The sequence below is a fragment of the Pisolithus orientalis genome (genome assembly GCF_024613125.1).
Source record: "Pisolithus orientalis strain OTSU chromosome Unknown F5J12scaffold_52, whole genome shotgun sequence".
In the NCBI taxonomy this organism is placed as follows: Eukaryota; Fungi; Basidiomycota; class Agaricomycetes; order Boletales; family Pisolithaceae; genus Pisolithus; species Pisolithus orientalis.
The window spans coordinates 1-52,860 of NW_026260833.1; the positions used below are offsets into that span (position 1 = coordinate 1).

Here is a 52,860-nt window from a genome sequence, read left to right on the forward strand (position 1 = left end):
TGTGCAGACATCATTGAAGGGGATTCCATCCATGATTTCATTATTGAAGTCCATACTGTCATTGCATGAGTCTTACCTAGGCCTAGAGGAGAATATGGTGGACTCATGTGCATGCCTGTATAGTTCCCTCCTCATTTTTCCACCCAGCCATACACACTATGCACATTCCACAATACCTCCACATCTCCATCACAAAGTTTCAGACATACTTGTACCCATACTTGGCTGCATTCCTGGGAACCAGGATAAATTGAAGACTGGGAAGTTGACCTCATACAATTGCACCTTGCTTTTGTCTCTGGCATGGGGCCTTCCTGCCCATTCCACCTTTCCACTATATCTTCAGCTGCAGCCAATTGTTCCTCCATCAGGTCATCCTGAATAAAAGCCATCAATGCATTCTGATACTGTTGGATCTGCTTGCTTCCATGGGTATCACCTTCTTCTACTTTCATTTTTGCAAGCTTCTCCTGTATTTGCTCTTGGTACAATTGAAACCCAATACATACAGTTACTCAGAGCCAAACTATTTCCCTCAACATTTGAGAAGCCAAGCACCACATTCACATTCACAGTTCTGGATGACTTCCTGAGGGACAACCTGGAATGTGGAATGTCCAGTATGACAGCAAGTTGCATCAGATCACATCCAGTGTGTTTCCACACCTTGTTCCAGTAAGATTTGGTATTTTGGTTCCAAGTGTTGGAATGTCTGAAGGGTCAATCAGGATAGATACCATGAGCTTCTATGGGTTGCACAGAAATGGCAATAGCTCAAGCTACTTAAATGGAATGGATTCCATGGGACAACCAGGTCAGCAGAGAAAGGTGGACTGGCATTATTTTGCACAGCATGCCCCCAGCCTGGAATAAATGTTGATACTAATGGGGATTTGGACCAGTAAGTGGCTCCAATAATGCAATCCTCATATGCTGACCTTCTCCAGCTGGTGGTTCACCCACACAGTAGTAATGGATGGAAACTTTAAAGTGGAACACATGCATGAGTGGAAATCCAAAGATCAGGTGTGGTTGATGGACAGACTAGGTTATATGGTGACCAATCCACACTATGCAGACTATTTGAAGGCCACTCCAGATATCAGGGAGGTATGAACTCATTCAACCCATGCAAAACATGATCTGAGCTCAGGCACAGAAATCCACCTGCAACAACCACAGAGCTATCAGTCAGGCAAATGCAGCCCAGGGAAAGCTTCATGTGACCAGAATTGGGGCAACTGCATGCACACAGCACAGATGCTTTTATCCACATTGTGTTGTTGACTTCCAAAAAGGAGAAAGGTATGAGGTTGAATTGTTGATTTTGACACCCACTGATGGCACTGCAGGCAGTTGAACATGGACTACTCTTTGGCAAATGTGTTGGGATACAATATGGGAGGGATCAAACAAGTGGTTTGCTTCTATGACATTAACTGCTCCTACATGATGAATCTGCGGAAGTGTGTGGGTCAAAGTGAGATGATTGATATCCCATCATCACTTCAGATTATCCCTGGAATTGGCATATGACATGTGCATGGGCACAAGAAGGAATGTTATGCATGGTATGCCCCACTGTTCATCAAGGGGGCCAGATGGGTAGATGGAGAAATCATTGAAATGTTGTGGTCTGTCCTTAATGTGGCATCTGCATCTGCATGCAGGATGACCTCACCACACTGCCAAGAACTGCTGGATTTCCAGATGAATGATTCCAACTTCATGAAGATGATTTGGATTGGTTAGTCTGAGGATCCACTTGCAGCACACTCTCTGACATCCAAGATCAAGTGGATAGCCTATCATGGAAGCTCAAAGTGGCTTGAGCAGCAGTGCCATTTGCAAGGCAGGCAAATATAAAGCTAGATGAAGCCTTGACTGCAGAGCAGCGAAACAGCTGGTGAACACAAGAGATTCATGCACTGCATGATCGTGTTGACAACCCATCTGTCATGGACATCTTTGAAGTTCAATTAAGGGCAGGTATGGTGTGCACCTTTTTGGATACATGCAAAATACTGACATATCATGAGAAGCACCAACAGTGCATGCCATCAAACTAGCGTTATTGCAGGAACCAAGACCCAGCAGAAGCCTACATGGAGCAGCTAGTTGGCTAGTGCATGGTTTATGCTTAGAAGAGGCCATAACCTCACTTCACATGGACAGAAAGGATGTCAGGGAATGGGCATTGGAATTGAAAAAAATTGGCTATGGCATGCTGTGCTGATCACATTGCATCTGAACAATCAGGTTTTATTGTGGTGTGAGTCAAAGTGTGGTTCAGTGGTGAAAACCAACCAAAACCAACACAAAAGACAAAAAGAGTGAGCAGTGGTGTGCCTATGTGGTACCCAGATGGTAGAACCTTTGATTTGGGTGGTTTTTTGTGAGCTACAACACTCAAGGATGAGTGCTGAGGGTTGGGGGTGCTCCTGACAAAGAAGAAGCAGGAATGTGAGAGAATGCGATAGGGTAGACTGCTGTCAGCCTACAGAAGGATGGATGATGACTTAATTCAATGTCCTAAGCTGCACTGAGCTCAGGGAGGGCTTGGAGCAAAGTATATTGATGGTAGACAAGGATAAGCAAAGTAGATGATAGTTAGACCCTTAATAAAGTCTCAACTATTGAAGCTGCTGAATGAATTACTGAGTGATGATAAAATGTGAGCAAGAGGGGCTCTCTGATGTCTTTTTTTTTTTTTTTTTTGCTATCTAAGTACAGTGATTTATATACAGTACAGGGGTGTTGCCCTTGGAAAACAAGGTGCAAACACTTGGTAAGTGATTGGTAACTGATGAGTAAGGAATGTAAGCAATGGGTAATCATCTTGGAAAGCATTGGTAAGCATTGGTAAGAATTAGCAAGCCAAAAAGTGAAGAATCAGTAAGCAAAGTCAAAAGATTGGCAAGTATTGGCAATAGGTGAGTCAAAGACAGTCAGAACGTCAAAGTATGAGTCAAGTGATGTCAGGAACTGGGAAAGCACACTGGAATCACATTAGGGGGAGGCTGTGCATGTCACATCTCAAAGAGATCGCTTCTAGGCCAAGGTGGGATGACAGAGAGGCAGTGCTGATCTGATACTGATATAGTACATCCAAAAGTGGACAGGGTGAGTCAGATGTCAACAGGGGTCAAGCTTTGGGGGTCTGTGGGGTGACAGGAGCATAGGGGATTGCAACTTTCCCCCCCAAACCATCCTCTCAGTGAAGCAAATAAAAACTTCATGAATGAGGCCCTGTTGGAAGAGAGGATGAATGGGGAGTGTCTTCTGCTGTATCTTGCAACAAGGAGGCAAGATGTGCATCATACTCATCATGGATGCAATCAGGGAGAGTGGGGAACAGTAGATTATACTGTAGCTGTCACAATCTTGGAAGAATGATGGATGAGACTGGTATGAAGACATTGCAGGGAGCAGGGAGGAAGGATCCATATGCTTCTTGGACTGGAGAGACTGAAATGACTACATAAGACCTTTCCAAGTGAATGACAGACCTGAGGCAACCAAAGAATGTCCTCCTAGAGGTCATACTGACAAAAAGAACACACTGTCCAAGCTGGATGGGCTGAGAGGGCACAGACAAGGGTGGGATGTACCAGGATGCTTCAGGATGGAAGCTGGTAGGAACTCCTGGTAGATATATGTAGCCATGGTCCCTAGCAAAGGGGACAAGCAAAATGATTGATGTAGAGGTGGCCATATCAGAAGAATTTAGTGAAATGAGCATCTTTTGGAGGGAGTGCTGTAGAAACATGTGGAGTGTGCAAATCCTTTCCAATTTTGGAAGGTAAGATCATGTGGCTGAGCACTACAAGCAAGTGTGGGAATGGTCTCTGTATCTGCAGAAATGGCAGAGATATGTTGAAAACCTGAATGCTGTACATGGGCACTTAAGAATTTTAACCAGTGCTTAACTTGCTCCCTTTCTTTTTCTCTGGCACTGATGACTTGTTCTTGTGTGAGGGATGACTGCCAACATTCCTGGCTGTCCTTCTTCACATGAGGGCTATGGTCTTCATCTCCATTCATCAGCTGTATCCATGTCCACCTCACCAAACACCTTTGGTGTGTGACAGCGGATGCCATGATTTACTTGAAGCTGCACCTTGAAGTGGGCTCCAACACTGCCACCAGTGAATCTGTACAGCAGACCATGTGTCTTGATGCAAATTCAGAGCAGGATTATGCTTTGGATGATGGTTGGTTGGACAATGTGGGGGATGAGTTGCCTGCTTCAGATGGAACCCTGGCAGGACTGCAGGACAAATTGCCACTTCCATCCATTCTTGGCATTGATGCATGTTGAGCTTGAGGGCTTCAAAATCTTGCAGAAATGGAGCTGAAGCTTCACACAGGTCATCCCCCACATTGTCCAACCAACCATCATCCAAAGCATAATCCTGCTCTGAATTTGCATCAAGACACATGGTCTGCTGTACAGATTCACTGGTGGCAGTGTTGGAGCCCACTTCAAGGTGCAGCTTCAAGTAAATCATGGCATCCGCTGTCACACACCAAAGGTGTTTGGTGAGGTGGACATGGATACAGCTGATGAATGGAGATGAAGACCATAGCCCTCATGTGAAGAAGGACAGCCAGGAATGTTGGCAGTCATCCCTCACACAAGAACAAGTCATCAGTGCCAGAGAAAAAGAAAGGGAGCAAGTTAAGCACTGGCTAAAATTCTTAAGTGCCCATGTACAGCATTCAGGTTTTCAACATATCTCTGCCATTTCTGCAGATACAGAGACCATTCCCACACTTGCTTGTAGTGCTCAGCCACATGATCTTACCTTCCAAAATTGGAAAGGATTTGCACACTCCACATGTTTCTACAGCACTCCCTCCAAAAGATGCTCATTTCACTAAATTCTTCTGATATGGCCACCTCTACATCAATCATTTTGCTTGTCCCCTTTGCTAGGGACCATGGCTACATATATCTACCAGGAGTTCCTACCAGCTTCCATCCTGAAGCATCCTGGTACATCCCACCCTTGTCTGTGCCCTCTCAGCCCATCCAGCTTGGACAGTGTGTTCTTTTTGTCAGTATGACCTCTAGGAGGACATTCTTTGGTTGCCTCAGGTCTGTCATTCACTTGGAAAGGTCTTATGTGGTCATTTCAGTCTCTCCAGTCCAAGAAGCATTTGGATCCTTCCTCCCTGCTCCCTGCAATGTCTTCATACCAGTCTCATCCATCATTCTTCCAAGATTGTGACAGCTACAGTATAATCTACTGTTCCCCACTCTCCCTGATTGCATCCATGATGAGTATGATGCACATCTTGCCTCCTTGTTGCAAGATACAGCAGAAGACACTCCCCATTCATCCTCTCTTCCAACAGGGCCTCATTCATGAAGTTTTTATTTGCTTCACTGAGAGGATGGTTTGGGGGGGAAAGTTGCAATCCCCTATGCTCCTGTCACCCCACAGACCCCCAAAGCTTGACCCCTGTTGACATCTGACTCACCCTGTCCACTTTTGGATGTACTATATCAGTATCAGATCAGCACTGCCTCTCTGTCATCCCACCTTGGCCTAGAAGCGATCTCTTTGAGATGTGACATGCACAGCCTCCCCCTAATGTGATTCCAGTGTGCTTTCCCAGTTCCTGACATCACTTGACTCATACTTTGACGTTCTGACTGTCTTTGACTCACCTATTGCCAATACTTACCAATCTTTTGACTTTGCTTACTGATTCTTCACTTTTTGGCTTGCTAATTCTTACCAATGCTTACCAATGCTTTCCAAGATGATTACCCATTGCTTACATTCCTTACTCATCAGTTACCAATCACTTACCAAGTGTTTGCACCTTGTTTTCCAAGGGCAACACCCCTGTACTGTATATAAATCACTGTACTTAGATAGCAAAAAAAAAAAAAAAAAAGACATCAGAGAGCCCCTCTTGCTCACATTTTATCATCACTCAGTAATTCATTCAGCAGCTTCAATAGTTGAGACTTTATTAAGGGTCTAACTATCATCTACTTTGCTTATCCTTGTCTACCATCAATATACTTTCGCTCCAAGCCCTCCCTGAGCTCAGTGCAGCTTAGGACATTGAATTAAGTCATCATCCATCCTTCTGTAGGCTGACAGCAGTCTACCCTATCGCATTCTCTCACATTCCTGCTTCTTCTTTGTCAGGAGCACCCCCAACCCTCAGCACTCATCCTTGAGTGTTGTAGCTCGCAAAAACCCTCCCAAAGAACAGGTTCTACCATCTAGGTACTGCATAGGCACACCACTGCTCACTCTTTTTGTCTTTTGTGTTGGTTTTGGTTGGTTTTCACCACTGAACCACACTTTGACTCACAGCGGGACACAGAATCAAAGAGTTGGATGTCTGAATGTATGTTGACCTTACTGTTCAACAGTGCTTTAAGGTTGATGAACTTTCTTCTATTAGTTCATCACATTCATTGGCTGTGAGCAAAATCCATCAAAGATCATTGGGAAGAAGTGGAAGAGCTTGTAATATCAGAATTTCAATGGGCTATAAGTTTCTTCAGATTTTGAGCAAAAGAATGGCATAAGATACAGATGGGAAGCAGCACTATTGGAGCTCCTGGGGTGCAGTGTTATGCAGCGAGGCAGAGGATGATGTACTTGAGGTTGGCTAAGCATGCTGAACACCAATGGCAGGCCATGAATGTGACTGATATTCAGTTTGTTCTGGAGACAGATTTGTAGTTAAATGTTAGCTTAATGTGAACCTGCAGTTTCTGTTCCCTGCCCTTGCATTCCACCCTGTAGCTGATGGGCGGGTCAGCAGGTACTTTGCAGGAGATGTCCAGTGGCAAGCTAGCCCATTCATTCACCTTTTGCATGTTTTATTTCCATTGTGGATATGTCTGGTATGACATGAGTATGTATGTTGTTTGTCTTGAAAGGCTCATGTGTCTGTGGGCTGAGATGAATGGCAACAAACCATTGTTGGGAAACAGAATACTAATTTCTCACTACAGAGGGTGAATTGGTCACTAGTGACTGGCTGAATGCCCTTGGTTGTATTTCCATCTGTGGAGAAATATTTATCTGCTCATTTGCCAAGCTTCTGCCTATCGAAATACATTGGCTCCTGCAATAGCAGAATGCAATGTTTTCCCTGAATTGAACCTTGTGAATCTCACAATCCACTCATTTGCACATGTCCCACCTGTGGGCATACCTTGGATCCTATGTTAGTGCAATGAGAATATTGCTTTGCATTTGCATCCGATGACTGATTGCTCTCAGCCTTGCATCTCGCACAGTCCGCTCATTTTGAAGGGTTCTGTCTATCAGGATCCATTGAATGCCATGTTAGCAGGTTGAGACAGTCCATATCAACCTTGCATATTGCACAGGCTGCTCATTTGGAAGGGTTCCATCTATCAGGATCCACAGAATGCTGTTTTCACAGGCTGACATCTTTCTTTGCATCATTATCCTATTATTAGCCATTATCTTGTTTTGTAACTCTCAAGTGAACACTGTAAATAGCATAGCCCACTCATTTGCCAGGTGTCTGTCTATTCAGATTCATCAGCAGCTGTATTAGCAGACTGAGACCATCCCACTATCTCATTTTTTAAGTTTCAAGTTAACTATTCTATGTCAAAAAGCCATGCATTTGCTAAGCTTCCACCTATCAGGATACATTAGCAGTTGTTTTAGTAGAATGAGATTATCCTTCACAATTCTGTTGGCTGTCTAGCCATTATTGTCTTGTTCTCACTCTTAAATAAAGGTTGAATATGCAATGTGGCATGAGTGGTCAATTAAAATGGAAATACAAAATGACATTGTATGTACTGTGGAGGAGTAAAATGATAGATGGCCTCATTCACCCTGCTGTCCTATCCACCCTTGTCTCCTCTGCCAGAGGCCCTGAGAGATCGATGAGATCGTCACCCAATGCTCATCCATATACCTGAATACACAGAGCCTCTAGCTTGCAAGCCATCCTGTCCAGTGTCTGCATGGTTTTGTCCTGTTGTATTTGGAAATCATACATTCAATCCTTGTAGTATTGGTGGTGGGCCTCAGCATCACAGAGTCAACATTCCAAATCTTCAATTCACTCTTCGATTGTGTTGGACATTTGTGACACCTTGGCAACTGGGGCACAGACAGGTGATGGTGCACTGGGAGTTGCAGCAGTTGTGAGTTGGATGGGTGCTGCTGTTGTCAATGGGCAGGTGTCTGCTTTGAATACAAGGGTTACCCACAATAATTAGCATAAATGTAGATTGATTAAACATACCTGCTGCTGTAGATCCCTCTACCTCCTGCACAACAGATGGGCCAGCCTCAATGATTGAATCCACTTGTACAGCAGCTGGGATTGGGTGGGAATCCCTGCATTTGAATGCAGGAATACAAATCTCTAAATAAAATTTGAGTCAGCATAAATACATGAAATTGTGAACATACTGAGTGAAGATCCCTTGGGGATCATCTCTCCCTGGTTGGAGGGCCCAACCCTGGCATTGATGGCTTTGGAAGCCATCAAAATGTGTTGCTTTGGGGGATGTTCCTTTGGACTTTGGGATTCTTGGGCCTCCATTGTCAGGGACAGACTTCAAGCTTGCTTTTTTCCCCTGGCTCATGATGGATTCTGTCAAGTTGGAGTGGCAATCCTGCCTTTGGCATGGCTACATTGAATTTTGCAACTATTGCACAGGAAGCAGGACTTCCTGGGGTTCTTGTAGCATTGGACCTTGCATCTGTGGCATGAGTCACAGGAATGGGGGTCAGGGGAAGGTGTCCTTCTGGCAGCTATGGCAGCACAACCATATAGTCTGTCCAATGGTGGACAAGACTTGTGTTTCGATTGGCCTTGAGCAGGAATGTCTTCATCATCATCAGTTTCTGCTGTTGCCTTCCTAGAGTGGGATCAACATCTGGATTGATGGGATGTCATTTTCACAGCAGCTTTGCACTTCTGCCTGCCTTGCACTGGTTCTTCCTCATTGTCCTCCTTCTCTGGCACCTCATCTTCACCCTCATTGTCCACCTCCATGCTGTGCAAGCTATCCACTATCATTTGCTCCACCTCTGCCTTGGTTGCTTTCCATTTTCCTTTGTTGCTCATAGGCATTTCAGTCTCTTGAGCAGGTGGTGTTGGTGTTGGCACAACATGGGGAATAGGGAGGCCCAACCAGTGGTAGTCATATCAACACTCGATGATGTCGAGCCACTTGTGGTTGGCGATGTTGGTTTTGGAAGGGGATAGGGCAGTCTTCCACTCAGGCCACAGGTGCTCAATTGAGCTGAGGTCTTCATGCCACTTTAAGAATGTGTTGACGCTGATGAGGGTCATCAGAATCTCATCTGTCCTAGTGATGAGGTCACATACAGCATCCTGAATGCATCAGTTAGTGAAAAAAATGTGATGATGCTATGACACACTAGTTCATCATTTATCACCTTGATGGCACCTCTCCACTTCACAATCTTGTCTGCCTTTCCCAGCTTGCTGCTTTCCACAATATCCTTGAAGTAAATTTGAAGGATGCAGTTGGCCACAGCATCGAGCTCAGGTGATTTCTTGAAGAGCTTGTGAGATGATAATGACAACAACATGTTTCTGATGACAAGACAATGGAGTAGTTTGATGGTGATTGGAGAGTGGAAGAGTCAGAGGTTAAAGATGGACAACAAGATATGCAGATGTCGCATTTTTTATCCCACCTATGAATGATTCCCATGGCATAATGGCAATACCAGTACTACAAGTCAATAATGCTGAATGCATATATGAAGCAGAAGCTCAGATAAAAATATGATGCATTGTTCTGGAATAGCATTGCTGTTTGTTTTGCATGTTTCCCATCTTCTCCAATGGTGGAGCCTGGCTCACAGCTACATAGACCAGTGCCTGAGATTCCAACTAAATAGGCAAATTGTCCAATGTGAAACACAATTTATAGTGGGAAATTCAGATACTCTATAGTGTGAGAGGTTCCACTTTCTTCATTTCTTGTCTTCCTGGGCCCATCTTATATTGTGACAGGGGGATAACCCAATTATGGATAGGCCCATCCATTTGTGGTGAGCTATCTATGATATGATGGATTGGCCTGTCTTATGCAGTGCCAAGGGTTTGTAATCCTGTGATGGATGGATTGGCCCATCTTATGTTGTAACACTGGTTTTTGTTTTCCCTTATCTGCTGCCTGAGAATACCATGGATGGGCCCATCCTTATGTAGATCCCTTTGATCTCCCTTTCTGCTGCCTGAAAATGCCTTACACAGACTGTCCTTATGTAGATAGCTTGGATCTCCCTTTCTGCTGCCTAAGAATACCATACACAAACTCATCCTTATGTTGCAACAGGGGTGCATCTTGCTAGATGGGCCTGTCCATTTGTTGTGATGATATACATGATACTACTGAAGGGCCTGTCCTTATGTTGTGATGCTATTAGATGATATTACTGACAGGCCCATCTATATGTTGTGACAATAGAAACAATACTACTGAAGGGCCCATCCTTATGTTGTGATGCTATTAAACAGCATTACTGATGGGCCTGTCTTTATGTTTCAACAGGGTACATCTTACTGGGGCCGGGCCTGCCTATATGTTGTGACAATATAAATAATACTGCTGAAGGGACCATCTATATGTTGTGATTCTATACATGAGATTACTGATGGGCCTATCTCTATGTTGTGACAATATAAATAATATTACTGAAGGGCCCATCCATATGTTGTGACTCTATTAAATGATATTAGTGACAGGCCTGTCTTTATGTTTTGACAGGGTACATCTTACTGGGGCTGGGCCTGCCCATATGTTGTGATGATATAAATGATACTACTGAAGGGCCCATCCATATGTTGTGACTCTATCAAATGATATTAGTGACAGGCCCAGCTTTATGTTTTGACAGGGTACATCTTGCTGGGGCTGGGCCTGCCCATATGTTGTGATGCTATGCATGAGATTACTGATGGGCCCATCTCTATGTTGTGACAATATAAATAATATTACTGAAGGGCCCATCCATATGTTGCAACTCTATTACAGCTGTTTGCAAAACGATGTGGACAATCTGTTCAACAATCAGACTGTTTGGATATAGCTGGGATAGGACCCCAGAAGTACCTTAGTGGGTAGCTACTGTCTGTTACCGTAGTACACTAAGAATCGAACATACTGCCCACATGCCCTCTCGCATGGTATCCATCGACCTCAAGTCTCATATTCCTGTCCTTCACCAAAATGGCTATAGCATCAAGCAAATCTGTAGTATTCTAGGCATCAAGAAAACACTCATTTACAAAACTCTCAGACTTCACACCAAGTACAGTGTCATGTACAACCCAAACACTTATTCCCATACCATCAGTCATCGTCACATTCTCAGCCTCAAAGACATTGCATTTATCCTTGCCATCATTCAACATCACAGCACAATCTACCTAGACGAGCTTCGAGAGGAGCTCTGGCTCAAGCATCAAGTTCATATCACTCCATCTACACTTTCTTGAACTCTTCAGGGCCTCCACATCACTCAGAAGGTCATCTCCGCATCTGCCTCTGAGAGGAATGAGGAGTCATGCACACTCTACATGAATCGCATCGCAGCAGAAGTGCCAGACCTGAATATGCTCGTCTTCATTGATGAAGCTTCCAAGGACAAGCATACCTCCACTTGCCCACATGGGCAAACAGTCAGAGGTCTACATTGCCAAGTCAGGAGGTACTTCATACATGGAATGCACTACTCTATTCTCCCTGCCATCATGCTTGATGGCATCATCACATATGATATCATCAAGGGCACTGTTGATGGAGAGCAATTTCTGCGATTTCTGAAGGAGCACGTCATAAGTGAATCATCTTCAAGCTGGTACATGCTAATCTATCCAACAGATGCCTTTTACCAACCCATATCCTGGCCCCCACAGCATTATTATTATGGACAACTGCTGCATTCACCATGGTGAGGAAATTCGCAAGTTAGTTGAAGATATGCATCGTACATGACTATCCATCAATTGATATTTCTTTCGCTGACATCTCACAGTCTGCAAGTTGATCTATCTCCTGCCATACTCACCAGACTACAACCCCATCAAGCAAGCATTTTCTACAATCAAGGCATACTTGCATCACCACTCGGACAACTTATTGATGATGGTGATTGTTCATGCATGTCAAAGTATTATGCCTGAAAAGGCTGAGGGTTATTTCCATGTGTCTGGGTACATAGTGTAGTGACTGTATCACTGTGTCTAAGTAGATTCCCCCTTCAATTACCAGTCGATTTTGTGTGCAGGTTCAATGTAGTATGAATGTGAAAAATGGCCTCTAGGCCGACATTGCAATTGATACGATACCTATGTATGCGACATAGGCACTACATGAAGCAAGGTATGTAGGCAATATGTAGAAAAAATGACGTCCTCTGATTCCTCCCCAGTCTCATTGACAATGAAACCCCGGGGCACAGGTAACCACTGATCTTGACTCTCACAGTGATAATAAAGGTTGTAGTCAAGCGGGGCTGGCTTGCTACCATCGTCATCTTTGTTGATTGTCATCAGAGATGCTGTGAAACGACACCCACCACCATCCTTGAATCGCTTCTCATACGCGATCTTCTTCAATGGCCTAGTGGGTGGGGATGAGGCTTGGCCCACTCGCTTGTTGCCTGACGATGCCCCAGTGTCACTATGCTTCCTCTTCACATCAGGACCATTCCACCAAAGTAAACTTCCCTTCTTGAGATGAATGATGTCACCAGTGGTGATACCAGCCCTAGCAAGTGTCTGGTCATCGATATCCATGAGGATGTCAGGCCCGATCAACTGCAGTTCAAGTTCCCATTCATAGAGGGTGGCATTGTGAACACCGAGGTTCGATTCAGCATAGCGAAGAAAGCAGGAGAGATGAGATGGAGATGGGACAGGTGGTGAAATGGGAGGATCCTGTGGCATGCATGTGGGAGTCACAGGAGGCAGAACTGGAGAAGTGCAGGCACTAGATACACTGGGTGACAAGAGGCCAGAATTTGCAAGCATCTGAAGAAGGAGAACACCAGTAATAGAGTTGATATCAATATTTTGCAACGCCTGGGCTTGCACTTTGCAGGCTGGATGCAAAAATGGCACTTTGTTGCTCCAATTGAAAGACTTGAGGTTTGGGGGAACCAACAACATAGCTTGCCCTTCATCCTACAGATAGTTTAGGGATAGAATGTTCATGAGTAGTGAAAGACTTCCCAATGCACAGCACCAGTCCAGTACCATCACAGGTGAAAGGGGGATTGGCCGCACTGGCCCAACGTAAGTCATTCCCTCATCATTCTCATTCTTGTACCAGCTCAGGAGTTTCATGTGCCACCAGGCAAGGCACATATCAAGGTCTGAATGTTTCTGCTTTCCACTATCCTCACCAGACAAGTTGCTCTCGTCTCCAGAGCCATCAATAGTTGGAAGTTTCCCCACATGTTTCATATCGACATAGATCTTTGTTGGGCCAGGGTGAATGCTACGAATCCTCTTGACCATATCCTTGTAGTCAACTTCATTATCGACATCGATCGCATTACTGACAGCTTGGCTAAGGTAAAGCATGGTTAGCACAGATTTGCAGAGTGAGAAACGACTTACCTCTGCACTTTGGGTGGTACAAACTTGAAGGGAAAATGTTTACTGCTTGAGACCCTATATTGTCCTTGACCATGCTTGTCCAGTACATGCTGTAGAAAATCAAGGTAGTTAGTATCGTTGACAGCAAAAGTAAGCTCTTTTGTCTTCATGGTCGCTTTTGGTGCAGTCTTTCCCTTCTCCTTTTTCTTGGGTCCATAGACAGAAAGCAAAGTCATGAAAGAATGTAATTTTTCTGCGATGGGAGTGGGGGATTGCAACAGCAATGACATGTTGAAAAACAAGTCTGCCATAGGGACAAAGTCTAAGTACATGCTTACACTACACAATGTTACCATAGAGGTGGTTTCAGGGTCCTATCCCAGCTATATCTGAACAGACTAATTGTCAAACAGATTTTCTGCATCATTTTGCAAACAGCTGTAAATGATATTAGTGACAGGCCCATCTTTATGTTTCAACAGGGTACATCCTACTGGGGCCAGGCCTGCCCATATGTTGTGATGATATAAATAATACTACTGAAGGGCCCACCCATATGTTGTGATGCTATACATGAGATTACTGATGGGCCCATCTTTATGTCTCATCAGAGGTACATCTTATTGTGGATGGACCCATCCATATGTTGCATAATACTACTGACAGGCCTGACCTTATGTTGTGACTCTATTAAATGATACTAGTGACAGGCCCATCTATATGTTGTGACATTATGAAATGACATTACTGACAGACCCATCTTTATGTTGTGACACCATAAATGATATTACTCCTGGGCCCATCCTTATGTTGTGACCCTCTCCATGTTATGATAGGTGGGCCTGCCTTGATGTTGCAACAGGGGGGTAACCTACCAGGACAGGCCTGTCCATGTCTTACAGCAACTCAGTATACTTAATTGGTCATGGGCCCATCTAAATGTTTCAACATCCTTACCCACTGTGGGCCCTCCCATATGTTGTGGTAATGCACTTACAGGCCTGTACATGTGTTGCTCTCACTTTAGTCCCTTGGGCCTGTCCATGTGTACTGGCTAATCTATTTAGGTGGGCCCATCTCAGGGTCTATATGAGCATTGGTGTTTTGGCACACAGGCTGCCCATGTGTTGTGACTAAATGTGACTACACTATGTGAGCATCCATGGGTGAAGCTGAGTTCCATGGCAAACAAGGCCTGTCTACTCACAATTTGGATACTGGAGCAGAATTTTTTCATGGGAACAACATTGGTCACCCTCAACACTACACTGGTGACAATGAGGACTATAGCTTGGATGGAAGCGATGAAGAGGCCCAGATACATGATGGCCCATGTGTTCTAAACTATGTCTGTCTGGCAAAAACACCAGGTAGGTCTACTCTATGGCAGTGTTTCATGTGGCTGATCCTGTCCTGATCACATGCTACAGCACACAAATATCCCAGCAGCCTTTATGCACTTGCTCACCATATCCAGCAACCAAAACTCCCACTCCTGACTCACCAGTTTCTCCATTTCCAACTTCAGAACAATGTTGACCCCAATGACGACAATATAGTGCTACTGGACCTTTCAAGTCTGCCATTATCTGCTTTTCATAGTGCCACCTCAACTTTCTATGTCCCTAGTGACATATCTGGCCTTGGTTGCATGCACTCAGAGTGTATTTGGAGTACACCATCTTGGCAAAAAGGTCCAGCACACTATGATACCATTTTTCTAGAGAAGGAGCTGGAAATACCTGGAATGGGAAGACTCAATGTCACCAGGGTCTTCCTATTTTTCTCCTTTCACTTTGATGGCATCAGATATCCTTGCATGCTCATTCAATGGTTCATGACAATCCTAGATTGGCCTGATGAAGACACCAGAATGTGGATCATTCAACCAGACTTTGATGCTGATGGTGAGCATGAACTAGAAGTTGTTCATGCACATTGTATACTGCATGGGGCTCATCTTATTCCTGTCTATGGACATGATTGCCTTCCCTCTGACATTCATCACACTGATACTCTTGATATTTTTCATGCATACTATGTTAACAAATACATTGACCATCATGCTTTCAAGATCACCTTTTAGATTGCATAGCTAGCACAATGACAATTTTTTGTCCCATTCTAATACATCTGGACAGTCTGACTCATCTGTGTAATGCCTGTTAACATCTAATGCTCTGACACATACTTTGTCAGGCCAGTAAGTTGATCAGGCAAGATCAGAGAAAATCAGACACAACCAGACTACATCAGTCACATCAGATGAATTAGACCATTTGTAACTTTGCTGATGCAGCTCCCTACAGCATGTCTGCTGGTGAGAAGTGCAGGTCCACCAATGCAAATTCTTTTGCTGCTGGTGCTGGAGGAGGTAAACATGATTGTCACTCAAAGTAGCATCACCATTCCCACTTTTGCTCACTTGGTTCAGCTTTCCCTTGCTCTGTACATCAGAAATCCCATTTATTCTTGTGCCAGAGCTCTCATTTACATCTACATTCACTCACTGATGTCAAAGACTGCTACATTCTTTGTTCATCTCATACCCTGTTGATGTTTTTTGTGCTATCACATAGTCCATTGTACTACCACCATGGTGTTCAGTGTCCCACTGATTATCATATTCATGCATATTTTTAAAAAAACAGCCATGACAAAAGAGTGATGAATGATACTATCTATGGTAAAGAGTAACACGTTAGGGTGGTGGTGATGGGGCTCCCATCAATGGGCGTCAGTGGCTTCAAAGTTTTTGCATTTGCCATCCTCTCGGTCGAAGTTGCCAGTTTGGGAAGTCACTTCGTTCCACTTCGGACTGAATTCGACAGTAACACAAGTGCTTTATACAATTTGCTGTGCAGTTAATAGAGGAGTTCATCTTACATCACCTGCAATTATGGCAGTCATATTGCATTCAGCCCACCTGACGTCGAATGACGACTTCACGAGGTCATCAATGACATTTCTGGATCTATATCCTCCTCGGTGTTCATAAGGGCCAGGCCATCAGACCATGTTTTACTTCCTAGCCCCTTGTTCTTTGATAACTCCACCCTTCTAGGTGCCCTGCACTACATCGGCTTCTGTTGCTCCTCCACCATCTGGGTGTACTATGATAACCGGCCATTTATGCGCAGATTCTGAGCGCTACTGGCACACCTTGTTGTCAGATTTCGACTCGGTCCCTCTCACCGAACCTGTTCGTGCACCTTCAGCCTCCGCTTCTATTTGCATCACCAAATCAAGCTCAGACTTGGAGCATCCTGCTCTGGAACGAATGAAGCACGACGACATTCGATCGACGCTGCTTTATGCTTGGGCTGTCGTTCTGTCACAACATGCCAGCACTGACGATGTCCTCGTTGCTGAAGGCATGTCATCTGATGTCCTTAAGTTTTGCCGCTGAAGAATAGTGTATATCTAGTGCTACCTGGGATCGCTTTCGTCCCTCGACGGGTTCAGTTTGCCTCGACGTCCCCTGCTCGAGAACAGCTGTCCATGCAACTAGCTCAAGATACCATTCATGCTTCGGTAGCTTGGGAAGTCTCCCGGAGCATGATAGAGATAGACGAGGTAATCCACTCTGTTGTAGAGATCCTCGAGGAACCTGGGTTTTCCCTATTTTCCTTGCCTCAGCGATCGCATTTCCGCTCATACGACACGCCGCTGGATCTAACACTCTCGTATACCCCATCGCGGTCGTTCACCTTTACTTTGAGATTCGATCCCAGTGCCTTCGACGCGCAAGATGTGCAGTATATGCTCGACCACCTCATTCTTGCGTTTGAGCAACTCCTCGTTAACCCCTCATTGTCTGGTGCGGAGGTAAATATGATGACTGCGGATGAGCGTGCGTTCGTGGAGGAACTTCCCTCTGTCCTCAAAATCAACAGTTTAGCTGAACCGGAGAACCCCACACGTTACTCTTACGTTTACGATCTGCTGGCACGTCGCACCCTTACTCATCCAGACAACGTCGCCGTTGAATGCGATGGAAGAGTGGTATATACCTATGCTGGACTCGACGCCGCTTCCAATCAATGCGCGCGATACTTGAAAGACGTTTTATCTATTCGTCCCGGTGACATTGTACTTCTTTTCCTGACGCAGTCTCCAACGGCAATTGTTCTCCTCTATGCGATTCTAAAGGTTGGCGCAGCATATCTCGCTGTCGACATTGACATGCCTGCCATACCCTTCCACCAAACGGTCGATATGACTAACTGCTCGTTATTCCTGACGATTACATCACTAGAGGAGAAGCTGCGTACGATGAGCCGGGGACAGACTATTGTTTCGATAGACACCATGACAGAGAAATGGTGCCACTTAGACAGCACTTGGCAGCCTGACCTCTTCCCCATTGGAAATCCGAAAAACACTCTGGCGTACCTAAGTTTTACAAGTGGATCGACTGGTACCCCGAAAAAATGCATGACGTCGCATTCGAATTTGGTGCACTGGATCGTCGAAGCTGCACCCGCTTTCGGCCGTACGATGGAGACACGTCAGCTCATGGTAGGAAGGTCTTCGTCTCTGTCGTTGTCCGCAATCTGTGATACACTATACAGGCGCATGAATTGTACTGGGACGGCTCTATCGAAGAAATCTTCCTCACGCATTACGTAGGCGGAGCGGTTTGTATAGCTATGGTCCCTGAAATCATTTTCCACATACATGAAGCCCTCGTTGCAACGAAGGCCAACTCGATTACCCTTTCGCCGACGCAGGGTATGCAGTTGCACCCTGCAGATTACCCATTCTTGAAATTGGTTGTTTTCACCGGTGAAGCCTTGACGCAATTCGTACGAGAGAGTGCGTCTCATCTTCTGTGGCTTCTCCCTCTTACAAACGGGTTACGGCAGAATGGCTTGGTGATGGACGAACGCTACTCAACGCTTTCGGTCCCAGCGAGTCCATCTGCGCTTTCACGGTAGAAGTTCCTGTGCGCTCGTCAGCATCAAATAACACCCCCGTGGGGTTCAGTATTGGAGGGCAGACACGACTTTACGTTTTAGGTTCTGACATGAGGTTTGTGCCGGTTGGCTGCGTAGGGGAGATATTCGTGTCCGGTCCAACTGTGGGCTTGGGCTACCTTGGAGACCCAGAGGCTACCGCGCGATCGTTCCTGATGGACCCATTCAGGAGAGAGTTTAGGATGTACCGAACTGGTGACTTCGGCCGGTGAGTTTTAACGCGTCCTGCCCATTCTGATCTTTGAATGCTGGTTTCCCCAGCGTTAATCACGAAGGAAGACTTTACCTCACCGGCCGTCGAGACAGCCAAGTCCAACTAAACGCTTACAGAATTGAGCTGGGTGCGTTCATTCATCATTTCGGTTTGCAACTTGTGAGGTCTTACCCATCGCAGGAGAAATCGAGGCTGCTCTCCACACGACCGAAAGCAAGTGGGCGATAGCAGTAGATGTTGTCACGTACAATGAAGAGCCACGCATCGCTTCATTCCTTGCGCCACGCTTCGTCAGTGGTCCACACAGTTTGAAGCTTCAGATTGCGGACGATGTCAAAGCTGAGATCCTCCGCTTGATGTCTTTCATTCAGCCGAGATTACTGAAGGTCTGTTACCCTGAACTCTGGATCCCGCTGGATGCGCTGCCATGTACTCTCAGTGGAAAGTTGAACCGTAAATGTTTGCGGGAATTTTTTCATGGGTTGTCACCATCTACGCAGAACGAGCTCGCCATGCTTTCCACTGCACCAAAACATGATGCGTGTTCCGCAGCTCAAGTAGCTAGTAGACTTGGGACGGGGATATCGGAGGGTCTTATGCAAACCCGCTATGCTACTTACCGTGGTTCCTTCTGACCATCTTTTGGACTTGGAGCCACCTTCTCCTGTAGAACGGTTTGCAAATATCACTTCTGTTGTGTGACCAATGTACACAACTGACTATCGAAGTTGCAATGGAAGAATGGAAGTTGTGACACAGCCCTCCATTTCGTGTGAAGTGGACATGAGCAACCTTAAATCAAGGTAACATCATAGTAGACTAGCACGTTCTGCGCGCTGAAGCCGTCCACGGGTGGTGCGGACACTGCAAGTGCGAACAAGTGCGACTACAGCCTGCGGCATTGAGTTCGTTTTTGACGAACTCTGGCTCCTACCTTGCGATGACCCGTTATACGTGCGTCGTGAGATACGGTAGGAGAAACCATCTGGTACGTTATGCCTCAATTGGCTGCTTATAAGCACAATCCTCACCCCACGATGGTGGGTACACAGTCGCCACGCCTCGGTCTGCGGCGCCTTCGGCCGTCCTCCGAGAGGACTTTTCAATCTTCGTTCATGAAATGGATATGGTATTCTGTATCCGTGTCGGAGCTTTAGACTACTAGTTGGTTGTGTTACAGCGTTCAACCTCCAGATCTTGGTGGTGGAAGCAAGATCCACAGCTTCAGAGTATGCTCTTGTCACTGGCAGCCTCGTGAGAGGGCAGCGAGTCCCATACGTGTCCTGGGAGCAGAAAAAATCGGAGTCGAGTCCAAGCGGAGATCGCAAGCAATGATGAGGGATCCTACGTTACGAGATACCCGTCTCGAGAACATTTCCTTGTGCAGGGAACAACCGACACGTACCTCTCCGTTCGCAAAGGTGAGATATATGTAATTTATCACCCTGCATGTCGGCGCTAGCGGAAATAGACAAAACGGGAGTATAGTGGTTATCAGCCATACACATTCATGAAAAGCGCGCTTGCAAGAAATGTGGACCACGAATATCAACCAGGGAAATGGGGTTGCTAGGTCTCCTCAGCTCCGGAACAAAGTTCCCGTCGCCCAAGCCTCTGAAAATGCCGTAGCTGGTAGCGACATGCAACGAGAAGCCTTCGCAAACCTAACTCCTGGAAAACTCGAAGTCGGCCTACGCCACAAAATGCACCTACCAAATACCAATAAATATCGAGACCACACCCTGCCGATGAGCTCTATTCACAAACCGCGCACGCGAATTAAATTACTGGGAACCATAGTGTCCCACTCGTCATTTTACCTGCGTACCACAAGTCCCATGCACGATCGAGGTCAGAAAGGTAACGTGGATTAAAAGACTTCCGTCGTATACCGTTTATTCACTTCCGAGAGCTCCAGGAAGCCCTGTGATAGAATGTTAGGCGGCAACAAGGTTCGCGAGGCCGACATGGGGTAGGGTCGTACCTGCAATCTCCGCGGGGGGGTGATGCACAGTGAACAAAGGACGATGCCATTGCAACGTATTTGACAGGAACCCAGGATAACCTTGGCATCAACACCCGTGAAAGGCGGTCATTTCTTATCTGCATCTGGCCTGTGGCTGGAGAACGTTCCAAGGCAGAACAGCACGTTTGCCGCCTTTCAACGTTCAAAGTGATGTCCGTAATACTTTGTGACTTGCTTTATGTGCACATTTCCTTTGTAGCGGGCACCGACTGTCATGGAAGAAGTCAGAATTGGCCCGCGGGATCAGTGCGATCGCTCACTCGTTGGGCAAGCTTATCACCCAGGGTTTATTATTGCGGACGACATATTCGCGTGCTCGGCCTGTAAAGTCCGTTCAAACAATAGGGAGCCGCTAATTGTCTTTCGTCGCTGTCATTCGACGTACTTTTCGCACCATTGCGTTCTGAGACGTTCTTATTGTTGTCGCTGTGGGACGGAATCAGTAACACCTGTCATTGGATTTCTATATGTGGATTAGTTAGGGGTCGAATAGCCAGATCAGGAAATTGCTATTCATTGAGTTGACGTGAACGCCTGGACTTGCTTTTTGTCTTTGAACGACTGGATTCGTGAGCGGATGGATCGGTGCGTATTTATTGGCAGTTTCCATTTCACAAGTCTTTCAACGTCTCACCGCCATTCCCTGATCATGCCAGCCCCGAGAGCATCTACATCGCAGTCCGTCCAGCACGGTGTTCAGCTCTGTGTACAAATATCTAGGGAATCCGAGACGACTACATCCCACTCCGTAAACTCCGGAGCATCTTCAACCTTACCCATCCTCCCCGCGTGCCCTGCTCCAACTGCTTCCCACCCGAGAAGACAATCCCGGGACGATGCGCTGACGGATTTCTTTGGCGGTCGCGGACAACGCGTGCGTGCCCAACAACAACAACAAAGGCAACCGCGGCAACACCGTTCACCTCCACCATATTCTCCTGATTGGGATGGCGAGAAGCTGCCCGCCTACACACCATCTTCAGTCTGAACCAGACACCGTCGCTCGGCAACTGTTCAAATATGGATTCTGTGAGTATCCTACATAGCTTGACCTCCTTCGTATGCTTACGATCTCTCTTTTTCCACAGTCTTCCCGCTATTTTGGGCGATAGGAGTGTATTTTATGTTTGCGCCCATGCGCGTCTCCCACGATTGGGAGCAAGGCAAAACAGAAGAAGAAAAAGAGAAAATACTGTCGAACTTGCGGCAGACGGAAATGAAATGGGCGAAAACGTTGTCTATGGGCACTTACTTTCTTTCTTTGTCTGTATGGTCCTTATCATCGTCGCTGTGGTAGTAGCGTCGAGGCGTCATTAACTCCTGATTCCATCTTACCACTAGACATTGTCATCCCCCCCATACGTGTATCGTATATCATGGATATCTTTTAGTAGTACCTTGTACATTATCCGCAATTTTTATCCTTGGACCTTTCAACGCATTCAGACTGCGTACTGTGCACGGTGTCAGGCTGTGCAATTTCATATGAGTCGCTTGCCCAAGCTACGAGTATAGCTGACCCGCCAGCCTGTTTCTTGTCGATAAGTCTACAGCGGTCAGTTTGATGCACTCTAACAGTCATGTAGCACACTAATAGTGTGCCGGGACAGTTCCAACTCTTCTGATAAGATGGTCAATTGTGAGTAACTTAGCGTCTGTTGTCGTCCAGTTATCCTCACAGCACTTGCCGTTTGGGCGATCTCACACAGTCGCAGAGCTCAAAGCAAAGGCAGAGAAGGCCAAGGATGCCGGGGTAGCTAAAGTCGTAAACACTAAAGACAGATACTCGAGTATATCTTCCTCCAAGACCACCTGGGACCCGAACTGGAAGCGTGGAACACCACGTTCCTCCACTTCCTCTCCGCCACCGCCGCCTCCACCACGGCCCACAGGTGCTCAGGGTCGTGGAGTAGTTAACACGGACGAATTGCCCCCCTCACCATCACGGAGCTCACGTCCTGGTACCACCATCTCGCCGGGAGACGTAACCCCTAACCCCTCTCCTGTCGTATCTCGCATTCTGCGGCCCAGATATATCTTCCCCCACGACATCCGAAGCATCTAAACTCCCCGCCACCAAAACGATCCTCTAGCGGTTATCCACCAAACCACAAACGGACGAACAGCTATGCCGACAACACAATGGATAGAATAGATTGGACGAATCTCAGTGCGGATGATAAAGAGGAGTTCTTCCGATGGTTGGATGAATTCTTCTCCCGATACTTGAATGTCGAGCTAGGTCCGAGGACGTCTCGGGTGCCGTCTTCGCCCTCACTTACCGAGACTTCTGTGCGCCCGTCTGCGGCAAGATCAGGGCCACCAGTATGTATTCACACTTCTTGGTGGGGTCCACAAATCTGATGAAACGACGACTCGTGTGTCATGCAGCCCGTGAATACTGCTACCCGCCCGCACGCCTTCTGAAGAGCGTGTTACGATCGCCTTCATGATTCTCGATGGGTTGTGCAGTGCATGTAGCGATCGATTTACATCTGATATACATACTACAGTGGTGGTGTCGTGATCTTACATAGGCAAGTGTATCCTGAGCGACCAGAAGCTACATGTGTAGTGATCATAAATTACGTATAAATTGAGAGCCCCGCTCTGGAGATCCCGATAGAGGTGGGAAGAAGCGTACGGCTAACTCGCCATTCATCTCCCTCGACGAGTACCTGCCTGCGTAGAGCTCCAAGTCACCGCGGCTGCTGCTGGCAATCAGGATGCTTTGTTTGGTATAAATTTTGTACTCTTCTGTTTTCCGTGACTACCTGCCGATCCCAGGAAGGAACGTGAACAAGCTGAATGATTGTGGAGTCATGTACGCGACCTACAGGGGGGCAGCCACAGTTGATGGCTGTCTTATGCATGTGAGACTTGCTTGTCTTGCATCTTGGAGAGTTACAGTCCATCACGTCACCCGTAAAGTAGCGCCCGTGAAAATGCTATGGTTTCGGCAATTAGTTTGGACTCTTTGCACACGTATCGAAACGTACTCCACAGCCCCTATGGTAGTCCCCGACACTGTCCGCGGTAGAAACCGCGTCAACACTATACCCTGAGCAGAGGAATATCAAGAAAACACCGTACATTTCGTGGTGACACATAATAGCGATGCTCTTGAAGAAACTGTCACCCGGGAGATATTGAATGAACGACAGTACGCAAGCTTTTTATGGTCGACCACTGGAAGGAATCGTAGGGAAAGGGCAGAAGGAATGGAGTACCGGCTGGTACCGGGCGCACAAGAGGTGCTTAAACATTTTTTCCTTATTTTATATTTTTATTTCAATTTTATTTTATTTTTACGCCGTGCCCCACATGCGTCACCTTGGGGTTAGCCGGGGCGGATGTGCGCTCGGAGCAGCCTTATCCAGTTCGGAAGGTACCATAACGGGAATGTCCGGTGACAGGGAAACAAGATTCAAGTGATGTCATCACACCACGAACTGACGATATCTTTTGTCAAGTACTTCCGCGTGCCCGGGCGTCAGCCAGTACAATCCAGTTAACGGTACGTCTTGTTGAGACATAGTCACCATTAATGCGATGGGGCCTGCGAAATGATATGCCAATACCTCGAGGGCGTCGACATCATAACAGGCTCGAAAAGCAGCAAAAAGTACGCCGTTGGTGTGATCATCGTTACAGCAACAAATTTTACACCCTGTTGTGCGGGCACGCGTTATTTCGCCTAGGCAAGTACTTTCGCCGATGACAACCTTTGGGCTTCCGACGGGATACTGGGTGTCGCCATTTGGACTCGTGCGGCAACGACCATCTGTAAAACGGTCGAATTAAACCTTACACTTTGGCCAGGTTTTTGACTGGGTAAACGCTAAGTGTCAAGTTGGCTGGCTAACTTGATGTTTAGCTTTCGCAGATGACGAATGCCTTAACCGTCCACAGTATTCGTAACGCACGGAAATAGTGTGCTGCGGAAGACTTCACGTTCCTGCATTATATGAAAGCGACCTGCAGGTCATTCCATACGACTAAATATAATCCGCAACGAAACACGCTGCATTGAGATGGGAAGCACTCTCACCTGACTGCCCAAGTCAGCTTGGCCAGTTGCAACACACATTGGGATCGTCGTCTGAGCTGTGTAGGCATATGCGCCAGTCAGTCCTGCATGAGACCGAAGGCGGATGGAAGACGAGCCACACTGAGTTCGTCGTGTACATGATGCAATATGACATTATCCGCACATAGCGGTCCGTGCCTATTGGATGGCTTGTCATCTGATCTGCCGCCACCATTATCGTATCTTGTGTCTCGGTAACGAGAAAACTGACCCGCCGCAGAGCGAATCACTACGCCAGGCTTACATAGGCATACACGTTACCGTGTACTAGAGTCACACGTGGAGCTGGTACGGATGCTGATGCGCTTAAACGGGTCCTTGGCATCTTGGGCAGTTGAAGGCGCGCTGGACTAGGAGCTTGGGGCTCAGATTGATGCGGGGGCATCACCGCCTTTCGACAGAGCAGCCGACCATGGCTTTCAGCATCCCTTCAGTCACAGCCTCATTCGCAGCATTATGCGACTCCGAGCGTCGCTCTTGAACGTCGGGGGTTATGATAACCCCAATATATTCGGTGGCTTCGTTCTGTTCTCAAGTCGTAGCCCAAAAGAACTCCTTCACGCCATCGGGAAAAATCGTTCTGAGCACGTGGCTCCCAAGTTCGGATAGCTGATGCTGATTGGCTGGGCATTGCAACAACCTATTGAGCTATTGAGGTCGAACTTCGGGTGCTATTAGAGCAACAATAGTCAGTAAGGGGTGTGTGACTCTGACGTAGAAACAGAGTTTAGTCTTCGGACGAACGTAAGTAAGCGGCACTTTCCTTTTTCTTCCATGCTGCCACCTCGTGCGCCGTTCCTCCTCATCGCACCCACCCGTCCCTCCCCTTTCCTCAAACTCCGTTTTCGGCGTCTCGCAGTCTCACACTCTGCGGTCCCTAGCGCGTCAGCTCATCCTGCTGGCATGTCTCCTCTGCTGGGCGTCCCCACCTGCTCTCGCAGCTCACGCTCAATGAGCAGGATCTCGCTGCCGTTCGGGGCCGGCAAGCGCTTCGCGCTTCCCCCAATCTCTCTCCCCCTGAGCTATGCTCTCTCGTACATCACCTGCATGGTTTTTTATATACATCTCACATCAATGCCATTGCTTTCCCCGTTTCAGTTCCGCGCACTCAGTGATGTCCAAAGAGTCGGAATTGATGCCAGGAACGACAGAGTTGGAGCGTTTATGACATGACTGATCACGACACAGGGGACTGCGGGAGGACATGCGAGAGGATTAGTGGTAAATTATGTTTCGGGTAACCATGAATGCTATGGTTCGCTGACTGATATTTGTGGAGGAATTCGGACCACAGCCTCAACTAGCAGAGAAAGAGGGAAGTTCTGCGTTGCATTATCATCGGTAAGAAGTCGCCGCCGCTGCTGCGATCACGGAGTATTGTCAAGTGCACATGCATGCTGTGTCGCCGGATTTACCGTGTCAAAAATTGGGGTGATAGCGATGGTGTGACGGGGTGGAGAGTTCTTGATGCTGGGTCATCAGGAGTGTTCCTGTTAACCCAAATCCCCACCCTCGAAATCGTCGGCATGGTAGAATAGCCGTGGGGAAAGGCGCGGTAGCTGCTAGCCAAGTAAGTTGGGGCTTTTGTCATGTACGTATGCATTAATGATGTAACGTGCGCGCCGTCTTGAGCGACGAGCGTGTTGTCATCCCCACAGAATGAAGCCATCGATGCGATGCACTCGGGGGGACTCTTCAATCCGTCGGTTGCAAGTACACTGCGATGGGGTGGGTACGGGTACCGTTCTGGCCGATGAAATTCTCCATCGATCAGAAACATGTCGGCTAAAAGAATGATGCCCGCTCCAAACTGTGGTGCTAATGGCTATTTTAGACTTTCCTCTCGTATAAAGACACATTTTGTCTGAGATACGATAAGTTTCTCCCCCTTGTCTTTCGGTCTCACCATGTCGGATAGCGTGCAGGAGTTGAAGCCTGGCCATGAGCACCATCTCCACTTGGACGCAAAGACTAGGGTTGTTTCGTGCGTGGTTCACTCCTCGTTCGTCCTCCACCTTTTCACCCGATAAGTACAGCAACGTCGATGCCAAGTTGGCCAATCCACTACGAGGCATTCCTAATGAAACCCTCATGAACGAGGTTGAGATATTCGCTCAGGAGAGGGGCCTTCCACATCTGCTTCCTGAACTGAAAAAGGGGGCTCTTGTAGCACAAAATGCGGATGGTCAGTGTGACTTGAATTTGTCCCTCGGTCTGTCTCAAACCCCTGCCAGCCTACAAGCAGTACGACATGTTTACAGACGAAGATAAAAAGTTTCTGGAGGACGAGGTTACCCACAAATGGAGACAAACAGGGACCCTCTACTACGTGCGCACTCCACATTTCGACTTTCACACATGGAGTACACCTTTGACGCGCGTTCTCCCATACTTACGTAGATGGTTGTCATGTCTTCCCTGGCTGCCGCAGTACAAGGCATGGATGAGGCTGTCATTAACGGGGCCCAACTTTTTTATCCGTCACAATTTGGAATGGATACTACAACTTGTGTGTACTTTGCTTCTATATATGTCTGCTTACACCACTCTCATCATACGTATCAGCGCGTGGCAGCTGGTTACTCGGCGTCGTCAACTCTGCGCCGTATCTGTAGGTTATCATTAGCGTCCAATCATCTTCCTTGCCATCACTGATTCACGCACACTAGTTGCTGCGCAACCTTGTCATGTTGGCTTACCCATCCCTTGAATCAATGGCTTGGGCGGAAAAAAACGATTTTTGTTACTTGCTTAATCTCGTTTCTTACTTGCATATGGTCAGCATTGACAAATACCTGGTGGCATCTTTTCATCGCGAGGTTCTTCCTCGGTTTCGGCATCGGTCCCAAATCTGCGACCGTCCCCGTCTATGCCGCTGAATGTGCGCCGGCTCCAATCCGTGGTGCACTTGTCATGATGTGGCAAATGTGGACAGCATTTGGCATCGGACTCGGCGACGTCATTGATCTAGCATTCTACTTCATTCCCGACTCAGGAGGTATCAGGGGCCTCAACTGGCGGCTGATGCTCGCTTCTGCGGGTATCCCGGGTTTGATCGTTTGCTTGCAAGTTTTATATGCACCCGAATCTCCTCGTTGGCTAATTGGCAAGGGTCGGTACGAGGAAGCCTTCAATGAGCTATGTCGCTTGCGTTTTTCACGTGTTCAAGCTGCCCGCGACCTGTACTATATCCATATCCTGCTCGAAGCGGAGAACGAGATGAAGAAGGGTAGAAACCGTGTCGTGGAGATGTTTACTATTCCCCGTAACAGGAACGCAGCGCTCGCAAGTTGGATTGTCATGTTTGGCCAACAGTTCTGTGGGTTAAACGTAATCGGTTAGTTTACCTTCTTGCCTGGAGGCATATCGTAGTCTGATCGCTCTCGCAGCGTACTACTCGTCGAACATCTTCTCCCAGTCTGGTTTCTCGGATACCTCTGCTCTCGCGGCAACTGTTGGTTTCGGAGTTTTGAACTGGTTATTCGCGCTCCCAGCAGTCTTTACCGTATGTCTTCTCTTTCTACGGTGTCTGAACTGTAATTCACCCACCCCAGATCGACACGTTCGGGCGTCGTAACTTGCTCTTGTTCACCTTCCCGTGTATGGCTATTTGTCTCCTGATAACTGGCTTCTCTTTCTGGGATACCTTCAGGGAAGGACGAATCGTTGGGGTAGTGATTGGCATCTGTATGTGAACTGCTTGTTTTGCTCAGTACAACTGTCGCTTACATTCTCCCAGATCTTTTCGCCATCACCTACTCACCCGGCGAAGGGCCTGTTCCATTCACTTATTCGGCTGAAGTATTCCCACTCTACATCCGCGACATTGGCATGTCCTTCGCAACCGCAACGACTTGGTTCTGGAACTTTGTCTTGTCCATCACATGGCCGTCTCTGGTACTTGCGTTCAAGCCCCAAGGTGCATTCGGATGGTACGCAGCGTGGTGCATGATTCTTTGGTTCCTCATTCTCCTCTTCGTACGCGAGACGAAGGGTAGGACGCTCGAGGAATTGGATCAGGTGTTCTCAGTTCCCGCCCGCGTCCATGCTGCGTATGGGCTCAGACAAATCCCGTATGGTATCAAGAAGTTCATACTGTTCCAAAACCCGGCACCAGAGCAGCTTTACCAGCCAGAGTCAGAGGGTGAGGAGAACATTGGCCCTGGGGACGGAGCCGGGAAGGAGGCTCGTCGCAGTGCAGCCGCGGGACCATAGAAGTCCCGTGTGATTCTTCGTTGCTTCACTCGTTAAATCATTTATCCGAGTCCAGGCGGGTCCCGGTGTTAGATTGAGCAAGTCGTGCTGTCCCAATGCGGCTGTTCCAAGCCGTGAGAACAAGCTTCCGTTCTTGTCCTCGTAAACTTATCATTCTTGTTGTTTGTGCAACTAATTATAACTTTGTTTGCACCCAGTTGTATCTTTTGTGTCCTCAATGTTTCATACCTACACAATGCTTGTGTTGTTCATGAAGGCTGTAGTATGTCCCACAATGAGACTATTGTTGTTCTATATTGCAGCTGCTTTTGAAAGTGTGGAAAATGCATCACCAGTTTCATCCCAGGTGGGCAGGACCCCTGGAACTGCCTAAGAGTTTACTAGACTAAGTAACCTAGCCACTGTCCAATGAATATGTATGTACATACCTTGCATTGTGTACCTGTCTCCTTATCAACATATCTCTCCATGCCATGAAAAACAGTCTCCAGTGATCTAAAATTAGTCATACCAGTAGTGCACATACAAGGTTGTTTAGTCTAGTAAGCTACTAGGTGGTTCCAGGGGTCCTGCCCACCTGGGATGAAACTGGTTGGTGCATTTTCCATGAACTTTTGCAAACAGCTGTAACAGGTTTAACAACACCTGAATGTCTTACATCTGCAAACCACCCAACTTCTCACCTATGGTTGCTTCACTGCAGTCAGGTTACATTACACCTATGGCAACAACAGATCTGGAGATCCCAGGCATTGATTAGTGGAGATTGCCTGGACTGTGCTTAGATTGTTAGATCAGTTCACTCATTTGTGAACTTCCAAAATCTCAATAATCCCAAATGATAATCATTAGATTTTGCAAGTCACTTGTAGCCTTTGTTCATTAATTAATGCTACTTTTTCTTACTGTGAGAAACACTTACCATTTATGGGTCTACAAGACCACAACACTTGGTTGTTTGTGTGCTAACAATACAGCATGGTAATTTTTACTTATTGTTTCCAGTGTGTCATATGAATACTTAATAATACAAGGTCTTGTGCTAAGACTGCACTTGTAGTTTTGACACCAGATTCAACATCCATGTCTCACTCTTTGTTCCATACAATGTACTTAGCTTGCTACTGTAGTTACACCACCTTAGATGTTTGCCACTTGCACACTCAACTAAGGTGGGTATAGTATTTTCTTCTTGTACTCATGTACTTCATGCTTACAGTGTTACCTTAGATCTCTGTATAGGTAATGCATAACAGACATTTGCTGCTTGTGCACTTGACTGAGATCTTTGTGTAGATTTCTATAAGGTTATGAGCCCCAAGCTCTAATAGCCTATGAATGTCTCACCTAATTTTTCAATACTCTTGCTGCCCCTCATGGTTCCAACCCCTATGTCAACTGCCATCCCTGTTACTACAGACACCCTCCCAGGCAATGTTCTGGAGCTTGATATCAAAGGCATGAATTGGGCAATTTTCTCCCTTCACTTCCAGACTGCCATTGAGGCAAAGGAATTGTGGTCCCATTTCAATGGCACCTCTCCCTGCCCTGCTGGCATGACCTCCACCAATTTGGATGGATTCATGACTGTAGTCCCTCCTGATGCTGATGAGCTCACTAAATGGCAGAAAAGTGAGAATATGGTGAAACATTTACTCTCTCAATGAATCCCTGATTCCACAGCCCTGTGAGTATGTAGCTTTAACAATGTCACAGCCATGTGGAATGAAATTGCCCATGAGTACACTGAAAAAGGAGCTTATGCTCAGATGGATCTTTGAATGAAGTTCCTGGCCATGCAATGCCCTGTTAATGGTGATGTCCATCAATTCTTGGATGATCTGCATATGAAAAGAGATGAGTTAGCTGCCATTGGTGTACAGATTGAAGAGAGGGATTATCAATCAACTATCATTCAATCTTTACCTAAATATCTTTCCAGCTTCATGTCTGGCCAACTTGCAACTGCTCATCTGTACAGTCCAACCCTGACCTTCTCATCTCCCTTATTATCAAAGAATCAGAATGATGAAACTGCAAGGAGACATGGTACTCATGTCCTAAACAAAGGGCTTGTGAAGGCAATGAAGCCTTGGTCATGACCCCTGGGAATTCTTCCAGTTGGGGGGTGAGGGAGTTGGAGAGATGGATGACAGGGAGGAAGCTCCACAGGCCCCACCCATCAGCATGGTCCGTGTTGGAATTGTTATGCTAAGACTGAAGTCAAGGTGCAAGGGGAGCTCAGCTGCAGACTATGGCTTCTACTGAGCAACTGAGCAATGGCTGCAGTAACCTCTGTATTTGACAGAGGATTTAGGCAACACCAGTAAGAGTGGTCCTGATTAGGGACACTGAGGGTGAAGTTCTGAGAGAACACTGTGTATGATTGAGCAGCTCAAGTCTGGGGTTCCAAGACTTGAGCCAGCAGTCTAAATACTACAGAGAAATGGACAATGAGGTGTCCACATGTAATGAGGTAACTACACCATTGGTTGAACAACAATGGCACATGTCCTAAGCATGTTTTGAGAGAGTAATGCTAGTGGTGGAGATAAGGGGCCATCAGATCAGAGAGAAGATGGCTCAAAAAGGAAATAAAGTCCAATGGAAGGAAACACAAGGTAAATGTAAGGCAAAACATGGAAAACAGGGGTGAAATGTAACAGGATTGAGAGATCACTTTAAATCCAAATGCCCAAAACTCAACAAGTCAGCAAACCATGGCATGACAGATGATGTGAAGAAGGACTCAGCTAATGCAGTGACTTTCAACTCCAAAGAGGAAAGGGCATTCTCGGACATTGCTTTGAGTGACCTTGATGATGATCTTACCATCCCTGACCTGCTAAGCATCTCTGATGAAGAAGAAGAAGAAAGGTCAAATTATGTTCCCTCTGAGGAAGACCTGTTCAGTGAAATTGGAGGCATTGATGATGATGGAAATCACCTACCTCCTGGTAATGACACCACCACTGACAACTCTACTGAACTGTCCCCAGATCTGGTGAGTCTTGTGCATGATGGACCCATCAGCATGACTACCATAGAACTCTGTGACTCTGGTTCCATGTGGCATAACTTGCCATACAAGGATCAATTCCTGTCCCTGACTGACATCCCACTGAAAATGTTCATGGCAGCTAATAGACAATCCTTTAATGCAACTGGATGCAACTAAGCTAAGACTCACCAAAGTCTTGATCAGTTAGGCTATTCTGTTACCTTTGCTGATGGAACCTGCATCATTCACAGCCCTGATGACAAAATTATCAGGCACATACCTAAGACCTAAGCAGGCATCTATTGCATCATCCACAACAGCATGCATGATGGAGCAAGTGTAGCAGTAGAGACTATCATTGTTATGGAACTCCATTGCAGGATGGGACATATCTTGCCCACTGTCACTTGTCACCTGGCTGGAAATGGGCTCATGTCAGGCCTGAAGTTTGATCTATCAAAGGACAAACCTACATTTTGCAAGGCCTGTGTCTATGTGAAGGCTACTAGAAAACCTATCACCAAGGAATGCATTGGTGAGTGTGCCATGGAGTTTGCTGCTGAGGTCCACACTGATGTATGGGGACCAGCCCCTGTTAAGATGCCTGGAGGAGGGCATTACTACATTACATTTACAGATGATAAGACTTGTCTCATGTACCTGCACCTCCTTTGCCAGAAAAGCAAGGCCTTCACTGCCTACAAGGACTTCAAAGCCTGGTGTTGCACCCAACACAATGCTGTCATCAAAGTCTTGCACTCTGATCATTGAAGGAAAATCATTTTGAGTGTGAGAGAGGGGAACAGTAGATTCTGGAGGGAATGAGTAAGTCCAGAGGGGCTTCTATAGCCTGAGCAAAGGTGTGAAGGTGACATCTGGGTCTTCTAGGGCAGCCTTAAGCTCAACTTGAACTCTTCTTGTCTCAGGGTAACTTGTCTCTTGTTTTTTAAAAAAATAACTACATATATCAAGTACTAGGTAGGGCTGACTAAGCAACCAAAAAGCGAGAACCTAAGTACAGCTAGCAGAAAAGTACCAAAAATGAAAACTAATTAAAATGAACAAAACAAAACAATTCCCCTAGTAGGGAAATTATATTCCCTACATCACAGTGTCACACACCAAAGGTGTTGTGGACATGGTTACAGCTGACTCTGCCTAACTCATTGATGAGATGTGCACAATGCCCATGCAATGCAGATGAAGACTAAAGGCCTCATGTATAGAAAGACTGCTGGACATGAGCAGTCATCCTTCACACAAGAACAAGTCATCAATGTTAAAGAGAAAAGAGGAAGTGAGTTAAGCATGCATTAAAAGTTTTAGCACCCATGTATGGCATTCTGGTTTTTGTTGTATCTCCACCATTTCCAAAGATATTGACTCCATTCTCACACTCACTTAAAGTGCTCAGCTGCATGATTCTGCCTTCCAAATTTGGAGAGGATCCTCACACCCTATGCATTTCTACAGCACTCCATCCATCAGATACTCATTTTGCTGTAGGTTAGGTAAAAAAGTGAAGCTGGCAAGTGCAGGGGACTCCCAAGGGTGGATAGAATTGGGTCTAGTTTGACCCAGAGGGACTCTGTGCTTGGATCAGTGAAACAGAGGCAAAGGAGTGGATTGGAGTTGGGCAAAAGGAATGAAGTGGGGAAATGAGTGAGTAATGGCATCTGGAGGTCATCTGGGAGTGCCTCAATGAGGGCTTGTCACAGTCTTTCATTCAGTCTTCTATTTCACTGTCTCACTGTCTGGTTTCTTCTTTTTTCTTTATTGTGTACTGTAGACCTACACTAGTGCACAAAAATGCTGACTAAGCTACCAAAAATGCGCCACACAGGTAGGCTAAGTATCACTAATGTAAATCAAAGCAAAAATATGGTAGAAAAGATAAAATAATTAAATTTCCTTAGTAGGGAGTACTTATTCCCTACATCACTAAGTCCAGCAGAAATGGCTGCCTCTTTGTTGGTCATCTTGCTTGTCTCATTTGCCAGAGACAGTGGCTATGTATATCTGCCAGGTGTTCCCACCAGCTGCTGTCCTGAAGCCCCCTGGTTCATTCCATCATTGTCAGCCCCATTACATCCCATGCAGCTTGGTCAGCATGTTCTCCTTATCAGTATGACTTCCAGAAGGATGTTCTTTGGTCACCTCAGGTCTGTCACGTGGTTAGAAAGGTCTTATGTGGTCATTTCAGTCTCCCCTCTTGATGAAGCATATGGATTGTTCCTCCCTGCTCCCTGCACCATCTTTATTCCAATCTTGTCCATGATTCTCCCCACATTGTGACAGCTGCAGCATAATCTACTGTTCTCCAGCCTCCCTGATCACATCCATGACAAGTATGAGTGCATCTTGCCTTCTTACTGCAAGATCTGGCAGAAGACATCCCCCCTTCTCCTCCTCCTCCATCAGAGCCCTGTTCATGAAGCTTTTGTTAACTTTGCTGAGAGGATGAAAGGGTGGGAGATGTGATTGCATATGCTTCCATTGCCCCACAGACCCCCAACACCCTAGCCCCTTTGACACCTGACTCATGCCCTTCAATTCTGGAATTAATATGTCCCTATCTGGAAACACCATCCATCTGTCATGCCATCTTCAGATCTAGAGATGTCTCTGCAAAGATCTGACTTGCATCACCACCCCCTAATGTGATATCAGTGTGCTTACTCAATTTCTGATGTTATTTGACTCATTCTGTGATATTTTGACTGTCCTTGACTTGTTCATTGCCAATACTTACCAATCCTCTTTGCTTGCTTACTTTTCATTTCTTGCTTACTCATCATGATTACTCAGTCCTTACTCATTACTTACCAAGCATTTGTACCTCATTTGTCATAGGCTGTGCTCCCCCTACAGTATATAAACCCCCATGTACTTAGCTACACCACAAGCAATCAAGAAGCAATCCAGAAGTCACTCAGCAGTCAGTTCAGCTCTCTCAGGCATAACTCATCATCAACAGTTGAGGCTCATTCAGAAGAGTCTATCTGTCTTCATTCATATTTGGTAGTTGAGGCTCCACAAAGGGGTCTATCTGCCTCCATTCTTTATCTGAAGCTTTATCCCCACTTAGTCAGCAGTCTTGCTTAGTCATCCATCCACTCCTGCATAACTCATCATTGACTTGTGCCAGGAGCACATTTTTATCAAAGTCCATTACTCCAGAGCACTTTTGGCTGAACACCTTTGCTCTGTTCAGCATCCCCCATCCAGTCATCACTTGCTTGTCTGCTCCTGCATAACTCATCAATGACTTGTGCCAGGAGCACCTGCCATTGAAATTCCCCCACTTTAGATTCTTCTGCACTCCAGGTTCTTCAGAGGCAAACCACCACTTGCTCTTATTTGTCTTTGGTGTTGGTTTTGGTTGGTTTCTGCCACCTTTCCACACTTTGACTCACAACAGTGGCAAGTATCTGGGAAAAGAGTTCATTGTGCATCTCAAGGCAAGTGGCATGAAACAGAAGCTTACTGTCCATGACACTCCACAACACAATGGCATTGCTGAGTGCCTTAATTGCACCTTGCTAGAAAAGGTCAGAGCCATGTTGCATGAGAGTGGCTTACTGTGCACCCTATGGGGTAAGGCTGTTCACCATGCTGTTTGGTTAAAGAATTGGACACCCACAAAAGTGCTTGAGGGTGGAACCCCTCTTGAAGCCACTACAGGACAGAGACCTGACCTTTGTCAGGCACACACATGGGGCTTGCATGTATGAGTGTGCATTGAGGGGGAACAAACTTGGTAGGACATGTTGCTGAGGGTTGTTGGGTCAGAATTGATGATAATAGCCCCAATGGCTGCCAAATAAACTGGCCTGAAAAGAAGTCAGTCATAATTGAATGCTCATACTCATGTACTTTGTGCTTATGGTATTACCTTAGATCTTTGTATAGGTAATGCATAACAGATGTTTGCTGCTTGTGCACTTGACTGAGATCTTTGTATAGATTTGTATAAATAATCTCATCCAATCTACTTGGTGTATCAAACTACAGATAGTCATGATGTACCATATTATGTCACTCTTGATCTAAAATGTTGTTCAGATAGAATTCATCATCAAGTTCCAGCCACACCATCTGAGACTCACAGTGCAACAGCATCACAGCACCACAGTAGTACAGTCCCCCACAGGCTCCCACATGTAGTGTTGTGGAGCTTGGTAGTTATAGTTAGTAGTCTGTACAGTTGGTATTTACATTTGTTACTTGCTACCAGATAGTGCTAGCATACACCACTGCTAGTGTACTGCCACAGGAAGTGCCTGGAGAGTAATGATGTGACAGTGAAAGTTGTAGCCCATGATTATGGGATCATGGGAGTATGCTTACCTTCCAAAGAAATGCAAAGGTGCATAAGAAAGTGCAAAATACTCCAAAATTCTTGAGTTTTTACACACAAAATGTTGCTGGATCATGATGATATCATAAGTAAGGTTGCAGCCCCTGACAAGATGATCTCAGTGGTGGCAGTTTTTTTGTGGTTTGCCAATGTTGCCACCTCACCTAGACCCTCCTTCCCCCCAACCAATCCATCTCAGCCTGTCCCCTGCTCTGATGAAAAGAATGGAGTGAGAATAAATCTGGACAATAATAAAGGTAGGATGAGTTTAGTCTTGACCCTAAAGGGGCTTTGTCCTGCAGAAGTTGGGTGTAGTAAAAAGAAAAATACACTTCCCTCAGGGGTATCATAGGATAGGTTAACTGTACATCTTGCAAAGACCCATGGCAGGACCAATGTTGGCACTCACTAGATGACCATATTGGAACCAACCTCAGACAGGGGAGTTTCATGGATAAGATGGTGAATATCCTTGTCTGTCTCTGTAGAAATGCTTTCAAACATTGCTGAAAGGGTGTCAGGACTGCAATGATGGATGAGCTGGATGGTGTACTGGCACTCAGAGGCTGAAAGCACTCTGGTACCCAGAGTGGATGTCAAAGTGCCACAGGACCATTAATGCAGAAGCTCTGAGTTAAATGCATCAAATCAACCCACATGTTGACTCAGGCAATGAGAGGCATCATGTGTATCTTTCATCTGATGTTGCCAGATATGGGCAGGGAGAAGCTGTTGAGCAACATCTACATGAGATGGAATGGACAGCAATCATGGCCTAGGTCAGCCAGGCTATGATTGCCATCTGTTCCTTCTCAGTGGGTCCCAATGATCAGCAGGTACTGAGAAAGTAGAGGCATCATCAACAAAGCTGAGGGTGTCATTTCCCTCACTAAGTTGTGTTTATGTGCCTTCACAGCCTAAACATGCTAAAGCCAACATTGCCTACACCTTCCACTCAAAGAAGATAGAGAAATTTTGAGTCTCAGAATGTGATCTAACTCACCCTTGGCAAAACTATTACACCTTGAGCCACCCTCTTATCATTTCTGGTCACATGACACATGTGTATTCACATGCCTAGGGACCCAGGTCACTGCAGTTGTCATTGTCACCATATGGGCTGTGGTCAGGGTCATACAGCATCCTTGGAAAGGGGAGGATGATCTAGAAGGTTTCTGCAGTGTCATCACTGTGCTCTGATTGTTGCCTTGTACATTTCCTTAATCCTTAATCCCATCTTTTGATCAGTTCTTATACAGTATATTTGATATGTTTCACTTCATCATGACTCTGCCCCCTTGCTGCAAATGTCTGATTGTGCAGCTGGTTTGGGCCTCACCTCCCCTGTTACTGAGTCATACTGACTCATGTATGACTGAAAAGCAGCTCAATGTGTTAGGTTAATGGACAAAGAGATCTGAATTCTTGATACCCAAGCCATAGCCCTGACAAGTGGCACCAGGGTAGAAGTTGTCACCACTTTGTTTGACAACAGAGAGCCTGTCACATTTCTTCTAGCAAAGAATACACCCTCCAATGGTACTTACCATAAGGCAGTCCAGGAATTGGTTGATGGGATAACATCTCCATAAAAGCAAATTTTCAAAAACCTCCTTTCCTAATTGTTCACTACAAAGTGAATATGAGGAATAGGATTTCCAAGTTGCAGAAGGCTTTGAAGGAGTTCTGCTCAGATCTACAGATGATTTTAGGCATTGGTGGTCCATTTAGCTCCCTCACTGAGGAGTTTCTTAGCTCTGATGGATACTGTGCACAGACATGTGGTCAACAAGTGCCTTCATGTTCAGATGTACTTCAAGATCTGTTGGAGGACCTCCAGGAAATCACTCAAATGTTCAACATTAAGAATCCTGGTTGTCAAGTCTGGGCCTACTGCAACCAACTTTGACACTAGACAAGGCCTGGGGAGAGGTTCAGAAGCAAGTCCAACAGAAAGAACTGAACTCCAACTGGTGGAGTGTTGGTAGGAATGAAGTCTGCCAAGATAAAGGCAGAGTGGAGTGAGGGTGTTCGGTTTAGTTTGTGCACTACCCCTTTGCACAATCTCAGCCCTTGTATTTCAGAGGGAGAGTACAGATGGACAGTCAGAGGTAACTCTGACAGGCAGAAGATGGAGACAGAGGGAGTAGGAACTAAGTTGATATTTGTACTGAAGAACAGTGGAGTATGATACATGCTTTTATACTACTATGGAGGTAAAGTAATTGGAATTGGAACTGACATATGGAGACTCATAAAATTTCAAGTAAAACTTCCTAGATGACAAATGAAGGGTAGACATAGAATGTCAAGTCCAGGCCTACTCCAACCAACTCTGATGCTGAATGAGGTCTGGGGAGAGGTTTGGAAGCAAGTCTGACAGAAAGAACTGAACTCTGACTGGCAGAGTGTTGGCAGGAATGAAGTCCACCAAGATAAAGGCAGAGCAGAGTGAAGGCATTGGGTTTAGCTCATGCACTACCCCCTTGCACAATCTCAGCCCTTGTATTTCAGAGGGAGAGTACAGATGGACAGATGGAAGTAACTCTGACAGACAGAAGATGGAGACAGAGGGAGTAGGAACTAAGTCGATATTCATACTGAAGAACAGCAGAGTATGGTACATGCTTTTATACTACTATGGAGGTACAGTAATTGGAATTGGAATTGACATACAGAGACTTGTAAAATTTCAAGTAAAATTTTCTAGACAATGAATGAAGGGTAGACAGAGGACATATGATTGGGTAACACAGAATATCCCAAAGAGGAAACAGTCCAGGTGCTGGACCATGCAGTGCATGCACTGTGGAGTCCCTGACCACACACTGTCAGGGAGAAGTCCAAAGGGTAGTCACATGACTCCTCAGAGAATGGCCCACATGGTCTGGTAGGAGAGCAGTACAAGTCTGACAGCAGTTGGAGTGGAGATGACTTGTAAACATCAGGGGGCAGGTGGAGTTGGTGCAGAGTGAGTGAATGTCCAGTGGAAAGGAGTGCAGAGTGAGTGAATGACCAGTGGAAAGGGGTGCAGAGTGAGTGAGGACTTAGGATGAATGCACAGTCATGACAGAGGACACACAAATGGGTAACACAGAACATCTCAAAGAGGAAACAGTCCAGGTGCTGGACCATGCAGTGCATGCTCTGTGGAGTACCTGATCACATGCTGTCAGGGAGAAGTCCAAAGGGTAGTCACATGACCCCTCAGAGAATGGCCTGCACAGTCCAGTAGGAGAGCAGTACAGGTCCAACAGCAGTCAGAGTGGAGATGACTCATAAACATCAGGGGATGGGTGGAGTTGGCTAGGACAAATGCATGGTCATGACAGTGCCCCCCCCTTAGGGCCTGAACCCCTGAAGGCTGCATGTACAGCACAAGATCAACACGATGTGAGTCAAAGTGTGGTTCAGTGGTGAAAACCAACCAAAACCAACACAAAAGACAAAAAGAGTGAGTGGTGGTGTGCCTATGCAGTACCCAGATGGTAGAACCTGTTCTTTGGGAGGGTTTTTGCAAACTACAACACTCAAAGATGAGTGCTGAGGGTTGGGGGTGCTCCTGATGAAGAAGAAGCAGGAATGCAAGAGAATGCAATAGGGTAGACTGCTGTCAGCCTACAGAAGGATGGATGATGACTTAATTCAATGTCCTAAGCTGCACTGAGCTCAGGGAGGGCTTGGAGTGAAGTATATTGATGATAGTTAGACCCTTAATAAAGTCTCAACTATCGAAGCTGCTGAATGAATTACTGAGTGATGATAAAATGTGAGCAAGAGGGGCTCTCTGACATCTTCTTTTCTTTTTGCTATCTAAGTACAGTGATTTATATACAGTACAGGGGTGTTGCCCATGGAAAACAAGGTGCAAACACTTGGTAAGTGACTGGTAACTGATGAGTAAGGAATGTAAGTGATGGGTAATTGTCTTGGAAAGCATTGGTAAGCATTGGTAAGGATTAGCAAGCCAAAAAGTGAAGAATCAGTAAGGAAAGTCAAAAGATTGGTAAGTATTGGCAATAGGTGAGTCAAAGACAGTCACAATGTCAAAGTATGAGTCAAGTGATGTCAGGAACTGGGAAAGCATACTGGAATCACATCAGGGGGAGGGTGTGCATGTCACATCTTGAAGAGATTGCTTCTAGGCCAAGGTGGGATGACAGAGAGGCAGCACTGATCTGATGCCAATATAGTACATCCAAAAGTGGACAGGGTGAGTCAGATGTCAACAGGGGTCAAGCTTTGGGGGTCTGTGGGGTGACAGGAGCATAGGGGATTGCAACTTTCCCCCCCAAACCATCCTCTCAGTGAAGCAAATAAAAACTTCATGAATGAGGCTCTGTTGGAAGAGAGGATGAAGGGGGAGTGCCTTCTGCTGTATCTTGCAACAAGGAGGCAAGATGTGCATCATACTCATCATGGATGCAATCAGGGAGAGTGGAGAACAGTAGATTACACTGTAGCTGTCGCAATCTTGGAAGAATGATGGATGAGACTGGTATGAAGACATTGCAGGGAGCAGGGAGGAAGGATCTATATGCTTCTTGGACCAGAGAGACTGAAATGACCACATGAGACCTTTCCAAGCGAATGACAGACCTGAGGCAACCAAAGAACATCCTCCTAGAGGTCATACTGACAAAAGAACATGCTGTCCAAGCTGGATGGGCTGAGAGGGCACAGACAAGGGTGGGATGTACCAGGATGCTTCAGGACAGGAGCTGGTAGGAACTCCTGGTAGATATATGTAGCCATGGTCCCTAGCAAAGGGGACAAGCAAAATGATTGATGTAGAGGCAGCCATATCAGAAGAATTTAGCAAAATGAGTGTCTTTTGGAGGGAGTGCTGTAGAAATGTGTGGAGTGCACAAATCCTTTCCAATTTTGGAAGGTAAGATTGCGTGGCTGAGCACTACAAGCAAGTGTGGGAATGGTCTTGGTATCTGCAGAAATGGCAGAGATATGTTGAAAACCAGAATGCAGTACACAGGTGCTTAAGAATTTTAACCAGTGCTTAACTCACTCCCTTTCTTTTTCTCTGGCACTGATGACTTGTTCTTGTGCGAGGGATGACTGCTGACATTCCTGGCTGTCCTTCTTTGCATGAGGGCTATGGTCTTCATCTCCATTCATCAGCTGTATCCATGTCCACCTCACCAAACACCTTTGGTGTGTGACAATGAGTTGATCATTTGAAATTATTTTGATGCCTCAAGGGTAATGGCTCTAGCCATGTCAGAGCTCTGTTGGAGTCTGAAGAACTGCTTAAAAACATGTGCTAGGGTTCTGAACCCTCATCCCTTCCCCCCATCATCATGTCCTCCCAGCACCAGAGCAAAACCCCTCAGCCAACCCCTGGCCATGTCTGCAACTATTCCCAAGTCACAGATGAAGAACTGGTCGTCCTCACTGATGACTCCACTGACACTGAGTGGGAGAAGTCCATGGAGAAGGTGCACTGATGAGAGGAGACCAAGCAGAGAGAGAGAGAGAACAAGGCAAAGCACAAGGCCAAGTGTGTGGAGGCCAAAAGGTGGAAGGTGGAGGAGGAGAGGTTGCAGGCAGAGTGGAGGAAGAGAGCAGAGGAGGAAGAGGAGGCCTGAAGGAAGAAGGTGGCAGAGGAGGAGGCAGAAAGGCAGAAGCAGAGGGCTCAGGCCAGGTGGGACAAGGCCACACAAAGGTGAGTGGCAGAGTACCATGAGTCAGGTGGAGCTGACTCACAGTTTTATTTTCTTAGACTATGTGGCACAGTGTATGATGTCAACACACCCAGAGGGTCCCTGGGACCTCTGTGGTGGTCACTGTGACCAGGTGGCTCCCCTGCACTTGCTGTGTAGTGAGCCTGACAGCAGGACAGTGTGAGCCAGGACAAGGCAAGGCCAGGGCCTGCATGCCCTGCCACAAGAAGAAAAAGGTGTGTAGTTGGACAAGGGAGGATCCAGTGGCAGGACCATCATGGAAGAGAGCGTGGACAGGGAGCTCACAAGGAGAGAAGAAGAAGAGACTGTGAGGGAAGGGGAAGGAGAGAGCAATGGAGATGGAAGAGGCAGACAATGAATGGGAGGCAGGCAGAGAGGAAGATGAACCAGTGACTCCACTTGAGGGTCCCTCAGGTGTGGGAGTCCACACACAGTGGGTGGAGTGGCAGTGGCAGTGGCAGTTGCAGGCCATGGAGAAGCAGGCCAAAGTGCATGAGACTGCTGCACTGGCCTTTGAGAGGATGGCAGATGCAGCAGAGCAGATGGCAGTGGCTGCAGAGTGGACAGCCAATGAGTGGGTGCTGTACTGCACCTGGGCAGAGTGGGTAGTGATGAGGAGGAGGGAGGATGTGTGAGAAGCCAGGATGGCTGGGCTTGAGCACACAGGTGGTGGTTGGAAGAGGCCTCAGTCAGAGGTGGCAGCATGAGGAAGTGGACAAAGGTGCAGAGGGGGATAATGAGGAAGAGGAAGAAGTCAGAGGAGAGCTGGAAGGCAGAGAAGGACAGGAGGGTGGTGGAGAGCAAGTGATGGAAGAGTAGTGTAGATTTTTTTTTTTTTTTGTCTTTTGTTTTTAGTTTGTATATTTTTGTACTACTACAAAATAGACTTGTGACTTTGCTTGTGATTCTGAGAAGTGAAACAGATAAGTGGAGAAAATTCTAAAGTACTTAAGGTAGTTTGGTAAGGGGCAGAGTTGGCCTGCAGAGGAAGGTTATGTGGGTGGAGTACTATGGCAGAGGTTGATATGGGCCAGGTTTGTGCAGATAGCATTCATGGAAAGCAGAGACTATGTCAGAGTGTGATCTAGCTCAGTTGCAAGCAACCAAGAGGTTTCTTTGTTGGTGTTCTCATAACCAGCCCAGCAGACTAGATACAAGAGTTGACAGTGGCAGCAATGGTGGTCCACCTTAGAGTCAAGTACCTCCAACACTTTGTACTCAAGGTTGCCATTGACATCTACTGGCAGAGGCAGAGGTTGTTGTCAATTTGGGAAAGGGTTAGCTGCTGTGGCTTCCAGTTGTGAGACATGGAAGACTGGATGTACTGAGTGCATAGAGTCAGGGAGCTTAAGGGTGATGGAGTGCATACCTGGCCTGGCCAAGATGGTGAATGGACCTAAGTACTTTTTGGAGAGTTTTTCTGAAGGACAAGTGGAGTGGAAGTACTTGGCTTTGACATAGGCCTGTTCTCTGACCTTGAACTCAGGTGGAGGTATGTGTTTGGCATCTGCTGGACCTGGTAGCACTGCTGAGTGGCAGACATTTTGGAGTGGAGGAAGTCATGAAGGGCAGAGAGCTTGATGACATAGTCATGAGCCCTTGGAGAGGTGAAGTTTTGGCCAGGGACCACAGACAGGTTTGGATGATATCCCTTGTTAGCAAAGAAGGGAGAAACTCCAGTTGTCACACTTGGTGCATTGTTGAAAGCAAACTCTGCTAGAGGTAACGGCTTGGCCCAATTGTCTTGTTGGTAGTTACAGTAGACATGAAGGTACTGCTCAAGGGTCTGGTTTGCTTGCTTGGTCTGGCCATCACCTTCTGGGTGGTAACCTGAAGTGAGGTGAAGACACATATCCAGGGCCTTTCCTAGAGAGCAGAAGAAGTGTGAGATGAACTCAGGACCTCTGTCAGAGGTGACATTAGCTGGCACTCCATGCTTGGAGAAGACATGGGTAAGGAAGAGCTTAGTGACTTCAGCAGAGGTGATGGAATCATGGGTGGGGATGAACACTGCTTGTTTTGAGAGGCAGTCCACTACCACAAGGATGGTGGAGTAGCCATCAGAGTTGGGGAGGTGTTCAATGAAGTCCATGGAGATGGAGTTCCAAGGTCTCTCTGGGACAGGGAGTTGCTTCAGTAGACCATAGGGGCAGTGCCACGGAGTTTTGTTCTGTCCACAGGTGGTGCAGGACCTGATGTATTCTTTCATGTTGGAGCAGAGGTTAGGCCACACATAGTCCCTGCAGATGAATTCTAGGGTGCAGTTTTGCCCAAAATGGCCTGCTAGAGGATGGTCATGCTTGAACCAAAGCACTCCAAGGCAGAGGTCATCAATGTCAGGGACAAAGATGTGACCATCAAGGCAGAGTAGACCATTGGAGTCCAGGGACCACCAAGGCTTAGTCAGAGTTGGAAGATGGCTGGTGGAGACAGGGCCAGATGGTAGGGCAGAGATGATGTCAGAATGCAAGCACTCAACATTGAAGACCATGGTGACACAGAGCACAGGTGCCATGAGGGTGGTGGTATGGAGGGACAACATGAGTTTGTTCCTGTGTAAACATAGGGCAGAGATTGTGAGGATTTACCTGCATGTAGTCCCTATCCCCCCCTTTTGGGTAGATGTCCCAACATTGTGTAAGTGTGTCAGGTTTGGCTCCCAGGCAGCCAGGTCAGAAGCAGATGGAAAGGTTAAACTGTGAAAGGTACTCTGACCAGTGGGCCTGTCAATGAGTGAGGACCTTAGAGGTGGAGAAATACTCAAGGTTTTTGTGGTTTGTCACCACATCGACAGCTAAGGTGGAACCTTCTAGGTAATGCTGCCAACAGCAGGAGGCCTTGAAGATAGCTGGTAGCTCCTTGTTGTGGGTATCATAGTTGAGTTCTGGCATGGTCATGGTGTGGGAGTAGAAAGTGACTGGGTGGAGTTCACTGTTGGAGCAGGTGATCAACAAAATACCAGCAATGGCATAGTTGGAGGCATTGGTTTCCACTGTAAGCAAGAGCATCAGGAACCCAGTGAGTGAGAACAGGAGCAGAGCTGAAGGCATCCTTTAGGCAGAGGAAAGTGGAGCAGCACTCCTCAGAAAAGTTCCAAGGAGCACCCTTTCACATGAGGTGAGTGAGTGGAATGACAATGTTGGAGTAGTTATTAATGAATCATTTGTAGAAATTTGCAAAGCCAAGGAAAGACTGGATGTCTCACACCTTCTGTGGCTCAGGCCAGTTGCAGACTGCCTGAACCTTCTCAGTGGACATGGTGAGACCAGAGGGAAAAAGAACATAACTGAGGTACTTGATGGAGTTGGAGTGAAACTTGCACTTCTCCAGCTTGGTATAGAGACCATGCTTTCAAAGGTGGCAGAGTACCTCTTTTATGTGTTTGTGATGCAATTCCATGTCCTGCAAATAAATTAGGATGTCATCAAGGTATACCATGATGCAGATATTGAGCATGTCTGCAAAGATGCTATTAATGAATTGCTGGAAAGCCACAGGCACATTAGTCAGACTGAATGGCATTACCTGCCACTCATAAAAACCATAATGAGTGCAGAAAGCCATTTTCCATTCATCTTCATCTGCAATGTGGACTAGATGATAGGCATGGCAGAGGTCAATCTTGGTGTAGACTTTAGCATGGCTTGGAGAGTTGAGTAGGTCAGAGATGAGTGGCAGTGGATAGCAATCTTTTTTTGTGATTTTGTTGAGTCCTTGATAGTCTATGCAGAGGCAGAGTGAACCATCTTTCTTCTTTATGAAGAGGACAGGGGCACTGTGAGCAGAGGTGGACTGCTTGATGAAACCATAGCCAAGATGCTTGTCAATGAAGGTGCAGAGAGCTTCAAGCTCTGGCAGAGACAGAGAGTAAATCATGCCAATGGGCAGAGAAGCTCCTTCCCTGAGGTTGATCTTGAGATCAAACAAGCAGTGTGGCAGAAGTTCAGTAGCCTTGTCTTTACTAAAGATGTCAGCAAACTTGTGATACTCAGGAGGGACCAAGGAGAGGTCAGGAGGCAGAGAAGAAGTGGAGGATGCATGAAGCCTCACATCATCAGTGGCAAGCTGCAGGCAGAACTGTTTGGAGCCAGGGAGAGCACAGGCTCTGACATATGCAGCAGCATTGATGAGTGAGATGAGTGGAGCACAGTGCAGCAAGTCTGTCAGAGGTGCAGTCAGAGCTGCAGATGGAGTGGTGTGAGTCAAAGTGTGGTTCAGTGGTGAAAACCAACCAAAACCAACACAAAAGACAAAAAGAGCAAGTGGTGGTGTGCCTATGCAGTACCTAGATGGTAGAACCTGTTCTTTTGGAGGGTTTTTGTGAGCTATAACACTCAAAGATGAGTGCTGAGGGTTGGGGGTGCTCCTGATGAAGAAGGAGCAGGAATGTGAGAGAATGGGATAGGGTAGACTGCTGTCAGCCTACAGAAGGATGGATGATGACTTAATTCGATGCTCTGAGCTGCACTGAGCTCAGGGAGGACTTGGAGCAAAATAGATTGATGATAGATGATAATAAGCAAAGTAGACAATAGTTAGACCCTTAATAAAGTCTCAACTATCAAAGCTGATGGAGGATTTACTGAGTGATAAAAATGTGAGCAAGAGGGGCTCTCTGACATCTTCTTCCCTTTTTTGCTATCTAAGTACAGTGATTTATATACAGTACAGGGGTGTTGCCCATGGAAAACAAGGTGCAAACACTTGGTAACTGATGAGTAAGGAATGTAAGTGATGGATAATCATCTTGGAAAGCATTGGTAAGCACTGGTAAGGATAAGCAAGCCAAAAGGTGAAGGATCAGTAAGCAAAGTCAAAAGATTGGTAAGTATTGGCAATAGGTGAGTCAAAGACAGTCACAATGTCAAAGTATGAGTCAAGTAATGTAAGGAACTGGGAAAGCATACTGGAATCACATCAGGGGGAGGCTGTGCATGTCACATCTTGAAGAATTCACTTCTAGGCCAAGGTGGGATGACAGAGAGGCAGTGCTGATCTGATGCCAATATAGTACATCCAAAAGTGGACAGGGTGAGTCAGATGTCAACAGGGGTCAAGCTTTGGGGGTCTGTGGGGTGACAGGAGCATAGGGGATTGCAACTTTCCCCCCCAAACCATCCTCTCAGTGAAGCAAATAAAAACTTCATGAATGAGGCTCTGTTGGAAGAGAGGATGAAGGGGGAGTGCCTTCTGCTGTATCTTGCAACAAGGAGGCAAGATGTGCATCATACTCATCATGGATGCAATCAGGGAGAGTGGAGAACAGTAGATTATACTGTAGCTGTCACAATCTTGGAAGGATGATGGACAAGACTGGTACAAAGACATTGCAGGGAGCAGGGAGGAAAGATCCATATGCTTCTTGGACCAGAGAGACTGAAATGACCACATGAGACCTTTCCAAGCGAATGACAGACCTGAGGCAACCAAAGAACATCCTCCTAGAGGTCATACTGACAAAAAGAACATGCTGTCCAAGCTGGATGGGCTGAGAGGGCACAGACAAGGGTGGGATGTACCAGGATGCTTCAGGACAGGAGCTGGTAGGAACTCCTGGTAGATATATGTAGCCATGGTCTCTAGCAAAGGGGACAAGCAAAATGATTGATGTGGAGGTGGCCATATCAAAAGAATTAGTTAAATGAGTGTCTTTTGGAGGGAGTGCTGTAGAAACATGTGGAGTGTGCAAATCCTTTCCAATTTTGGAAGGTAGGATCACATGGCTAAGCACTACAAGCAAGTGTGGGAATGGTCTCAACATCTGCAGAAACAGTGGAGATATGTCAAAAACTGGAATGCTGTACACAGGCACTTAAGAATTTTAACCAGTGCTTAACTCGCTCCCTTTCTTTTTCTTTGGCACTGATGACTTGTTCTTGTGTGAGGGATGACTGCTGACATTTCTGGCTGTCCTTCTTTGCATGAGGGCTATGGTCTTCATCTCCATTCATCAGCTGTACCCACATCCACCTCACCAAACACCTTTGGTGTGTGCAGCAGAGGGTGTCAGATCTGGAGCAGAGGTCACAGTGGAGGGTGAAAAAGGTGCCTGGGGTGTTGGAATTCCCTGTAATGATGGTTTGAACAATATACTGCCCAGTACCCAGTCAATTGACAGATTGAAGCAGGTGAGCCAGTTGTGTCCTAATACCAGTGAACATGAAGAATCCAATGGAGTAACATAAAATGAAACAGAGTTGACATCACCAGAAGGAAAGTGGAGGGAAAGATCTACTTCTTGGGAAATGACAGCATTTGTACTACCATTAAACAAGCAGAGTGGAATTAGCAGAGAAATGGAGGAAACAGGAATAGCATATTTTTTGATTATGGATGGGTCTACAAAATAATGAGAAGAGCCAGAATCAATCAATGCAGAAACAGTATCAACAGAATAATCAAGAGTTACAGATGGAAGTAGAGAATTAGGACTAGGGAGAGCAGATGCATTGAGTTGGATGTCTAGTTGCACACAGTTGGGATCAATGCTTCCTCCAGGCTGTGCAAGCTCCCTGGAGGGAGTTCCAGTTGTAGCTGCATGGGCTTTGGCTGCATGAGAGGTAGACTTAGGACAGTCCTTGGCAGAGTGGCCAGCCTCACCACAGAAGAGGCAGAGGTTGTTTTTCATCCTGCACTGTCATTCAGCAGAGGTGAGTTTGCCATCCTTGCCCAGAAGATGGGCAGTATTGGACTTGGGTGGGTCTTTCTGTTTGCCCTTGCCCTTGGCATCAGACCTTGGAGTGGAGGAGGAGGATGACAATTTAGGCTTGTTGTCAGAGTTGGAGGACTGCAACTTGTCAGTGGTGGACTTGGTGGTGTATGAGACCTCCACTTTATGCTCCCAGTAGTGTGCATCAATGGTCTGAGCAAGTTTGTGGAGTTGTGCAAGGGTAGAAGGTTTTCTGACATGAGTGATCTCATCCTTGATGCAGTCTGGAAGTCTGCTATAAGAGTGGTGGCAGAGTGCACTGACACTGTAGCCTTTGACCTGTGAAGCCCAGTGATTGAACTCCACAACATATGTAGTAATTCTAGAGCCATCCTTCATAGTAAGGTTCTCAAGTTGTTGGATGGCATCATGTGGACCAAAATTAGTTGTGAGCTCTTGTAAGAACTCATGATAGTTGTCCATCCAGAGCAGGTGGTCATAGTTGTCAGGGTTCAGTAGGTCTGGCTTGAACCAAGCCAGAGCCATACCCTTAAGATAAGACTGAGCAAAGGTAACCCTTGCCCTGTCAGAGCAGAATGTGTGAGGGTGTTCTTGAAAGTTTAGCTCACATTGTATGAGGAACTTGCAGAGTTTCTTAGGGTTGGAGCTGTCAAAGGTGTCAGGCTCACAGACTTTGGTTGTTGGAGCAGAGTCCCCAGTGCATGAACTAGACCATGCAAGCACATGGACAGCTCTAGCAAGAGCTATGAGGGGATCCTCTGGCAGCTCAGCTGGGTCTTTGGGGATATCCCTGTCACTGCTGCCCCTGCTGTTGGAAACACCATCATCAGGTCCATCATCTCAGTTATGAGGAGACAGAGTATGGAAGTTTGTTGGGTAGAGGTCAGAGTGCCCAGCTTGTGAAGCACTTTTGCCTTCAGCATGAGAGTGGTGTTGAGCAAAGAAGGATTGGAATTGTTCAATGATGGAAGGGAGTTGACACAGATTAGCTAGTGCTGCAGTGAGGTTCTCAGTGACCTCTCTCTGGGATTGAGCTTGAGTTCTCATAATGGTGTAAGTTTTTTGGGAGACAGAGAATGAGATTGTACAAGTGTGAATATGAATATACTGTCAAGTCTGGGCCTACTCCAACCAACTTCAATGCTAGACAAGGTCTGGGGAGAGGTTTGGATGCAAGTCCAACAGAAAGAACTGAACTCCAACTGGCAGAGTGTTGGCAGGAACAAAGTCCACTGAGATAAAGGCAGAGTGGAGTGAGGGCATTGGGTTTAGCTCATGTGCTACCCCCTTGCACAATCTCAGCCCTCATATTTCAGAGGGAGAGTACAGACAGACAGTTGGGGGTAACTCTGACAGGCAGAAGATGGAGACAGAGGGAGTAGGAACTAAGTTGATATTTGTACTGAAGAACAGTGGAGTACAATACATGCTTTTATACTACTATGGAGGTACAGTAATTGGAATTGGAACTGACATATGGAGACTCATAAAATTTCAAGTAAAACTTCCTAGATGTTGAATGAAGGGTAGATGGAGGACACATGAATGGGTAACACAGAACATCCCAAAGAGGAAACAGTCCAGGCACCAGACCATGCAGTGCACACTCTGTGGAGTACCTGATCATGCACTGTCAGGGAGAAGTCCAAAGGGTAGTCACATGACCCCTCAGAGAATGGCCCATGTGGTCCAGTAGGAGAGCAGTACAGGTCTGACAGCAGTTGGAGTGGAGATGACTCATAAACATCAGGGGACAGGTGGAGTTGGTGCAGAGTGAGTGAATGACTGGCAGAAAGGGGTGCAGAGTGAGTGAGGACCTAGGACAAACACATGGTCATGACACTGGTCAGCACTCAGCAGATCTGTTTTTGGTCCTTTCAGCCACTCTGTTCATGCTCCAGAATTCTCAGTATCTGCATCTGACATTCCCCACTGAGCCTTCCATGGAACTACTCTATGATCATATCCACAAGGTTTTCCAGCACTCTGGCAGTCTAATTGCCTATGCCAAATGATATTTCCCAAACAGGATCCCATATCTTTGGCTGGAGGCCCCTGCTGACAGCCCAGAGACCAGATTTAAACTCAAGAACCATTACAAGATCATCATTGAATGTGCATTCCATAGCATTCTTCTCCCAGACAATTCCCAAGACCTGCTCCACTGACAATTCACATACAAGAATGAATGGAAAAGAGCATTATCATCAATAATCATGTTCATGCAGAGACCTGGCTGCTGCTCAATCTCAGCAATGCTTACTTTCCCCTGAACCCTCAGCACCCACATCCTATTGGCACTGGCAAGAGGAACTGTATGTATGTACTGTGCCTTGTGGATTAGAGAATACAATGAGAAGTTCTCTAGATATCAGATGACAAGTGGCACTCATGGTAGAGCCTATCCAGCTTGGGCTTTTCCTGCTGAGGGTTCTGTTGATGAATGTGTCAGGGAAGAAGTGGAGGCACAAGTAATCACTGCCACTAACAATATCCATCTCTACCCCCAGAGTCAAAGGTCAGATGAGTTTCAGTTGCAGAACACTGGGGTGGCAGCAGAATCTATCACCATAGGGCAGTTAATGGATAGGGTTATCAGGTGGAGAGGTGAATCATCCTAGGTAACTCTGATCCAGTGGGGCCACTGTCTGTTTGTCTATAGTATGCCTACCATAACTTATACATCAGCAAGCCCAGGTTTTTAGCACAATGGTCACAGTTGTCACAGGATGTCACATGTCAACCAAAGTGTAATGGTCCTGTGGCAAGCATGGCCCACAGTGTCCCACACCATCTCAGACTCAGAGTAAAAGTAAAACATCATCACATCACCACAGCACCACAGCAGTACAGTCCCCCATGGGCTCCCACATGTAGTGTTGTGGAGCTTGGTAGTTATAGTTGGTGGTCTGTACAGTTGTTATCTACACTTGCTACTTGCTACCAGATAGTGCTAGGGGGTTGTCATAACTGTGTGTTCACTCTAAGTCCTTACTCACTCTGCACCCTCTTCCACCAGTCATCCACTCACTCTGCACCAACTCCATCCAACTTCTGTTGGTTATGAACCATCTCTGCTCTGATGGCTGTTGGACTTGTGTTGCTCTCCTACTGGACTGAATGGACTGTTCTCTGAGGGGTCATGTGACTACCTTCAGACTCCTCCCTGACAGCACACAGTTGGGTACTCTGCAATGCATGCACCACATGGTCCACTGCCTGGACTGTTTCCTTTTCTGGATGATCTATGTTACCCATTTGTATGTGCTCTGTCTACCCTTCACTGTACCTCTGTAGTAGTATAAAAAAGCATGAATCATACTCTGCCATTCCTCAGTATGAATATTGACTTAGTTCCTACTCCCTCTGTCTCCATCTTCTGTCTGTTGGAGTTACCTCCATCTGTCTGTCTGTACTCTCCCTCTGAAATACAAGGGCTGAGATTGTGCAAGGGGGTAGCACACAAGCTAAACCCAATGCCCTCACTCCACTCTGCCTTTATCTCAGCAGACTTCATCCCTGCCAACACTCCACCAGTCAGAGTTCAGTTCTTTCTGTTGGACTTGCTTCTGAACCTCTCCCCAGCCCTTGCCTAGCATCAGAGTTGATTGGAGTAGGCCCAGACTTGACAGGGGTAGTGAGTTGGTGGTGAATTACTAATAGAGCTTTTGCCTGTAGCTCACCCCCTTTTGTGAATCATGATGTGGCAAGCACACCATTGTCATCATCCTGTCAGGGGCTACAGGTTTAATTATGATCTCATCACAATCTGATGACATAGTGTGCTGAAAGACCTGTGAGTTTCTGTGTATTTTGTGATTTTCTCATGCATTTTTGCACTTCATGATAAGGTAAGCAGAGTTCCATGATCTCATAAGCAGGCACTATAACTTTCATCTTGACATCATCATTCTGTGACCATTTCCTATGGTTCCACATATTTCACTACCAAAAATGTAGTGGTTTGTTGGGTAGTGACTTCATTTTGT

General features: G+C 46.5%; 6 protein-coding genes across 6 annotated transcripts; 5 read left to right on the top strand and 1 right to left on the bottom strand.

Moving 5' to 3' along the window:
- Window positions 1-15,268: 15,268 nt before the first annotated feature.
- Window positions 15,269-15,703, top strand: F5J12DRAFT_727152 (uncharacterized protein; the record flags this gene model as incomplete). The annotated part of the gene is made up of 1 exon (XM_051741782.1): window positions 15,269-15,703. The coding sequence occupies one exon, from the start codon at window positions 15,269-15,271 to the stop codon at window positions 15,701-15,703; it is 435 nt and encodes a 144-aa protein (XP_051595544.1).
- A 1,415-nt stretch (window positions 15,704-17,118) lies between these two features.
- On the top strand, window positions 17,119-19,445 carry F5J12DRAFT_897355 (uncharacterized protein; the record flags this gene model as incomplete). The annotated part of the gene is made up of 6 exons (XM_051748016.1): window positions 17,119-18,138; window positions 18,192-18,435; window positions 18,486-18,605; window positions 18,675-18,804; window positions 18,858-18,937; window positions 18,991-19,445. The coding sequence occupies 6 exons, from the start codon at window positions 17,119-17,121 to the stop codon at window positions 19,443-19,445; spliced, it is 2,049 nt and encodes a 682-aa protein (XP_051595545.1).
- Window positions 19,446-21,801: 2,356 nt separating this feature from the next.
- F5J12DRAFT_702087 (uncharacterized protein) lies at window positions 21,802-22,067 on the top strand (the record flags this gene model as incomplete). The annotated part of the gene is made up of 2 exons (XM_051740516.1): window positions 21,802-21,865; window positions 21,925-22,067. Coding segments are annotated over 2 exons (207 nt in total), but the record flags the coding sequence as incomplete, so codon positions are not given.
- A 398-nt stretch (window positions 22,068-22,465) lies between these two features.
- F5J12DRAFT_897356 (uncharacterized protein) lies at window positions 22,466-23,263 on the top strand (the record flags this gene model as incomplete). Its single annotated transcript, XM_051748017.1, has 4 exons — window positions 22,466-22,475; window positions 22,546-22,844; window positions 22,895-23,161; window positions 23,228-23,263. The coding sequence occupies 4 exons, from the start codon at window positions 22,466-22,468 to the stop codon at window positions 23,261-23,263; spliced, it is 612 nt and encodes a 203-aa protein (XP_051595547.1).
- On the bottom strand, window positions 23,142-24,078 carry F5J12DRAFT_860604 (uncharacterized protein). Its single transcript, XM_051746855.1, has 4 exons — window positions 23,930-24,078; window positions 23,836-23,863; window positions 23,674-23,784; window positions 23,142-23,610 (listed from the first exon to the last, which is right to left on the bottom strand). The coding sequence occupies exons 1-4, from the start codon at window positions 23,944-23,946 to the stop codon at window positions 23,536-23,538; spliced, it is 231 nt and encodes a 76-aa protein (XP_051595548.1). The 5' UTR covers window positions 23,947-24,078; the 3' UTR covers window positions 23,142-23,535.
- Window positions 24,079-26,833: 2,755 nt separating this feature from the next.
- Window positions 26,834-29,487, top strand: F5J12DRAFT_773815 (uncharacterized protein; the record flags this gene model as incomplete). Its single annotated transcript, XM_051742286.1, has 9 exons — window positions 26,834-26,910; window positions 26,963-27,111; window positions 27,161-27,255; window positions 27,327-27,435; window positions 27,492-27,537; window positions 27,596-28,263; window positions 28,316-28,431; window positions 28,481-28,613; window positions 28,666-29,487. The coding sequence occupies 9 exons, from the start codon at window positions 26,834-26,836 to the stop codon at window positions 29,139-29,141; spliced, it is 1,869 nt and encodes a 622-aa protein (XP_051595549.1). The 3' UTR covers window positions 29,142-29,487.
- Window positions 29,488-52,860: the final 23,373 nt, after the last annotated feature.

What these genes read in the sequence shown, in the direction of transcription:
- F5J12DRAFT_860604 (XM_051746855.1), bottom strand. An exon ending in ACTACCATAGGGGCTGTGGA is followed by an intron (nt 23,785 to 23,835) that starts GTACGTTTCGAT and finishes CCGAAACCATAG; the next exon opens with CATTTTCACGGGCGCTACTT. An exon ending in TCAACTGTGGCTGCCCCCCT is followed by an intron (nt 23,611 to 23,673) that starts GTAGGTCGCGTA and finishes TGGGATCGGCAG; the next exon opens with GTAGTCACGGAAAACAGAAG.